Source organism: Thamnophis elegans, chromosome Z, assembly GCF_009769535.1.
Source record: "Thamnophis elegans isolate rThaEle1 chromosome Z, rThaEle1.pri, whole genome shotgun sequence".
Lineage (NCBI taxonomy): Eukaryota > Metazoa > Chordata > Lepidosauria > Squamata > Colubridae > Thamnophis > Thamnophis elegans.
In genome coordinates, this window is record NC_045558.1 from 134,060,265 (window position 1) to 134,132,353 (window position 72,089).

Here is a 72,089-nt window from a genome sequence, read left to right on the forward strand (position 1 = left end):
TGGAGGCTGCTTGGAAGGACAGGACCCCATGGCTTCAGCTCCTGAACAGAAAAGGGGGATCACTTGCTTCAATGTTAGGTGAAGAAGAAGAGAGCAGAGGAGAGAGTGCGAGGAAGGGGCTTGCTGGGCTTTTTATAATCTGTTCAGCCCCACCTCTCTGTTTCCTGTTCCTGTGTAAGAAATGTATTCTGATTGATTGTCAGACTCCCATGGTGCCATGCAGGGGCAACTCTCTAGGCTGTGTTTCGAATTCCAAGTTTGATTGAATTCTCAGATGCCATGTGGTGAGTTGGGTAAAGGACTAATGCTATCATGCCTTAATCCCATCACCCTGGAGCTGAAAAGGAGAACTCTTTATTATGTAGAATAGACTGGCTTGGGCATTTTAATGGCCCATTGACAAAGCGGGTGGGGACAGGAAGCTGCAGGGGGCTACTTTGTCTTTAAAACATGTTTCTCCGTTTTCACATCCAGGGAAATATAATTTTCTGCCCTTTCAATATTTCCTAGGATATTTCATTCTTCTAGGAGACGGGTGGGTTTTAAGTTCCTACAATACGGCACACATTTCCATCCTTGGTTTGATATTTACTTTACACTGAGTTCTTGGCTTGGATGGTTGATATTCTACAGCAGGAGTGTCAAACTCAGTTTCATTGAGGGACACATCAGGGCTGTGTTTGACCTTGGGGGAAGGAGGGTGGCCATGGCCAGCTGGACATTACTCGTATTGGGAGTGCTTTTGGTGGCCCGAGCACTCAGCCAGTGAAAACAGACTCTCAAGCTCCATTTTCAGCTGTGATGGGATCCTGCAGCCCTCTGCCACTGAAAACGATGCTCGGGAGGACCCCACGCAGCCCTCCCGAGCTTTGTTTTCACTGGCAGAGTCGCAGTGGGCCAGTCCTTTGCTGTTTCCAGGGCAGCCACATGGGCCAGATCGAAGTACCCTGCAGGCCGGATCTGGCCCCCGGGCCTTGAGTTTGATACCCTTATGCTGCAGAGTCAGTTTTTGATGACAGCCCTTGCCCCTGAATGCGGAAGGATCTCGGCAATGGTGAGTTCCGGATCCCGTTGCAACCGGTACGGCTGCAACAGGGCCCAGCATCCTCCATATGAATGTGCGCAGTGCGCGCAGGCATCCTATCTCCAGTGACACCTCCACAAGACTCCACGATTCTCCAGCTGCTCCGCGGAGCGTCGTTCATTCGCTGTACACGCCATGCATGTGCGCAGAAGCGCAGAAGAGTTTAAAGACAGGTAAGGATGGCAGGCAGGCGGGTGGGTACTCAGTGCTCCGGGCAGGCACCGGTATGCCTGTATTGGGGCGTACCTCCTGCAACCCACCACTGGATCTTGAGCACAGGTGTCAAGTTGGCGGCTCACCCGTCAGATGCGTCAGGTACAGGACACACCCGCCCCAGCTCCATGAAGTGAAAAAACCCATGGTGATACATCACGTAACAGCAACGTGATGCCTTGAGTTTGACACCATGATCTAGGGAGGATAAACTGTAGTAGGTTTTCTACAGTTTTGGAAAGCCCAGTATTTGCTTTCTGTAACTCACTAGTTAGCTACCTACCTCTCTGTGTAGTAGGGAAAGGGAGGTGCTGAGAACTCATTTATATTATTGGAGGTGTCTCTGGATCAGTGGTGAGTTTCAAATTTTTTTAGAACCTCTCTGTAGTTGTGGCTTGCTTTGTGGGATGGCTTGTCAGCCATGTGACTGGGTGGGCATGGCCAACTTGTAAAATGTGGTGAAACTCACTTAACAACGCTCTTGCTTAGCAACCAAAATATCAGCTCAGAAACTCTGGCATTTGAGCCACGCAAGTCTTAAAGCGTTCAAGTTACAAGACCTTTGCACCCCTAACCCTTTAGAAAAAAAATCAGGGGTGTTCCAACTTGACAGCTTTAAAACTTGTGGACTTCAACTCCCAGAATTCCTCCTCCAGTCATGTTGGCTCAGGAGCTCTGGCATTGAAGCACACAAGTCTTAAAGCTGTCAAGTTAGAAGACCCTTGCACACCTAACCCTTTAGGGAAAAAAACCCCAGGGGTGTTCAAACTTGACAGCTTTAAAACTTGTGGACTTCAACTCCCAGAATTCCTCCTCCAGTCATGTTGGCTCAGGAACTTTGGCAATGAAGCATGCAAGTCTTAAAGCTGTCAAGTTACAAGACCCTTGCACCCCTAACCCTTTAGAAGAAGAAAAACCCCAGGGGTGTTCAAACTTGACAGCTTTAAAACTTGTGGACTTCAACACCCAGAATTCCTCCTCTTGCTCTTCATCTTGATGATGTGCAGACGGGCGGGGTGAGGGAGCTGGAACCGGTTCTAAACAGCACTGTAGATTTGTGGAACCTTTTCTATAGAAGAGCTTAGAACTGGCAGGAACCCACCCCTGCTCTGGATTGATGGCAAACTCCACCTCCCCCCACTTATTCTCTGCTCTCTACTGGTCCATCCCTCCCCCATAATCATATAGATGTATTTCTTGTTGTGTCCATTTTTATTATTTATTTTATTGCTCTGTTACAGTGTTAGGAAAACTTTTTGGCACCAAGAATGAAAACAGGAGCATGCGTGTGTGCATGTGCGTGCGTGCGAGCGCCCAGAAACCAGACGAGCAGCTTCCCGCCGCACATGTGCGCATCGGAAAGATGATGTCCAGTTTCTGGCATGTGCATGCACACCTGCCGCATGGTCTTCTGGTTTCTGGTGCATATACGCCCGTGAAGATCAGCCAGCTCTTGCGCATGCACGCACCAGAAACTAGAAGATCATCTTTCCAGTGCATGCATGTGCATCAGCTGGCTGCTCTTTTGGTTTTTAGTGCTCCCGCAGGTGTGAAGACCAGCTGGCCGGAGCGCCAGAACCCGGAAGACTAACGGACGATGGCTTGCATTCCTGGAGAGATGGCTCTACAGGCCACTTCCGGCATCCATGCCATAGGTTCACCATCACACTTCTATTATCTTACTTATGTTCACAGTCTTTTCATTTCTTCCTTTTTATTGTTCTAAGTCCCCTAGAGAAGAGGTCCCCAATCCTGGTCAATGGATGCTCAAGGGCCGTGGCATCCCAGAAAATGGGCTACGCAAACAAATGAAGTCTTGTCAGTGGGATGCCGCCAGTGTGTGAAATCATAATCCTTCCGGTCTGTGGAAAGATCTCTCCCCAAAGAACCAGTCCATGGTGCCCAAAAGGTTGGGGACTTCTGTCCTAGATCAGCCTATGGTGAGGCAATAGCAATAGCAGCTAGACTTATATACCACTTCATAGGGCTTTCAGCCCTCTCTAAGCGGTTTACAGAGTCAGCATATTGCCCCCACAGTCTGGGTCCTCATTTCACCCACCTCGGAAGGATGGAAGGCTGAGTCAACCCTGAGCCGGTGAGATTAGAACCGCTGAACTGCAGATAACAGTCAGCTGAAGTGGCCTGCAGTACTGCACCCTAACCACTGCGCCACATCGGCTCTTCATTTATTTGCAGTCAGCAAATAAATTTAACAAATTAAATGAATGCATTAAATATAGCAATAATAGCAATAACAGTAGACTTATATACCGCTTCATAGGCCTTTCAGGCCTCTCTAAGCGGTTTACAGAGTCAGCATATTGCCCCCAACAACAATCCGGGTCCTCATATGAGAGTTATCACTACTTTTATTGATTCATTAATGTTTTTTTTAATTCCTGTTCATTTTTATTTTCTAATTCAGATGTCCAATAGCGACTCACCACAAACCAGTAGTAACCCACCACTGGTACACGTGTAAAAATCGAACTAGGGCTTACTTTCTGAGTAGGTCGTAATTTCAGGGAAACATGGTAGGAATTCAGTTTTAATGGAGAAATAGTAATTCACATTAATTAAAAACAACACCATTGGAAATGGTATTCACAATATCTGTATGATTAGACAGGCAAACTTTCTCTGGAGCAGAGAATCAAGCCCAGATCTGTGATTGACACAACCTGTGAGGAGGACAGACTGAAGGTATTCACTGCTACCACAATTCTAGGGGGTTGTGTTCACTCTTCTTTGTGCCCATTATCAGATGACTTCTGATAATATAAAATTAAATAAACATTGTTTGTCAACTTGTCACTGCTACTCTGAATTTTTACGCCACAATTTTGCCAGGGCTGTCTTCATCTCCTTGTTCCTCAGTGTATATATCAGTGGATTCAAAAAAGGGGTTACTGTGGTGTAGAAGACACTCACCGCCCCATCCATGGAGCCCTGAGAAGCTGGTCTCAGATAATGATATATCACAGGCAGGTAATAGATGCCCACCACAATAAGATGGGCAGTGCAAGTTGAGAAAGCTTTGTTCCGTCCTTCCTTACTACTTATCTTCAAAAGAGCCAGGATGATGTAGACGTAGGAAGCTAAAATAATCAGAAAGCAAGTCATTGCCACAAGGCCAATGTCAATGAAGCTCATCAACTCATTGAGTTTTGTATCAACACAAGCCAGCTTCAGCAAGGCAGGGATGTCACAGAAGACATAGTCAATGTAGTGTCGCTGTCCGTAAGGCAGGTGGAAGGTAAGAAAAGTCTGAAAGGTGGAATTGAGGCCACCTCCAATTACGGTACCCAAACAAAGGAGGAGGCACACTTTCCAGTTCATGATGTTTCCATAGTGGAGTGGTTTGCAGATGGCCAGGAAGCGGTCGTAAGCCATCAAGGTGTAGAGAAGACTTTCTGCACATCCCAGGAAATGAAAAAAGTACAGTTGAGTGACACACCCCATGAAAGAAATGACTTTTCCTCCAGGAATGAACCCTGCAATGACTTTGGGGACCACCACAGAGGAGAAGGCCATGTCTAAGAGGGAGAGATGACAGAGGAACCAATACATGGGCTTATGCAACTGAAGGTCAGAAATCACCACCCCGATGATGAGAGAATTTCCAGAAAGAGTCAGGATGAACATGACTGAGAAGAAGAGAAGCAAGGGCAGCTTGAACTCTTGTGGGTATGGAAGCCCAGAGAGGATAAACTCATTTGGAGCTGTTTGATTTGGGCACTCCATGTTGTATCTTTTCTTTTAATCACCTAAACTGTGGAGCAGATGAGATGTTCTATGATGTAATCAGATATTTGAAGTCTGAGACACTTATTAATGATGTTAATGATGTTTCTGAAAGGAATAGTATCTGGCTAAGAAAAAGAGGACTCTTTTTAATATTTACCTTCCACATATGAGATATGAATCCAACCCAACCCAATAAGGATATGCATTGCTTTTGAAAAGAAATCACTTTTGAAACTCTATTGATCAATGCATTAAATCAATGATTTAATACCATGAGGCGTGCAAATAGATTTTCAATGTCTCTCTTTTCTCTAAAACCTGTAAGTACTTTTATAGTACTTATATGCTTTTATAAGGTAATGGTCCCCTCGCACATATGTGCTAGTTGTTCCCAACTCTAGGGGGCGGTGCTCATCTCAGTTTCAAAGCCGAAGAGCCAGCACTGTCCGAAGATGTCTCCATGGTCATGTGGTCAGCATGATTAAATGCTTAAGGAGCACCGAGCGCTGTTACCTCCCCAACAAAAGTGGTCCCTAGTTTTCTACTTGCATTTTTTACATGCTTTACAACTGCTAGGTTGGCAGAAGCTGGGACAAGTAACGGGAGCTCACTCCATTACACAGAACTAGGGATGTGAACCACCGAACTGCCGACCTTTCTGATCAACAAGCTCAGCGTCTTAGCCACTGAGCCACTGCGTCCCCTACTTTTATAGGATAGTATAGCCCTTATTGTCATTGTACATCATGTATATAACAAAATTGGTTTTAGCCTCACTGGTGTAATCCATGACAAAATTACAAACAACATAAATAGCATAAAGAATAATCCCTATGCAAATAATTAGGAAAAAAAGAAAGAAAAAGTAGTCATAAGTTTCCACGTATGTGAAATAATTGTGGTTGTGTTTAAGAGTCTGACAGCCCAAGGATAGAAACTCTTTTTAAATCTATTTTTTTCAGCTGGCTATGCTTCGACTGCCTGACTTATAAAACTGAACATGAATTCATTCCATTCATTCATGCTTCATTCAAAAAGCATCTTTTTGAATGAAACATTTCACTCTTTTATTATTGAAACTTGTAGAGATGTGGAATCACCATTGCAGTGGTGGGTTGCAGGCGGTATGCCCCTCTACGGGCATACCGGAGCCTGCCTGGAGCACTGGCTACCGCTCTGATACAGTGTTCCAGGGGGCCCACCCACCCACCTGCGCTCCTTACTGGTCTTTAAAGTCTTCAGCACTTCCGCGCATGCGCACGGCACATACAGCGCCTGCGCAATGCTCTGCCAAGCAGCTGGAGTGTCGCGGAGGCTCACAGAGGCGTCACTGGACAGCAAGACACATGTGTTTGCGCACTGCACATGTCCATGTGGATGAAGCCAGGCTCCTTGGAACGGGATCCGGAACCCACCAATGCTCCATTGCTATCTTTCACCTTCATGAAGGAAGAATGTTATTCAGTAAAGAAGGTTTTCTCATATGCAATTGTATTTTGGAGCTCATAAAATCCCATTTCACAGACATCCATCATGAATTGGCATGCCTTCTTCCTATTAATCTCTTTGATTGGAGGAACAAGGTTTCTAGAAAATCTGACCCTGCAAAAACCATAAACACACTGAAGAAGAAACTACCCAATCCAATTTCCAGTCCTTCTAGGCAATGCACACAGATACATTTTTCTACAAGAGAAATGACAGCTGACTTTAATGATATTCCTTGGTAAAAATTGTAAAATGCACCTCAAAGGATTTTGGAAATACTTAAATGCTTTATAGGACAATATTAGCCAAAACAATACTCACTAACTCTATGTTGCTTTAGTTTGATTCTGTTCAGAAGTAGATTCATGACAGCAAAATAATTTCAATTGTTCCTAATTAGATTTCACCCAGATCGAGGACACAGAGAAGATTGCAGGCTTTAGATTTCCTCCTGGAGAGAAAGCTGGATTGATCTACTGAAGATAATTGAAGACTATGCAGTACCAAAAAAAATCCTACAAGCTTGTTATACAATTTCTCCTTTTGTTGCTTGGAAGAAGATTGGAAGTTATTGATGGGTCACCTAAGCACGAAGTCACTAGCAGAAACTTTCCTTATGTGTGTAGAAGACTTAGAAGATTTCCCTCATAGTAGATCTTTCAATGATTTATGTGATGGCAATGAAAACTACATTACTTTTACTTGGACTTGAGTTTGATGTGAGAGCTGAGTCTCAAGATTTCTTTTCAAAGTGAGACTACTTTTAATTTGTTATGGAAGAAGGTACTTTAGTGTGAAAAAATTAGAGAGACTATTTGTTCTTGTAAAGTAAAAACTGTCTGAGACTAGGACTACACCGAGAACTTCCCAAGCATCTGAGATGCTTCTCCTCAGCTGCATTATTATGTTGCTTTTTCCCCAAGCTGGCATGTTTAGATGCTTCCTAAGACACAGTCTCGTTATTAGCATGGTATCATCTTTACAGATTAAAAAAAAGAAAGAAAGAAGATTGCTATAGCTTGAGAACTTGGAGACAGAAGAATGGAGGTGCACCAAGGATGACTTTTTCAATTCTTCAGTTCTTGATCGTCATCTCTCTATGCTTATGAAGCTTCTGCAACTCTCACATCTTCTCAGCCTTCATTGCCTGAATGTACACCATTATTGCTTCCGTCAAATTCCTCTGGGTGTTTAAACTTCAGTGTTTATTTAAGGAAAGGCAATTAACGTAATCAGAAAACCACCGAGGAATAGTTGGTTGCACCCAAAGTTTGGTCTCAGAATAATCAATGTGATGGATTAGGCAAGAAACAAGAATCAAAGATACCTCAGTATACCTGAGATTATTTATTATTAAATTCATACGCTTTCCATCTAACAATCCAAAGTGACTCTGGATGGCTTACAAAGCCATGATAAAAGTGACTCTGGATGGCTTACAAAGCCAATATAAAAACCCTAAAATCAACAGTCTATGGAGATCATAGTCATCCAGGTCATGGTCATTGCAAAGGTGCTTTTTCAGGAGGCAACAGGACTCTCTTGTTTTTTCTTTGAAGATGTTTCACTTCTCATTCAAGAAGCTTCCTTAGTTCTGACCAGATGGTGGGGGAAATATTTTATTTCTTGCAGAACAGCTGGTCATTTGCATCCTTTTAGAGAGCCATTGAGGCCACCGGGAGGTTTACCTGTGTCCTCAGGGTCACCTGAGTGGTGCAAATGATTCCTGTAGCCTGCAATTTTTTTCTGGAAATCCATTCATACCCTAATGCATGCTTCGGTTTAGACCCATGATGGCGAACCTATGGCGTTGCCCTGTTAACTCCAGCGCACATGCGCATGCTGGCTGGCTGATTTCGGCCTTCATTCTTGGCTGTTTTTCGCCCTCCAGAGGCTTTCCTGAAGTCTCCAGAAGGTGAAAAACAACCCAACGCGCAAACCGGAAGTTCAGGAACGGACTTCCAGTTTGCACATTGGACCATTTTTTGACCTCTGGAGGCCTACCAGGCCCACCATTTCCGGCCTCCGGAGGGACTCTGGGGGAGGGGAGGGGAGGCTGTTTTTGCCCGTGGCACAACAAAACCACGCTCGACTAAAGCGCGCCCGATTAAACCGCGTCGCTGACGTCATCAACAGGGCGACAACAGCGAACGCGGAAAAAGAAGGGCGCTTTAAATAGCGCTTTGAAAGCAAGCCGATTCAAGTTAAGGTAAGGGTTAGCTTTAGGGTTAGCTTTAGGGTTAGGTTAAGGGTTAGGGTTAGGTTTAGGGTTAGGTTAAGGGTTAGGTTTAGGGTTAGGTTTAGGGTTAGATTAAGGGTTAGGTTTAGGGTTAGGTTTAGGATTAGGTTTAGGGGGGTTAGGTTTAGGTTTAGGGGCTAATTTTAGGTTTAGCATTTACAGCGTGCTTCTGTCTCCGGGCTGTTGTCGCCCTGTGATGATGTCAGCTACGCGGTTTCGTCAAGCACGCTTTAGTCGAACGCAGTTTTGTGGTGGAACCGTTTTTGCCCTCTCCAGTTTCCAAGAAAGCTGTCCGTGCATGCGCGGGGCAGTGGGATGTGTGTGTCATGCGCACATGGGAAGGGGGCACGGGGGGCATTAAGTTATGGGGGTGGACACGCGAGCGCACGTGATTTTGACACCTGAGGCAGAAAAGGTTTGCCATCACTGGTTTAGACTTTTAGCTCTACACTTTGGGATGAACGCCCTTTGAATAGTGTGGGCATATGAATGGATTTCCAGAAAAATTGCAGACTACAGGAACTATTTGCAGTACTCTGGTGATCTTCAGGACATAGATAAACCTCCAAGTGCCTCAACATTAGCTGCTCTACTTTATGCAATTTTTCTTTGAAATAGCGGTTTCTGCTAGATTTCGGCCCCATAAAAGGCTTCAAATACCTTCTCTGTTCTTATTATTTTTTCCAGCCTTTTTTTTTTGCCAGAAATTGTTTATTTCTGTATTTGCATTATAATGCAGAGAAGAGCAACAAAGATGATTAGGAGGCGGGAGATTAAAACATATGAAGAATGGTTGCGGGAATTGGGTATGTCTAGTTTAGTTGAGACGCGGTGGCTCAGGGGCTAAGACACTGAGCTTATCGATCAGAAAGTTCGGCAGTTCAGCGATTTGAATCCCTAGTGACATGTAATGGAGTGAGCTCCTGTTACTTGTCCCGGCTTTTGCCAACCTAGCAATTCAAAAGCAAGTAAAAATGCAAGTAGAAAAAGAGGGACCATCTTTGGTGGGAAGGTAATAACGTTCTTTGCACCTTCGGCATTTAGTCATGCCAGCCACGTGACCATGGACACCATTGGCTCTTTGGCTTTGAAATGGAGATGAACACCGCCCCCTAGAGTCGGGAACGACTAGCACATATGTGTGAGGGGAACCTTTACCTTTAATCTACTGAAAAAAGGATTGCGGTGAGATGGTAGCAGTCTGGAGATACGAAGATATAAGACTCACAGCAGTGTTCCAATATCTAAGGGGCTGCCCCAAATAAGAGGCAGTCAACCTATTCTCCAAGGCATCTGAAAGCAGAACAAGAAGCGATGGATGGAAAGTAATCAAGGGGAGAACCAACCTAGAACTAAACAGACGTTTTCTGCCAGAACAATTAACCAGTAGAACAACTTGACTCCAGAAATTGGGGATACTCCAACATTGGAAGTTTTAAAGAAGAGATTGGACAGCCATTTGTCTGAAATGGTATAGGGCCAGGATAGAGAACCTATGGCACTCCTGCCACAGGTGGCATGTGGAGCAATATTGGTGGGCACACAAGCTCGGACTCCAGCATGTATCTGTGCACCAGCCAGTTGATTTTCGGGCATTCTGGGCCCACTGGAAGTTGGGAAACAGGCTGTTTTCAGCCTCCGGTGGGCCTCTGGGGGACGGGTGGGAAAGGCAGTTTTCGCACTCTCCATGCTCCTAGAAAGTCTCTGGAGCCTGAGGAGAGCAAAAAACGGACCTTCGGGTCTGACTGGAAATCAGCAAATGGGCTGATCCATGCTCCTACAAAGGGTCTGGAGCTTGGGGAGAGCAAAAAAATGTCTCCACCATGCCATTGCATGCCAAAAGTGGAAGGAGCACATCAGTGGTAGATTTCAAATTTTTTTAGAACCTCTTCTGCAGGTGTGGCCTGTTTTGTGGGAGTGGCTTGCCAGCCATGTGACTGGGTGGGTGTGGCCAACTTGTAAAATGTGGTGAAACCCACTTAACAATGCTCTTGCTTAGCAACCAAAATGTTGGCTCAGAAACTTTGGCATTTGAAGCATACAAGTCTTAAAGCTGTCAAGTTACAAGACTTTTGCACCCCTAACCCTTTAGAAAAATACCCCAGGGGTGCTCAAACTTTAAGACTTGTGGACTTCAACTCCCAGAATTCCTCCTCCAGTCATGTGTGCAAGTCTTAAAGTTGTCAAGTTACAAGACCCTTGCACCCCTAACCCTTTAGAAAAAAACCCAGGGGTGTTCAAACTTGACAGCTTTAAGATTTGTGGACTTCAACTCCCAGAATTCCTCCTCTTGCTCTTCATCTTGATGATGTGCGGACAGGCGGGGGGAGGGAGCTGGAACCGGTTCTAGATGGCACTGTAGATTTGTAGAACCTCTTCTATAGAAAAGCTTAGAACTGGCAGGAACCTACCCCTGGTGCACCTGCAGGGGTAGGGCGCATAGAATTATACTATGCTATTATACCCCCCACACAAACACACACTCCCTCCACTTTTGGCACATGATGGCAAAAAGGTTAGCCACCACTGATATAGAGTTTCCTGCCTGAGCAGGGGGTTGGACTAGAAGACCTCCAAGGTCCCTTCCATCTCCGCTATTCTTTTTTTTATTTAAAGTTTTTATTTTTAGACAAACAAAACAAAAATCATAAAGCCATCTTCCATTGCAAACAGTGTGCCGGTTGGTTACAAGGTTTCTGTGCTTCCCTTCCATAGTCATCACTTACATTTCATATATAATCACATATTATCAAATCAAAAATATTTATTATTATTATACCTCATTTATTTGACTATCACCATTATTCTTCATTTTCCACAAGATATATTAAGTATTGGGATCATTTACACCATAGCAATTCAGTATATCACCTCAGATAGTTCCAGTAGTGAAAATATTTTTATGTTATATTCCAAATCATTCCATTGTTCTTATGTTTACCACATTCTCTAGTAGCTTTCATTTCCGTATTTTTTTTATCTAACCACGAATAAAATAAATCCCATATCCTATAAAATTGTTTATCTTCTTGTTGTCTAATTTCAAATATCAATTTACTCATTTCAGCACATTCCATTATTTTATGAACAACTTCCTCCTACATTGGTATTTTCTCATTTCTGCAATTTTTAGCAAATACAATTCTAGCACATTTACAATCAAATATTTCAGTTCTCTATTGTATGTTTCCGGTATGATTCCCAATAAAAAGATCTCTGGTTTAAAGTCTGCGTGTTTGTGTATAATGTTCTCCAACCAAGTGTGGATTTTAGTCCAATATCTTTTAGTTTCTATGCAAGTCCACCACATATGATAATATGAACCTGCCATTTCTGCTATTCTATTATCAAGTCAAGAGCTTCCCAATTCTTCCAAAAACTCTGATTGTTTTTATTTTTTTTATCCTTCCAGGATTCTGGAAATTCCTTCCAGAATATATACTCAATGCTTCTATTTTCTTTTCTTCAAATATCCTACTCCTCATTAATGTTCTACATATTATTTCCAATGCTGAGTTTTATAAAAAAAAAACCACAGTGTCTCATCATGAGTGAAATACAAGAAACCAATATAAAGTTCTTAATATTGGAGCTTTTATTTTATTTACTTTGTTAGAAACAAATGCTTCAAACTTAAGCCTGAGGACAATGATAGGTCTCTGATTTTCATTTTCTTAATAAAAAGAATGTGTCAGGCCTGGAAGCCATCTTTTGCATTGGGCCTTTAGGCCTGCCACATTTTCTGCTGTGGGAAAATGGGAGCGGGGGTTATATGGAGTATGGGAGATACATAGTCTAAACAACATTCCTTTCTCGGAGAGTCAAGGACATCTTGCCCTGCACCTGGAGTGGTGTGACTGGGAGGCATCTCCAGTTGGAACTGGGTCTGATTGGAGCATGTGATGGACATGTGGGTGCTGGGCAGCGTCTTGATCTTTCTCTTGAGTGGGGAAAACCTGGAAGATTTCAGATTTGGGTTTTCCCAGACGTGCCAATATGACATCTCTAATCAAATGGAACTTTGAGGATACTCAAGCCTCGGAGTCTTACAATAATAATACAATAGCAGAGTTGGAAGGGACCTTGGAGGTCTTCTAGTCCAACCCCCTGCCTAGGCAGGAAACTCTATACCATTTCAGACAGATGGCTATCCAACATCTTCTTAAAGACTTGCAGTGTTGGGGCATTCACAACTTCTGGAGGCAAACTGCTCCACTGTTTAATTGTTCTTCATTCATTAGGGGTGCTACTTGGAACCCTGATAGAATGTTTATGTTACAAATTACAATTATCTACAGACAAGATTTAGCCAATTCTTTTGAAACAACAAAGAGGGTGAATGTACTGGAGTTGTTGCAAAAATATCCAATATACTTTCATTAGGGAAAAAAAATCACAATATTATATGAGTATGCATTTATTCCTCCATCTAAACTATCATAGATCGGGGAGTGTAGTTTAAACACCAAGGTTATATGAGGTAGAAGATACTGAAATGATCATATTAATAGCACTTTGACTTATATGCTACTTCATAGTGCTTTACCGGTTTATATAGCTCTTTAACCAGTCAACACACTGCCTCCAACAATCAGGATCTTCATTTTACTGAGGTCAGAAGGATGAAAGGCTGAGTCAACCTTGAGCCCATCGGGATCGAACACTAGACTGTGGGCAGAGTTAGCCTGCAATATGACATTCTAACTACTGCGCCACCACACAGATGAAACATTAGAAATCAGACCAAGTAAGATCAATGGTGAATCCATCCATCCATTGGATGACTCAAAAGCCAGAATCAACGTCCAAAGATGTGGTTTCTTAAATGAAGATCATCAGGAAGTCATCATAATACATTTCCCCCCCAAAAGCTTAGGAAGTTAGATAAACAGAGACCTCAGATGGCACAATCCAAGCACAATGCAAATAGGCAGTGTTTGAACACATTTTGGAATCTCAGGAAAATATTGGCATAATTTACAAAACTATCAAACACACAGAATGCTGTTCCGTTATGAATATATCGGCAGCTTTGTTTGAATGTATAATGCACAAGGACAATAATGAACAAAAGCATACTCGATAGATGATTGGTGGGATTATACATAATTGAAAATAGTGATATACAAATATAGCAAAAGCAATAGCAATAGCAGTTAGACTTATATACCGCTTCATAGGGCTTTCAGCCCTCTCTAAGCAGTTTACAGAGTCAGCATATTGCTCCCAACAATCCGGGTCCTCATTTTACCCACCTCGGAAGGATGGAAGGCTGAGTCAACCTTGAGCCAGTGAGATTTGAACAGCCGAACTGCAGAACTGCAGTCAGCTGAAGTAGCCTGCAGTGCTGCATTTAACACTGCGCCACCTTGGTTGGTAAATTTTTTTATATTCTAAAAATATTCAGAATGGGATAAGTGATTATATAAAGGTATATTTTTATTAAACAGACAGACAAGAATATAAGGGAATTAGGTTTATTGAAAAGAAAGAAACATTAATCGTAATTGAATATATGTTGTACAATGAAAATGAGGTATTTAGTTATATTAGATGGAAAATCTGTGATTGTATATGTAATTGAGAATATGGATGCAAAAACACTTGTAATCAAATCACATGCTGTATGTAATGGTTGAGAATTTTTTATGTTGTTTTTTAATGTTTAAAAATAAAAAATGCAAAAAAAGAATATATCTGCAGCTTTTATTGAAAAGGAATGATGTGTAATATTTCCAACATTAACAGTATCCTCTGTTACAGTTTCCTTATAAACTATAAAAGAATAATAGGAGAGCAAATTTTATTCCAAAATTAAAATATTTTACTATACAGCTAATTGAGAAAACCATTTTAAAAAAGTAGAAATGCACACAGATATGCAAGAGAAATACTAAACAGAAGTTTTTAAATTATATAAAGAAATGGTATAGGGTTTCCTGCCTGAGGACGGGGCTGGACTAAAAGACCTCTAAGATCCCTTCCAACTATTCTGTTCTGTTCTGTTCTGTTCTGTTCTGTCCTACCCTGCCCTGCCTTGCCTTGCCCTGCCCTGCCCTGCCCTACCCTTCTCTGCCCTATCCAATCCTATCCTATCCTATCCTATCCTATCCTATCCTATCCTATCCTATCCTATTCTATCCCCTTTCTTATCCTATCCTATCCCATCCCATCTCATTTCACTCCAATTCATTCCATTAGTGGTGGGATGCAACCGGTTTAACAACCAGTTTGGTGATTGTGCACTTCGTTTTGTGCGTATGCAGCATTAAAACACCTTTTTAAGCTTCAAAACTTACCTTCTATGTCAGTGCCTGTCAGTAAAACAGCTGATGTGCAGCAATCCACAGTGCTGTGCTAAATAGCTGAGCTAAAAAACAGGGAACTATAGGACAGGAACGCACCGGAGGGGGGGGGAATGCTTATCGGAACTACCGGTTTGTCCGAATCGGTCCAAACTGTCTGAATCCCACCCCTGATTCCATTCCATTCTTTTCACATGTATCCTCTCCAACAATTGTGGCTGAGCTACAAAAAAATTTAATAGATACTGTAGTTCTGATCCCTCTTCCTATTCTCCCTTGCACAGCCGAACAATAAAGTAAATAAGAGTTCATATCTGGTCATGTAAACTTGAGGAAAATATATATGGTACACACACCAGTTGCAATCTACTCAGGATTCCCACCCCAGAGTTTCACCAGAGCCGTTTTCATCTCTTTGTTCCTAAGCGTGTATATGATGGGGTTCAACAGAGGAGTGATGGTGGTGTAGAACACACATACCACACTCTCCATGATGTCCCGAGACGCCGGTCTCAAATAGCGAGAAAACAAAGGCAGGTAGTATATGACCACCACAGTAAGATGGGCAGAGCAAGTGGAGAAGGCCCTGTGTCGTCCTTCGCTGCTACTGATCTTCAAAATGGCTGTGATGATGTAAGCATAAGAGGACAGGATGAGGACGAAGCAGGTGATTGTCACAAAGCCCATATCAACGATAATCACCATTTCAATAAAGCGTATCTCAATGCAAGCCAACTTCAGGATGGACGGAATATCGCAGAAGATATAGTCAATATAGTTGTTCTCTCCATAAGGCAAATGAAAGGTAAGAGAGGTCAAAAGGACAGAGTGGAGGATCCCTCCCATTATGGTCCCCAAGGAGAGGAGGAGACAGGCTTTCGAGCTCATGAGGTTGCCGTAGTGGAGCGGCTTACAAATGGCCAAGAAGCGGTCATAAGCCATCACGGTGTAAAGAAAACATTCTGTACACCCAACTGAGTTCAAGAAGAATACCTGTGAGATGCACCCGGAGAAGGGAATGATCTTTTCCGTCTGGATGACTCCTGCTGTCACTTTGGGGACCACCACGGCTGAGAAGGCCATGTCCAGGACAGAGAGATGACAGAGGAACCAGTACATGGGCTTGTGCAGTTGAAGGTTGGTGATCACCGCCAAGATGATCAGAGAGTTTCCACAAAGGGTGAGTGCAAAAATGATGGAGAAGAAGAGAATCAAGGGCAGCTTTAATTCTTCTGTACATGGAAACCCAGAGAGGATGAATTCATTGGGGGCTGTTTGATTGGGACACTCCATGTGGGATCTTTCTGGTCAATCATCCAACCTGTTGAACAAAGGCGGTTAGTTCCTACTTCTAACAGGGCATTGACAGTGTACTTAAATTTTTGTAGATCTTGCAATTATTTTCTTAGAAGATCATGCCCATCACTCAACTCTTCCTTTCACACATAAATCTATATAACACCACTGCTTCTCAGCACAATGGAGGGAGCGCTGTTTAATTTTTCAGTTTTCATATCCATTGAAGTACAGCATTGAGCAATAAGACAATTTCTTTATCGATTAAAAAAAACCTTCTGGATATCTTTGGCAGAGCTCTTATTCAGTTGTTTCCCAGTAATTTTGTTCCAGATATTATTAGCTCTCTTCCCTCAAAATTACAATCGGAGATTGCTATTAACTCCATTTGAAGGCTTCTTGAGTTCTCTTAATAAATGGGAGAAAGGCCCCCTCTGAAAATCTGGGATTCTTTTTCCAGAATTAACTATGTTCCAGAAAGAAGTAAGATCTGGCAAAAAAAAGATATCTCTTCTTCAAACTTCTAAAGTCTAGCCTACAAGTGCATGGAGAAGGATAATAGATCCCTATGAACCAACCCAGGACTAGTGAGGGAGAAATACTCCTTATATCCCAAAATTCTATAGGATTTGGAAAAAAAAGAATTAGAACTGAAAAGGAAAACCTATTGTAATGTTAAAAACATTGTCTACTCGTTATTTAACCCGTATTTAGATTGTAAGGTTGGGGGAATTAGTCTGTTATTTTTTTAGGAATGCTAGTAATCTGGCGGGAATGTCTTTTCTTTGATTCATTGATTAGCTATAACTCATCCTGTTTGAGCTGCAAATGGGATACACCCAGAGGTGCTCTTCAGCCAGTTCAGATCGGTTCAGATGAACCAGTAGCTCTAATGATCAGCTGGCCACGCCCATCTCCTCCTGGTCTATCCTGCCCTTTTATTTCCTGCTTTCTAGCTCATTTCAATCATGTGGCACAGTTGATTCCCTCCCAGCTGTTTTACTTACCGTTGCTGACTTGGAAGGTAAGCAGCTGAGCTTCTAAATGCTCCATTTTGAGTGTAGTGCATGCACGCTGACCGAACTGGTTTTGTTAAATTGGCAGCATTCCACCAGTGGATACACCTAATTGTTTTTGTCTCATTTATAACTGCTCACCTCAATCTACTACATTCCACTCTGAATGACGAACAATGAGAGTTTGTTCCCACTAGCAGACAACCAAAGATTGGGCTGTTGAAAGAGGCAGTATCAACATCAGGTTGAGAAGCAGTACCAGCGAGAGACCAGCCTGCAGGATATCCTCTTGAGAAGAAGCAAAGTCCATTAAGCAAAGTAGTGGGAATGTTCTCCTTCACTCATCAACCTGAGAAAGAACAGAAGTATTTGGGATTGATGGATGTTCTTTTATGTGGGTAAGAGAAATCAGATTTTGCCTATATGTTAGTTACTAATTGCTTAATAGACTCCCGTGAGTCCCTTGGACTGCCAGGCGATCCAACTGGTCAGTCCTAGAGGAGATCAACCCTGACTGCTCTTTAGAAGGCCAGATCCTGAAGATGAAACTCAAATACTTTGGCCACCTAATGAGAAAGAAGGATTCCCTGAAGAAGAGCCTAATTGAGGGCAAAAGAAGAAGGGGACAACAGAGAATGAGGTGGCTGGATGAAGTCACCGAAGCAGCAAGCGTGAGCGTAAGTGGACTCCAGAGGATGATAGAGGACAGGAAGGCCTGGAGGAATATTGACCATGGGGGTTGCGATGGGTCGGACACAACTTCACAACTAACTAGCCATATACCTTTTACTAACTATTTTGAAATTCCCAAGGACTCATCGGTCATCACACAGCCTGGAAAATAGTATTGCACATATATTTTGTTTGGCATCATTTGTCACTTCACAGATTTATTCCGACATTGTACTTTGTGCGATATACGCTGCCTAGAATTCCCTCTGAGATTTAATAATCTGATAAATCAACCAATAAATAAAATCTCAGGGAAGGAGTGATTTAATTCATTTCTCCCCTCCCCTCCAATGCTATGTTTGCTGGTGTGAAATTGACAGAAATTGATAGAAATGACAATATTTCTAATATCGTTCCTGGAAGAATAGGTAGAAAATCCTGATGGAGTTTTTGAATGATTTGCTTGTTAACCTGTAGCCTTGTAATTCTATTTCTGTTCAGAAGATTCACTGAGCACTTCATGGAAAACAGATCAATTCTCTCTTAATGGACAACAATGTATTTTTAGTTGCTCTGAGATGAATCCTAAATTGGGCATGGAGAGGAAGATCTCAGACTTCCTGTTTCTAAACTTCATCTGGTATAATTCATTGAAAACCTCCAGCAAATATAATTGCAGGTTTTTTGAGAAAAAAATAGGCATTCCATTATCGTGAGATGCATCATCTAGAGGTATTTGGATTTCTCTTTTGAAGATCTTACGAACTCCTGCTTGATATGAACTCTGAATGTGAAGTGAAGAGTTAGGCAGAGTCGGATTAACAGAATAATAGAGTTGGAAGGGACATTGGAGGACATCTAGTCCAACCCCCTGTTCAGGCAGGAAATGGTATACCAGGTCAGTCAAACACCTGTCCAATCTCTTCTTTAAAACTTACAGTGTTGGTGCACCCACCACTTCTGGAGGTAAGATGTTCCACTGGTTAAGTGTTCTCGCTGTCAGGACATTGCTCCTTAGTTCCAAGTTGGTTCTCTCCTTGATTAGTTTCCATCCATTATTTCTTGTCTTGCTTTAAGGTACTTTGGAAAATAGATAGACATTCTCTTCTTTGTGGCATTCCCTCAAATATTGGAACACTGCTATGAATCGTACGTCTTTGTATCTCCAGGTAGGAGCAGTTAGAGTCTTTCGTTTCCACATCTTTTTATAACATTGCATCTTCGGTGAACGTTTTGCCTTTATTCCCTAGAGTGGGTAAACATTATTTTAAAATGCAGTTGATTTAGGAGAAAGGCAATTAAAATTGGCCAGAAACTCCCCTGGGAAACAATTAGTTTCAAACAATGGGTGAATTTGAAAGTTTACACACATAAGCATAAAAAAGGTCAATTAGCCATAAGTTAAGATACTACTGTTTCCTTTTTAAAAGAAGGATAAAGTTTACTCCTCAGCTATTCTTACTAGGTATAGGTACTGACTTTACAGTGGTAGAGACTAACTTGATTCTGCATCTAATAACAGCAGCAAGACAGTTGGTGGCGCAATACTGGAAGAAGGAAGACTTGCCTACAACTCAAGAATGGACACTGAAAGTTACAAACTTAGCCGAGATGGTAAAATATCGGCATATCTTAAAGATCACTCAAATGAGAGATATAAACGAGAGTGGAAAAATGGATTGACTATATACAAAATAAATATGGGACCAAGAAATTCCAGTTAGCCTATGCTTAAGATCAGAAATGATTTAAATTGTTTAAAGTTGGTTCAGCAAGAAGAAGCTAAGGTCAATGTAGAATGTTATTAATTTTTTTTATTTCTTTTTTTTTTCGCAATAGATTTTAGACTGTGTTTGTTAGAAATCCATACCGTGTACGGGTTCTGGGAAGTTGGGGGGGAAGGTGGAGGGGGGTTGGGGGAGAGGGTGGAGGGAGGGAGGGGTATATATTAGGCTAGACAAGAATTTGGTGGTAAACTAGAATTATTTTGATATACAAGAAATTGTACTTTGATGTCTTACTGATTGAGGAATGATGAAATGTTTGCCTTAAAAGAAAAAAACTTTTGAAACAAAAAAGATACTACTGTTTCCAATTGGGAATTAATTCAGAACGATTATTTTATTCCAGAGCTGACTGCTCAGGTCATTTTTTTTCTGTCTTATTGTTTCGATTATCTTTTTCCTTCTCTAAAAATGCATAGATTGAATGTCTGTTTTTTCCCCTTAATTAATCATAATGTTGTCCTCACTGTAAAATCCACAATCCATCTTCTCTCTTTCCTGATTTATTCTTACACTTCTGTTAACACTAATCTAGACTTACTACTCTAGTCATGGCTCATCACTAGCGATAAAACACACGCTATCATCTCATGACATTTGAATCTGTTCTGGATATGATGCAGGTTTTTAGCAAGAAATGGAGGGATTTGATTAATGTATGGATATGCAATACTAAAAGTGTACCGTGTGTGTGTGTGTGTGTGTGTGTGTGTGTGTGTGTGTGTGTACACACAACTCCTGGTATGCCCAAATATGGGAGGTAGCACACTGCTTCCTTTCTCTGTCTATCAGCTCATCCCAAGAGACCATCCAGACAGAAAGCCATTATTTTTAATGTTGCCTTTTTAATAATAAATAAATAAATACCTATTTCCCTGGCCTACCTGATAAAAGAGGAGAGCCTGTGGCTTAGTGGATAACACAACTGCCTAATATGTAATACATCCCAGGTTCAAATCCCAGTAAGGGTAGGGCTAGCTGATGAGAGCTAAATAGCTTGAAATAGATCTATACTAGTCTTCCTTTATTTATTTATCAGAACAAATGCAACACACACACACACACACACACACACACATATGTATGTATTTATTTATTTGTCAAACATGTACAAGATAGCAGATATAAATATAAATGTGGATATAAACAAAGGCAATTAATACTAATAAATGGGAACAGTAGGAGAGGGATGGTAAGCACACAGGTGCACTTATGCATGCCCCCTTTATGGACCTCGTAGGAATGGGGTGAAGTCCACAGGAGACAGTTTAACATGGAAGGTATGAGGCTTTGAGGATGTACCAACGGGGTCAAGGTAGAGCATTCCAAGCGTTGATCATTCTGTTACTGAAGTCATATTTTCTGCAATCGAGTTTGGAACAGTTTCCTTGGTGTTTGTTATCAATTGTTTGCCCATGTATTATTGAGGTTGAAGCTGAAGAAGTCATTGACAGGTAAGACATTGTAGCAGACAATTTTGTGTAGTATGCTTAGATCACACTGCATTCATAATACATCCCTTACATAATAATAATATTAATATACGTATTACATATTAATACATACATATTAATTACATATTAATAATATTTTATTACTATTATTATGTAATAATAATATAATTATTACATAATACATTCCTGAGCATGTATTCAGGCTTCTTATTCAAACCACCAGGCAGCCAGGAGAACCATTGTTTCAACAAGGGATTACTTGTCTTTACACTGCTAAGCAGTGGTGGGTTGCCAAATTTTTTACCACCAGTTCGGGCAGCCCTCCGCGCATCCACAGAAGCATCCAGGTGGGTGGGTGGAGCCTCCCGCCACTGCTACTACTGGTTCACCCGATCTGGGCTGAACTGGGAGCAATCCTCCTCTGCTTCTAAGCAAGTCATTCCACCTTCCCATCAAATTAAAAAAAAAGAAGTGACTACGGACAATAGACTCCATGATTTTGAAACAATTAGCTGATGTGGATATTTCTAACCAGCGCCTTTGGCTTGCTATGTAATTTGACAATGTGATATTCGTTCTTTAAGAGTAGTCAATAGAAAATTTCACTAGAGCCAATAAATGGCTATCAAAGACTTCTCAGGAAATAAGAACTGAATAAAAAAAAGTCTTTGGTTATTCGGGTTTTCTCCCGCGTAAAATTGGAAGTGTCTTGACTCCATGCCTCAGGTGCCTCCTGGTGGCCAACCAGCCTCTCTGGTGCCTGCTTTGAGTCTGAAGTCTGCCCAGGGTCCTCCATCTCTTCCATGGCCGACTCATAAGGCTTGTCGCTGTCTGAGTCCCTCAGCAGCTCCAGCAGATCCTGCTGGGCCACAACACATCCTGGGCACCCCCCTCCATTTTTTTAATGATTGCCATCTGGCAGACAGTACAGGACAATAAAAACAAGGACACATAGCCTGAAAAACAGCTTCTATCTCAGAGCAGTAACTATATAGAATTCTACTGTATAGTGCAATATGAATGCAATATCAGGGGTTTTCAATTCAATTATATAGAACGTGAAGGATGTGTGTTTTTATACGTATAATGCACACCGAAGATGGCATTTAATTTCGTTATACAAGGTGTAATAACACTAAACTAAACTAAACTAAACTAAACTAAACTAAACTAAACTAAACTAGCTTTGAATTCCATCTGGAAATAATGTCATCAAATTGACTATTCACCATATTTCTTTAAAAAAAATGTTTAAAAATGTCTTATAGCAATAGCAATAGCAGTTAGACTTCAGCAGTTAGACTTCAGACTGCAATAGCAGTCAGCCCTCTCTAAGCGGTTTACAGAGTCAGCATATCGCCCCCACAGTCTGGGTCCTCATTTCACCCACATCGGAAGGATGGAAAGCTGAGTCAACCTTGAGCCGGTGAGATTAGAACCGCTGAACTGCAGATAACAGTCAGCTGAAGTGGCCTGCAGTACTGCACCCTAACCACTGCGCCACCTCAGTCTTGGGCAGGGGTTGGCAATCTTAAACATTCAAAGACCATTTGGACCCGTTTCCCACAGAAAAGAAAACACCGGGAGCCACAAAACCCTTCCCATGCCTGACTATTTCCTGAGTAGCCACAATTCATTAGTTGAATTAAATGTTCTGTTTTCTTCTGAAACTTTTCTTTTCTTGGATATTTATCCATGGTTGGCCTTCCAGGGTCAAAGAGCTCAATAAATCACGTTCTGGTGAGTGTTGCACATTGGCAGTTGTGACGCATATGTTGAATGACAGGGAGCCGCAGCAGAGGGATGAAAGAGCCACATGCTGCTCCAGAGCCGCAGTTTGCTCACCCCTGTATACTTTCTGCTGCCTACGCTGGATTACCAACCCAGAGTTTCAGCAGAGCCGTTTTCATCTCCTTGTTCCTAAGTGTATATATTAGTGGGTTCAACAAAGGGGTGATGGTGGTGTAGCACACGCTTAACACACTATCCATGGAGTCCTGAGAATCTGGCCTCATGTAACGATAAAACACCGGCAAGAAATAAATGCACACCAAAGTAAGATGGGCAGTGCAAGTGGAGAAGGCCCTGTGTTGACCTTCACTGCTAGTGATCTTCAAAATGGCTGCGATGATATAAGCATAAGACGCTAGGATGAGGAGAAAGCAGGCCATAGTTATGAAGTTTATGTCCACAATGAACATCAATGCTTTGAATTTTATGTCCACACAGGCCAGCTTAAGGATGGATGGAATGTCACAGAAGACATAGTCAATATAATTGTCCTCTCCATAAGGTGCATGAAAAGTGATAGAGGTCTGAAATGCAGAATTGAGGCTGCCTCCAATTATGGTACCCAAGGAAAGGGTGAGACAGGTCCTCCAGCTCATGAGGTTGCCATAGTGGAACGGTTTACAGATGGCCAAGAAGCGGTCATAACCCATCAAGGTGTAAAGAAAACATTCTGCACACCCAACAGAGTTAAAAAAGAATACCTCCGTTACGCATCCAGGAAAAGAAATGATTTTTCCTCTGGGATTGAAGCCTGCAATCACTTTGGGGACCACCACAGCTGAGAAGGCCATGTCTAGGATGGAGAGATGGCAGAGGAACAAGTACATGGGCTTGTGCAGTTGAAGGTCCAAGATCACCACCAAGATGATCATAGAATTTCCAGAAATGGTGAGTGCAAACATGGTGGAGAAGAAGAGAATCAAGGGGACCTTTAATTCTTCTGTACAAGGAAACCCAGAGAGGATAAATTCATTCGGAGCTGTTTGATTTGGACACTCCATGTAGAACTTTTGTTTTACTTTGGTTCACCCAACCTGTGGAGCAGATGAGATATGTCTTGGTTAGCTTGTTGAATAGTGTAGACTAGACTAGACTAGACTAGAGTAGAGTAGGGTAGAGTATAACAGAACCAGAACAGAACAGAACAGAATAGCAGAATTTGAAGGGACCTTGGTGGTCTTCTAATCCAACCCCCTACTTAGGCAAGAAACTCTACACCACTTCAGACCAATGGTTATCCATCATCTTCTTAAAACCTTCCAGTGTTGGAGCATTCACAACTTCTGGAGGCAAGTTGTTCCACTGATTAATATAAGAGAGCAGAACTAACTGAGACTGGCTGAAGGAGTGAACTTCTATAACCAAGCTCTGGTAGGTTCAGAACTTCTCTAGAAGGCTAAAGCAACTCCTGATGGGAATGTGTGCTCGGGAAACCTCAGGCTTCCTTCAGCATTGCTTACACCTCAGAAACTTTCCATAGAATCTGTTTAACTTTTCTCTTGAAACCACCAAACTCTAGGATGGCACTTGATTCCCCTTCTTGATATCTCTACTCTAAGCAACCCTCCTCCCCATTTAAGAAGGAACTGATTACACACAACAGACTGTGATAGAATAGAAGAATAGAATGACAGAGTTGGAAGGGACCTGAGAGGTCTTCTAATGCAGCTCCTACTTAGGTAGGAAACCCTTCACCACTTCAGACAAATGGTTATCCAACATCTTCTTAAAGACTTCAAATGTTGGAGAATTCACAACTTCTAGAGGCAAGTTGTTCCACTGATTCATTTTTCTAACTGTCAGGAAATTTCTCCTTAGTTCTAGGTTGCTTCTCTCCTTGATTAGTTTCCACCCATTGTTTCTTGTCCTGCCCTCAAGTGCTTTGGAAAATAGTTTGACTCCCTCTTCTTTGTGGCAGCCCCTGAGATATTGGAACAGTGCTATCATGCCTCCCCTTGTCCTTCTTTTCAGAAGCATAGATGCTTCTATTAGAAAGCATCTCATGTAAAAATACGAAGGACAAGACCCCACTCAAATTTCTTATATGCACATCCACACTCCATATACAAGTTGAAAAATGTCCATCCTCAAATGATGATGGGGCCCAGAGCCACCTTGTAGGGATAGCTAGGGGACATAAAATCAATGTGAAAAATAATTTGGGTTAGCCAAATATACCTTTTTAATAACTCTGTTGAGAGCCCAGAAGATTCATCGATCATCGCACAGCATGGAATCCAGCTATTGCACATAGATTTTTGGGACGTTGTTCACCTCTTCACAGATCTATTCCAATGTTGTAATTTGTATGATGTACAAATGTCCAGAGTCTCTTTATAGCAGTAGACTTATATACCGCTTCATAGGCCTTTCAGGCCTCTCTAAGCGGTTTACAGAGAGTCAGCATATTGCCCCCAACAATCTGGGTCCTCATTTTACCCACCTCGGAAGGATGGAAGGCTGAGTCAACCCTGAGCCGGTGAGATTTGAACCGCTGACCTGCTGATCTAGCAGTAGCCTGCAGTGCTGCATTTAACCACTGCGCCACTGCGCAACCATATTTATGGTTTTAAATATGATGAATCAATACAATTTGGAGGAAGGAGAGACTCAATCCATTTCTCTTCTTTTCCATCATGCTTGCTGGTGGGAAATTGAATGGTAGGGCTGAGTTTTTAGATTTTATACCCATCATTTGCCACTACACAGACCTATTTCAACATTGTAATTTGTACGATGTATCCTGTCCAGGGTTTCTGTGGAATTTAAATAAATAAATAAATAAATAAATAAATAAATAAATATAAACAAACAAACAAAAAACTCTTGAGGGAGAAGTGATCCAATATATTTCTCTTTTCAAATGGCTAGGATGTGAAATCGATTGAAAAGGTTGAATTGACACAATTTCTAGCACAACATTTGCAAGAGGAAGTGGAAAACCCTGAATTATTAGGAGGTGAACTTGTATTTAATTCCCTTTCTCAGCTTCCCCGGACCCTTTGTGGAAAACAAATGAACTTTCTTTTGATGGACACATCAATTTGAAAGGGTTGCCTCTTTTAAATTCTTGGGAGTGATTATTAGTCAAGATCTCACCTGGAAAAACAACACACCCTTGGTGATTGGGAAGGCCCAACAGGCTTCATTTCCTTAGACTCCTGCGAAAAAATCAGGTGGAACAATGGTTGATGAACTCTTTCTATCGGTCCACGATAGAAAGTGTCCTCACATACTGCATTACAATATGGTATGCTGATTTAACTGCTGCAGACAGGAAGGCACTACAGAGAGTGATTGATTTGGCACAAGAAACCATTGGTTGCCCTCTAAAACCACTGGGTGACATTGCCATGTCTTGCTGCTTTAGCAGAGTAAGGAAGATACTCAGATATGATTCACACCCTGGCCCGTGTCTCTTTGCACTTCTACCATCAGGCAGAAGACATCAAAGCATAGCCAGCCAAACAAATAGGTTTAAAAATGGTTTCTATCCTTGGGCTGTCAGACTCTCAAACACACACAATCACTACAAACACACACACACACACACACTCACACACACACACACACACATGGAAACTTATGGCTAGTTTTTATTTCTTTCTCTTCCCCCCCCCACATTACTTGCATAGGGATTATTCTTTATACTATTTATGTTGTTTGTATTTATTGTCATGGATTTCACCAGTGAGGCTAAAACCAGCTTTGTTCTATACATGATGTACAATGGCAATTAAAGCTATACTATATGCTGACATACTTTGAGTTGCTCCAAGAAAGAATCCTTAGGTGAACATCAAGTGGAAGATCTCATGTTTTCTTTCCAAGCTTTAGTTGGCATAATTAATAGCAAAAAAAAACCCTTACCAAGGTAATTACAATCTACAACACTCCCCCCAATAAATCAATTATTATGAAATAGATCTTTGTAGTATTTCAAGTCTCCACCAAGCCGTGAGAGATCTTCCCCAGTTTCATGGAGATCTTTCAATGTGCAGTGAAGAAGTAGTCAGAGTCATACATCTTCATGCCCCCAGGTAGGACAACTCTTCTGTTGTCATCTCTTTCTATAACATTGTTAGTGAATGTTCTGTCCTTATTCCCTAAATGTTATTTTGAAATGTGGCTGATTTAAGAGAAAGGCAATTACGATTGCCAGAAAGTCCACTGGGGAACAATTATTTTCAAACAATTAGTAAGTTTGAAAGTTTGCACACAGAACAATCAAAAGAGATCAATTAGCCATGTTAAGATCCCATGGATCCTAATGTGAATTAATTCAGAACAATGATTTTATTCCAGAGCTGATTCCCAAAGTCATTTTGGTGAATTACTTCTTTTTCTTCCTCTAAATGCATAGAAATAATTTCTGCTTTCCCCTTGATCAATCATAATGTTGTCCTCAATTTAAAATCCATGAACATCCTTTTCTCTGATTTATTTCACAAAACTCTGAAAGGAATTGACTGATCTGATCATTTTATTTGAGCTGTGGGGATGCAGTGGTTACAAGTACTGCAGACTAATTCTGCTGACTATTGATTACCAACAGTTCGGCAGTTCAAGTCTCACCAGCTCAAGGTTGACTCAGCCTTCGATCCTTCTGAGGTCAGTAAAATGAGGCCCCAGATTGTTGAGGGAAATAGGCTGACTGTAAAATTCTTAGTGGTGCAGTGGTGGTATGGTGGTGCAATGGTTAGAATGCGGGAGGGGCGGCTATCTTTGTCCCCAGGCCTGACGGGCTAGCCAGGTCTTAAGGGCTATGCGGAAGGCCTGGACGGTGGTGAGAGTACGAATCTCCACGGGGAGCTTGTTCCAAAGGGTCGGAGCTACTACAGAAAAGGCTCTCCTCCTTGTAGTTGCCAGCCGACACTGGCTGGCCGATGGAATCTATCTATCTTTCAATCATTTATCATCTCTCTCCCTCCCTCCCTCTCCCCCCTCTCTCTCATTTTTATGCCTCCCATTTCCTTTACAAGGTGACTCTGGGCAGCTTACAGGCTGTAAAACAAGTAAAAACATAATAAAAATATTAAAACGTTAAAACTGCACAGATTAAAATATTAAAAACTGTACTCAAACTAAAACTAAGAGAGATGGACAGGATGGGGATAAAATTTTCTTACCCTGTCAGTCATCTCCAGTGGTGAATGCCCCCTTCAGTATATCCATACTTTAAAAGAGCTCAATAGAAGATTTCAGCAGACCCAGGAAAGAATTCAATAGAATAGAATAGAATAGAATAGAATAGTGTAGAATAGAATAGAATAGAATTCTTTATTGGCCAAGTGTGATGGCACACACAAGGAATTTGTCTTTGGTACAGATGCTCTCAGTGTACAGAAAAAGACAAGATACATTCATCATGAATCATAAGGTACAACACTTAATGATAGTCACAGGGTACAAATAAGCAATCAGGAAACAATCAATATCAATATAAATTGTAAGGATACAAGCAACAGAGTTTCAGTCATACAGTCATAAGTGGGAGGAGATGGGTGATAGGAACAATGAGAAGATTAATAGTAATAATAATGCAGACTTAGTAAACAGTTTGATAGTTTTGATGGAATTATTTTTTAGCAGAGTGATGGCGTTTTGGGAAAAAAACTGTCCTTGTCTCTAGTTGGTCTGGTGTGCAGTGCTCTATAGCGTCGTTTTGAGCGTAGGAGTTGAAACAATTCACACAGGCCTTGTAGGAGACAGTGTGAAATGTCAAATAGTCTAATGAGAGAGAGTGGAGCGGTTGATTTGATGGAATTCTTCTTCTTCCGTGTCAAAGTTCGTAGAGCTCACAGAAGCTGGCTGAAAAAGAACTTTGTCAACCACTGTTTTTCAAGGTCTGGTTGGATGAGAACTTCCCTAGGAGAAGAAGAAAGCAGCATCTAAAGGGAATGGTTGCTTTTTAAACTTTAGGCTTCCTTCAAAATGGCTCACATCTCAGGTGCTTTCCTGAGCATCTGCTCAAGCTTTCTCTTGAAACCACCTGCAGGTGGAAGGACCATTGATCCAACTTATGATACTGATTCTTTACACCTCTAAGCAGATCATCTTCAACTCCTAGATTAAGTAGGACACAGTGCAAGATTCATCCCCAAACTTCCCATGAGTTCCTTGTGGCTTTCTATGAAATTTGACTAGCTATATCCATACTTTAAGAGTGGTCATTAGAAACTTTCAATAGATCCATAAAATACCTCAGATTTCCATCCTGAAATGATGGTGTAAACTTGACAAAAGAAAAACCAAGAAAGTCCAGTTGCTTCCTAAAAGAGGACCTTTGGAACAAACATAGATGACTGGATGACTGAGAACCTATACAGACCTTTAGCTATACAATTTGGAATGAACATCTTTTGAATGGTGTGAGAGTATGGATGGTTTTCAAGAGGAAAAAATGCAGACTACAGGAACCAGGAGCACTACTCAGGTGACCACATGGACACCGATAAACCCCCAAGCAGCCTCAATGACTGTCTAAAAGGATGCCAATGAACAGCTGTCTGCAAGGAATATAAATCGTTCAATTCCTCACTGTCGTGTCAGACCTGAAGAAGCTTCTTGGATGAGAAGCAAAACATCCTCAAAAGAAAAAAACAAGAAAGTCCCTTGCCTCCTGGACAACCTCCCCCCCATGGGGTTTTTGGGAGAACCATGACCTGGATGGCTGAGAATCTCTACAGACTTTTCAACTTGACAATGCATCATGTTTCTTTATAAAACATAAAAGGTAGATGTACTTCATATTGTTCACTCTGGATTCCCACTACAGAGTTTCACCAGAGCAGTTTTCATCTCCTTGTTCCTAAGTGTATATATCAATGGGTTCAACAAAGGGGTGATGGTGGTGTAGAACATGCTTACCACACTATCCATGGAGTCATGAGAATCTGGCCTCAAATAACGATAAAACACAGGCAGGTAGTATATGAACACCACAGTTAGATGGGCAGTGCAAGTAGAGAAGGCTCTGTGTCGTCCTTCACTGCTACTAATTTTCAAAATGGCTGCAATGATGTAAGCATAAGATGCCAGGATGAGGACAAAGCAGGCCATTCCAATGATACCCATGTAAATGATGATCATCAATCCACTGAATTTTACATCAACACAAGCCAGCTTCAGAATGGATGGAACATCACAGAAAACATAATCAATATAGTTGTTCTCTCCATAAGGCAAATGAAAGGTGAGTGATGTCAGAAATGAAGAGTTGAGGCTGCCTCCAATTATGGTACCCAAGGAGAGAATGAGACAGACCTTCCAACTCATGATGTTGGTATAGTGGAGTGGTTTACAAATGGCCAAGAAGCGGTCATAAGCCATCAAGGTGTAAAGAAAAGATTCTGCACATCCAAAAGAGTTCAGAAACAATACCTGTGTAACGCAACCGGCAAAGGAGATGACTTTCCCACTGGAACTGAACCCTGCAATCACTTTGGGGACCACCACGGCTGAGAAGGCCATGTCCAGGACGGAGAGATGACAGAGGAACCAGTACATGGGCTTGTGCAGCTGAAGGTCAGAGATCACCACCAAGATAATTAGAGAATTTCCAGTAAGGGTGAGAGCAAACATGATGGAGAAGAACAGCAGCAAGGGTAACTTGAACCCTTCTGGATATGGAAATCCAGAAAGGATAAAGTCATGTGGAGCTGATTGATTTGGACATTCCATGTGTCAGTTATTCTTCTATATCCTTGATGTCTTTGCTGAATGAGCTACTCTAAGAGGCCAGTTGTCTGGAGATATTTCCTATTGGATAGACATCCCTGACTGGTTCTGTGCATTTTGTAGGGCTTGAATTCACTTACTATGCTGTGGTGTTTCCCCCCTCCCAGATCTATAAAACAATGTTACATCACCCTCTTTCTGTCATATGTTATGGGGGCATTACATACAATACATGTTTAGAAAAATGTTAAATCAATATTCAATGTATTGCTCAGAGACCTATTATTTTTACTTTTTATTTCCTATCTCTCTATCATCTAACTACAAAAATTGTGAGCAGGCCCTTTTGCTAAGAAATGGATGCTTCTAGGAAAATATCTTGAAGTGAAACTTATTTAGCAAATTCCCTTTGGCACCCCTGAATATCTACAAATTTGAAAAGTATCTGGTATCTATTACTATTTGCCTTACCATAATGTTGTGTTTTTCGACTAGATATGGTCTGCAGAAGATACAAATAAGTGATATTCCAAACATTTTAATCGTAAATCATAACAATCAATCATTGGTCATAACACAATACTAAGGAGACCATGAGTGCTGGAGAAGACTCCTGTGAGTCCCTTGGACTGCAAGGCGATCAAACCAGTCAGTCCTAAAGGAGATCAACCCCCTACTGCTCTTTAAAAGGCCAGATCCTGAAGATAAAGCTCAAATTCTTTGGCCACCTAATGAGAAGGAAGGACTCATTGGAGAAGAGCCTAATGCTGGGAACGATTGATGTCAAAAGAAGAAGGGGACGACAGAGAATGAGGTGGCTGGCTGGAGTCACTGAAGCAGCCGGCGTGAGCTTAAATTGAATCCAGAGGATGGTAGAGGACAGGAAGGCCTGGAGGAACGTTGCCTTGGGGTCGTGATGGGTCGGAGACAACTTCGCAACTAATAGCAACAAGGAGACCATTCCATTTACTTAGTAGTTTCCGATGTTTAGCTTTATAACATGCCGTTCAACTGCTCTTGGGCATTTTATGAAAAGCAGACTGCATTTTTTCCCCAGTTGCAGCCAGGAGATCTTCAACCAAATTGAAAATGCTGGGGCGGGGTTTTGTGAGAGATGTTAAGGTTACTTTCCAAAATGATATCGGAGAGAATGAATTGCGTGAATAACAAAATAAGATTTCACAAATTCCAAAAATGGGATCAGCTGTTGTAAATTGTTCGCTTGTGGTAAGCTTCTGTATTCTAGTTTTGTAAGATATTGCATTGATTCCTTCTTAATTCGGATTAGATGTTCTCTCCCTTTCTCGTCTACGGAAGATGCAGTATATTATGGAGATATTATGGATTCTTTGAAGATATGGACTCTCTGTTTGGAATGGAGAATTAGACACTCATGTATCCTGCTGCAACATTGCTATATTTCTCCCATGACATCTTTTAAATGTTGTGTGTTTATTGAACACAATGTCTTCATTATCCAGCATTGGGGAAAGGAATGATGTTGAGTGTTCCATCAAATTCCATTGAGTATTATTTTAGAATATTGCTAACTTAGGAGAAAGGCAATTATGATCTTCAGAAATTCAACTGGGGCACAATTATTTTCAACAATAGACTAGCTTGAAAGTTCAGACATAACAATTGAAGAGAACAATTAGTTATTGATCTAATTAATTATCCTCTACCTGTTTATAGCAATCCAAGTGTTTTATGATAGTTTTTGCTGAAAGCTGGCAGTGATTTCCAATTTTCAACAAAGCCAGGCCTATGGTGAATCATGAGTTCACTTAATGACTTTAGTATTCACATAACAACCTGTTGTGGCTCGGCAGGAGCCTTTGGAGCTGCTATTAGACTCTGACAGTGAGGGGCCCTATGAGTCAGGCCTGGAGGAGGCGGAGGGTCCTGGACAGGGTTCTGACTCTGAGCAGGGCTCAGAGAGACTAATTGGTCCTCAGGTAATGACTGAGTCTTGGATTAGTGAGAGAGGCTGACACAGAAACCTCCTGTGAGTTGTTTTGGGATGCACGCAGGAGAAGGGCTGACCAATGTAAGGAAGATTTGAAGACTCACAGAAGATGATAACGAGCAGCTGTTGCTCGTTAGGATCTCCTCCTGCAGATAAAAGACTGATGGTGCCACGCCCTGATTGCAGATGTCAACGTTCCGTTTCTGTTTTAGTCAACATTCTTCGTTCGTGTGCAACCATCGAGAAAAGCACTTGAATAAGTGACTTGATTTATATAATCCTGTTTCCAATCGAGAAAAACACTTGGATAAGTGACTTGATTTATATAATCCTGTTTTGTAGCAGTTTATGAGTTAGGACTTTTGCCAGAGCATTTATCTGTGTTTATTTTGGGGCTCGCAGCCAGCAAGAGCTGGGACTGATAAAAACATTGCTTTGAACGTTCTGTTTGCTTTCGTTTCTGAACAGACAAGATGGGGGCCAGAACAACAACCACTGCAAAAAGGGGTCGGTCATGAGACTGACCTGATTGGTGACCATTTTGATAGGCACTCCTTGACTTACGACCACAGTTACGCCCAACTTTTCTGTTGTTAAGTGAGACATTCATTGTGAATTTTGCTCCATTTTATGACCTTTCTTGCCTCAGTTGTTAAGTGAATTACTGCAGTGAATCACTGCAGTGGATAAGTAAGTTACCTTGTTGTTAAGGAAACCTGGCTTCCCCATGGACCTGGCTTGTCAGAAGGTCGCAAAAGGAGATTGTATCACTTTGGGACACAGCAATGGTCATAAGGATGAACCATCTGAATTTTGATCACATGAACATATGATCAATGGTCATAACAGTGTAAAACGGCCATAAGTCACTTTTTTCAGTGCTTTTGTAACTTTGAATGGTCATTACTGTTGTAAGCTGAGGACTGCCTGTGCAGTATGTCCAAAATTGGCAGGTTGTCAGGGTTCCAAATGTCATCCAAAATTAAATCAGAGTCCAAGAAAATGTATTCCTCAAAGTTCCAATTTATTAAGAGAGACATGTTGGCACATCTGTGGAAAACCCTAGTTTATAGCCGCCATTACTTCCCTCCTGAACCTTCCCCCCACCCAGTGCCTTTCAATCTGCAACAGCCGTCTTTCCATCTTATTGGGCGTGCAAGGCCCCCCCTGTTTGCCCTTCTCTGTGGCTGGGGGGGGGGGCTTCTCTGTTTACCATCCTTATCATCTACCCTAGCTGGCTCCTCCAATTACGTTTCATCTTTATGGACTTAGCCTGTTGGACTTTTAGTTCTGCATCTCTCCCCCCGGACTGCGTCTATTACCGTGGCTATCATCGTCCACTACTACCTCAGGAACTTTATCCTAGCCATCTCGACTATTACTTCTCCTATACCAGACCTTTAGAGAAAGAGGTCACTTTAGCTCCCTCATATCGTGCCGGCTTTGACCGGTCTATTGTGCTGTCGCTCTATGGACTTTATGTCTCTATGTACAGATTTGTTCGCTTATTTTATCATCTTTTATACCTGTGCAATTTTCTCTGTAAGTAGTGTGGATGTGTATGATTGTAAGTGAATGATCCCACTTTTTAACTTGTGTAATTCTCCTTTTATATTATATTGTTGTATTTTTAAATTTTTGTGGGGGTGTGAGTGAGTGAGTGCTTGGGTGTGTAAGCGAGGATTGGGATGGGAACTGGGTTCCCCCACACTGAGTGCTTCGCAGACGTGTTGGGGGATCTGGGCCTATTCCCAATCTCAGGATGACTGATTTGAAGGGCCTGTCGGGAAATGCAGGGGCTATGGGGGTGGGTGGAGGGACCACGGACATGGGAGTGGGCCGGAACATTACGGTCTTAATAGGGAGGGGCAGATATGGCGGGGAGTTTAGGGCTGGCCATTACCGGGGAAGGAGGGCTCATTACGTCACAGAGATCCCTCCTTCCGGCCCTATGAGTCCCACTCCAAGGCCAGATGGCATGAGTAATCAGGACCCTGGTCTCAGGCTGCTGTCGCTAAATGCCAGGTCTGTAGTTCACAAGGCTCCCCTCGTCCGGGATCTAATTTTAGACGAGGGGGCAGACCTGGCATGTATTACTGAAACCTGGCTGGGCCCAGAGGGAGGGGTCCCCCTCCTGGAGATGTGCCCAGAGGGTTTTCAGGTGCTTCATCAGCCGTGATCCCAGCCAAGGGGTGGGGGTGTGGCTATTGTTATCCGAGAGTCTCTAGCTCCTCATAGGTTCCCTGCTCCGGAGCTTGTCGTGTGTGAGTCCTTGCTGGCGAAGTTGGACCTCAAGGGTCAAGTGGGCTTGCTGTTAACATACCTGCCTCCCAACAGTGTTGCAGCAGCCTTCCCCTTGCTCCTCGAGTCAGTAGCTGAGCTGGCAATTGAGTTCCCCAGGCTTATGGTTCTGGGGGACTTCAATTTGCCTTCGCTCGGCTAACACTCTGATGGAGTGCAGGAGTTCATGGCTTCCATGATGGCCATGGGCTTGGCCCAAGTAATTCGGGGCCCAACTCACTTGGCAGGTAACACGCTCGACCTCATATTCCTCTCGGAGCAGTGGAGTTGTGATCTTGGTTTGAGGGGTAGTGAGATCTTACCCCTGTCATGATCGGACCACTACCTACTGAGGCTTGACTTTCGGAGACCAAACCCACACTGTAGGGAGGAGGAACCGATTAGGTGGTTCCACCCCAGGCACCTTATGGACCCTTTGGGCTTTCAGACGGAGCTTGGTGTTGTTCCTGATACCCTCGCCCGCAGTCCAGCGGAGACTCTGGTTGCTGCCTGGAATTCAACAGCGGCAGAGGCTCTTAACCGGATTGCACCTTTATGGCCAATCTGAGGCAGTGGATCCAGGAGGGCTCCTTGGTTTACTGAGGAACTCCGGGAGATGAAGCGCCGAAAGAGATGCCTAGAGCAACGATGGAGATCCAGTAAGTCTGAGTCAGACCGAGCACTTTTAACATCCAGCATCAGAGTCTACCTTCGGGCAATTAGGACGACAAAAAGAACATGTATTGCCTCTCTGATAGCTTCTGCTGAGTCGCGCCCAGCCGCCTTGTTCAGGATAACCCGTTCCCTCCTGAACAGGAGGGATATGAGCAACCCTTTGCAAGGCAGAGCTGAGGAATACATCCAATTTCTCGCAGATAAAGTTGCTCGGCTTTGGGCGGACCTGGACTCCAATTGCGCAAAGCCAGCCGAGGCACCAGGGGAGAATCTGGATAGACATCACTGGATTGATTTTCAAGTTGTTACCCCTGAGGAAGTGGACAAGGCCATGGGAGCCGTAAGTGCCTCCACATGTGTGCTGGACCCGTGCCCCTCCTGGCTGGTTGCTAACAGCAGGGAGGTGACACGGGGCTGGATCCAGGTGGTTGTTACCACCTCCCTTCGGGAGTGGTTCTTTCCCCCCACTTTAAAGGCAGCGGTGGTGAGACCCCTTCTGAAGAAGCCATCCTTGGCTTCTAGCTGTTTTAAATAACTATCGTCAAGTCTCCAACCTCCCCTTTGTGGGGAAGGTTGTTGAGAAAGTGGTGGCCTTTCAGTTCCGGCGGTCCTTGGAGGAAACTGATTATCTAGATCCCTTTCAGTCGGGATTTAGGCCTTGCTACAGCACGGAAACCGCTTTGGTCGCGCTGACCAATGATCTCTGGAGAGCCAGGGATGGGGGGGTCATCCCTCCGTCCTAGTGCTCCTTGACCTCTCAGCGGCCTTCGATACCATCGACCATGGTATCCTTCTGCGATGACTGTGGGAGGTGGGGGTGGGAGGCACTGTCCTACAGTGGTTCTCCTCTTATCTCTCAGACAGGTCGCAGTCAGTGTTGGTCGGAGGGCAGAGATCGACCCCTAGGCCCCTGAATTATGGGGTGCCGCAGGGTTCAGTCCTGTCCCCCCTCCTGTTTAATATCTACATGAAGCCGCTGGGTGAGATCATTCGACGGCATGGGATAAAATACCATCAGTATGTGGACGATACACAGTTGTATCTGTCCGCCCCGTGCCAACTCAGTGAAGTGGTTGACGTGATGTGCCAGTGCCTTGAGGGGGTTAACAAGCTTGCTCAATCCGGATAAGACCGAGTGGCTGGTGTGTTTCCCTCCCACTAATTGGCCAGGTTTTCCATCTCTCAGGCTGGGGGGGTCAAACAGTATGCCCCTCAGACAGGGTTCGCAATTTGGGAGTCCTCCTGGACCCACAGCTGACTTTTGAACACCACTTGTCGGCTGTGACCAGGGGGGCATTTGCCCAGGTTCGCCTGGTGCACCAGTTGCGTCCCTACCTGAACCGGGAGGCCCTCACAACAGTCACTCATGGCCTTGTGACCTCAAGACTAGACTACTGCAATGTGCTCTACATGGGGCAGCCCTTGAAGAGCATTCAGAGACTTCAGCTTGTCCAGAATGCAGCCGCGCGAGCGATCGTGGGTGCACCTCGGTTCACCCACGTTACACCTATCCTTCGCGAGCTGCACTGGCTGCCTATTGGTCTTCGGATACTCTTCAAGGCGCTAGTCGTCACTTATAAAGCCCTTCATGGTATTGGACCTGGGTACTTGAGAGACCACCTGCTGCCAATTACCTCCAATAGACCGATCAGATCCCACAGATTAAGCCTCCTCCGAATTCCATCTGCCGGCCAATGCTGACTGGCGATCACCCGGAGGAGAGCCTTCTCTGTGGCTGCTCCGGACCTCTGGAACGAGCTTCCCGTGGACATTCGAACCCTCACCACCCTCCAGGCCTTCCACAAAGCCCTTAAAACCTGGTTGTTCTGACAGGCCTGGGGCTAATGAGCTTTTGTCTCCCCTCGAATGGTATGGTTGTTGTGTCCTTTTAAATTGTGTATTGTTCTGTTCATCTTTTTTATTCCTTATTTGTACCCCCCTCCTTGACTTGGATTGTGAGCCACCCTGAGTCACCTTTGGGGAAAAGGGCAGCATAGAAATATAATAAATTCAATTCAATTCAATTCAGTTCAAACCCGAATCTGAAACCTTCCTGGGTTTTCCACCCAGTTGAAAGCTCAAGATCTTGCCCCTACACCCACAAGTCCATCACATAGTCCAATCTTCCACTCCCATGCTGGCAGTTCTACCCATCTAGTTCCGGTCAGGTGCAGAGGTGAAAAGACAAAGGATGACCTTGGCTTCCTAGAAAGAATGTTGCTATGGCTACATCACATCTCACTCCTACAATCCCTCCTCCTATTTCCCCACAATAGAAAATGCATAGTAGAATAGCCATGACGGTTGTACTCTGAGGGCTACCAATAGTTAGTTGCTGTAAAAACTGATGTTGAACCACCAAAAATAAATCATTATGCTCCAGAACGCATTCCTCTATAAGGAAATTCATGTGTCATGGTTCCAAGTAACACCCCTAATGGAAGAAGACTCCAAAGCTTGAGTTTCCTCAAAGTTCCATTTGATTAGAGATGTCATATTGGCACATCTGGGAAAACTTGAATCTGAAAGTTCCCATGTTTTCCCCACCCAAAAGAAAGTTCAAGTCCCTGCCCAGCACCTACATGTCCATCCCATGATCCAATCATGGTCCAAATGACAATTTAGAAGAACATCAGAATATATTACTCAATTACTTCTCAAGGAAAGTTAATATGGAAAATAAAATCTTGGCTGTTGTTTTCCTTGATAGAATTCTTGACATAATTTTCCATATGTGACGGCTGCATGCAGATCTCTGCACCCTTGACAAGAGTATGCAGAACTACAGTCTATTTCAACACATTTCGCTCCTCAGAAAAATACTAGCATTATTGTAAGAGTATCGTGGTTGAGATACAAAGGTGCTTTTTCAAGGGGCAACTGGGCTTTCTGGGTTTTTTTCCTTTGAAGGCATCTCACTTCTTATCCAAGAAGCTTCTTCGATTCTAACTGGATGGTAGGGAGAAGCTGAAGAGGTTTCTTGGGTGAGAAGCAGGTGTTTAGACGGCAGGCTGGTCCAGATCTAAGCACCCTGCAGGCAGATCCGGCCCCTAGGCATTGAGTTTCACACCCCTGGCCTAGTTTGTATGAAAGGAGCTATTTGTCTACACTTAAAAAAAAAAAAATTAAAAAAAATATTGAACTGTTTTTTTCCCCCAGTTTTTTAATACAATTATCATCTAAGCAATTCGGAGAAACGGTTGTTGGAAGAAATATTTTGTTTTTTCCCACTTTACAGGGCTAATCCTGTAAGGAAGGCAGGAAGGAAACATTCTGGGGTTGTTTCTAGCCTAATCTTTATTGCCCTGCTTACAGAAACTACCTCTCCAGTTAACCCTTATTACCATTGTAACAACTAAGGTGAAGTGCCCATCGACCTGAGTGACATTGACTTGGCCATGCTTACATGATCACATGACCACCGAGCCCAGCCTATCCAGCTGGTCATTAGGGCAGAGAACTGGTTAGTAAATTATTTGAATCCCACCACTGCTGTGTACATATATTTATTTTATACATAATAGTCTATTAATATATTAATATATTAATTTACCTACAATCCCTCTTATGTCCATACATACTATGTATTTATGCCTTCTTTATACATATTACTCTATTAATGTACTAATGTATATACAATACATCTTATATAAATCTATGTGTACATATATTTCTTTTATACATATCAATCATATATATATATATATATATATATATATATATATATATATATATATATATGTCTAAATGATCTGTCTGTCTGCCCACCCACGCATCATCCATCCATCCATCCATCCATCCATCCATCCATCCATCCATCCATCCATCCATCCATCCATCCATCTATCTATCTATCTATCTATCTATCTATCTATCTATCTATCTATCTATCTTCCTACCTACCTATCTACCATGTTTTCCTGAAAATAAGACAGTGTCTTATTTTCTTTTGACCCCCCCCCCCCAGAATAAGCGCTTGACCTTATTTTGGGGAAATGTCTTGTTATTTTTGAGGTGCAGGAGATGGCAAGTGTGTTCATTTCATTTTTTTCATTTTCCCTTTATTTGTATGCCGCCCTTTTCCCTGGGGGGACTCAGGGCGGCTCACAGTTCAAAAAAAGGGGGGGGGGAAGGATAAACAGTTTCCAACATACAGACAATACAACATATTAAAAAAGCACAACAGTCACACAATTCGAGTGGGGTTAGAGTCTTAACCCCAGGCCAGCCGGGACAGCCAGATCTTTAAGGCGGCACAGAAGGACTGGAGGGTAGTGAGGGTCCGAATCTCCATGGGGAGTTTGTTCCAGAGGGTCGGAGCAGCCACCGAGAAGGCTCTCCTCTGGGTAGTTGCCAGTCTACACTGGCTAGATGATGGAATTCGGAGGAGGCCTAATCTATGCGATCGTATCGGTCTAGTGAAGGTAATTGGCAGTAGGCGGTCTCTCAAGTACCCAGGTCCAGTACCATGAAGGGCTTTGTAGGTGATAAGTAGCACCTTGAATCGCACCCGGAGATTAACAGGCAGCCAGTGCAGCTCGCGGAGGATAGGTGTTACGTGGGTGAACCGAGGTGTACCCACGATCGCTCGCGCGGCCGCATTCTGGACCAGCTGAAGTCGCCTAATGCTCTTCAAGGGCAGCCCCATGTAGAGCACATGGGGCCACCTCGTGGCTGCCACTGTGTTGCAATATTTTTTGGGAAGGGCTTATTTTAGTGCATACACTCAAAAGCCCAATTGGGCTTTTTATCTTGGGAATTCTTATTTTTAGGGAAACAGGGTATCTGTCTGTCTGTCTATCTATCTTTCAATCATTTATCATCTATCTATCTATCTATCTATCTATCTATCTATCTATCTATCTATCTATCTATCTATCTATCTATCTATCTATGTATCTATCTATCTCTCTATCTATCTATCTATCTATCTATCTATCTATCTATCTATCTATCTATCTATCTATCTATCTATCTATCATCTATCATCTATTTATCTAGCTGTCTCTAATTTTTATGCCTCCCATTTCCTCTACAAGGTGACTCTGGGCAGCTTACAGGCTGTAAAACAAGTAAAAACATAATTAAAGTATAAAAACATTAAAACTGCATAGATTAAAATATTAAAAACTATACTCAAACTAAAACTGAGAGATGGACAGGATGGGGATAAGGTTTTCTTACCCTGTCAGTCATCTCCAGTGGTGAATGCCCCCTTCAGTATATCCATACTTTAAAAGTGCTCAATAGAAAATTTCAGCAGACCCAGGAAAGAATTCAATAGAATAGAATAGAATAGAATAGAATAGAATAGAATAGAATAGAATAGAATAGAATAGAATAGAATTCTTTATTGGCCAAGTGTGATTGGACACACAAGGAATTTGTCTTTGGTGCAGATGCTCTCAATGTACAGAAAAAGACAAGGTACATTCATCATGAATCATAAGGTACAACACAATGATAGTCACAGGGTACAAATAAGCAATCCGGAAACAATCAATATCAATATAAATTGTAAGGATACAAGCAACAGAGTTTCAGTCATACAGTCATAAGTGGGAGGAGATGGGTGATAGGAACAATGAGAAGATTAGTAGTAATAGTAACGCAGACTTAGTCAACAGTTTGACAGTGTTGATGGAATTATTTGTTTAGCAGAGTGATGGTGTTTTGGGGAAAAAACCGTCCTTGTCTCTAGTTGGTCTGGTGTGCAGTGCTCTATAGCGTTGTTTTGAGGGTAGGGGTTGAAACAATTGATGTCCAGGATTGGAGGGGTCTGTAAATATTTTCACATCCCTCTTTTTGACTCGTGCAGTATATAGGTCTTCAAGGCAGGTTGGAACAGAGAAGGAAAGATAACATACATCTAAATATTAATTGTGTTTATTTTTTAAAAATCTAAAAAAATGGGGTTTTTTGCTTTAACTTTTTTATTTTTTATTACATAAAATAGAAAGAACAACAGAAAATAGAAAATTAAGGGAGGGAAAAGGAACAAGGGAAAGGGTGTGTGAGATACAAGGGAAAAGATAAAAAGAACGAAAATATGGCATTACTTCCTGGCACAGCACAATAGCAAAAGCAATAGCAGTTAGACTTATATACCGCTTCATAGGGATTTCAGCCCTCTCTGAGCGTTTACAGAGTCAGCATATTGCCCCCACAATCTGAGTCCTCATTTCACCCACCTCGGAAGGATGGAAGGCTGAGTCAACCTTGAGCCGGTGAGATTTGAACCACCGAACTGCAGATAGCAGTCAGCTGAAGTGGCCTGCAGTACTGCACTCTAACCACTGCGCCACCTCGGCTCTAAAGCACAAGATAAATACACCCCAACCTCAAGGTTTTGCTTTTACACATTAATATATAACTAGCCATTTCCATAACATCAAATATTTCTAACCAACAAAACAAAGATCAAAGTTCCATTTTTTTTTCTCCACAAGCACAAATTCCAGAAGGGATACCCAAAATAAGAACCTATTCTCCTCTTTAAATAAAGTAATCAAGTTAACCTTTACTGCTTTATTTTCCTTGCTAAAGAAATAATGCTCATTTCTTTTTGTATTTCTAACCCTATGTGTAGAAAGCTATTCACACAGGCCTTGTAGGAGACAGTGTGGAATGTCAAACAGTCTAATGAGATAGAGTGGAGAGGTTGATTTGATGGAATTCTTCTGCTTCGGTGTCAAAGACCGTAGCTGGCAGACAGAAGCTGGCTGAAAAAGAACTTTGTCAACCACTCTTTTTCAAGGTCTGGTTGGATGAGAACTTCCCTAGGAGAAGAAGACAGCAGCATCTAAAGGGAATGGTTGCTTTTTAAACTTTAGGCTTCCTTCAAAATGGCTCAAATCTCAGGTGCTTTCCTGAGCATCTGCTCAAGCTTTCTCTTGAAAGCACCTGCAGGTGGAAGGACCATTGATCCAACTTACGATACTGATTCTTTACACTTCTAAGCAGATCATCTTCAACTCCTAGATTAACTAGGACACAGTGCAAGACACATCCCCAAACTTCCCATGAGCTCCTTGTGGCTTTCTATGAAATTTGACTAGCTATATCCATACTTTAAGAGTGGTCAACTTTCAATAGATCCATAAAATACCTCAGTTTTCCATCCTGAAATGATGGTGTAAACCTGATAAAAGAAAAACTAAGAAAGTCCAGTTGCCTCCTAAAAGAGGACCTTTGGAACAACCATGGATGACTGGATGACTGAGAACCTCTACAGACCTTTAGCTATACAATTTGGGATGAACATCTTTTGAATGGTGTGAGAGTAGGGATGGTTTTCAAGAGGAAAAAATGCAGACTACAGGAACCAGGAGCACTACTCAGGTGACCCCATGGACACTGATAAACCTCCAAGCAGCCTCAATGACTGTCTAAAAGGATGCCAATGAACAGCTGTCTGCCAGGAATATAAATCCTTCAATTCCTCACTGTCGTGTCAGACCTGAAGAAGCTTCTTGGATGAGAAGCAAAATGTCCTCAAAAGAAAAAAAAAACAAGAAAGTCCTGTGCCTCCTGGACAAAAAAAAAAACCACTTTTGGGACAACCATGATCTGGGTGACTGAGAATCTCTACAGACCATTAAACTTAAGAATGCACCATGTTTCTTTACAAAACATAAAAGGTAGACGTACTTCATATTGTCTATTCTGGATTCCCACTACAGAGTTTCACCAGAGCAGTTTTCATCTCCTTGTTCCTAAGTGTATATATCAATGGATTCAACAATGGGGTGATGGTGGTGTAGAACATGCTTACCACACTATCCATGGAGTCATGAGAATCTGGCCTCAAATAACGATAAAACAAAGGCAGGTAGTATATGAACACCACAGTTAGATGGGCAGTGCAAGTAGAGAAGGCTCTGTGTCGTCCTTCACTGCTACTAATTTTCAAAATGGCTGCAACGATGTAAGCATAAGATGCCAGGATGAGGACAAAGCAGGCCATTCCAATGAAACCCATGTCAACGATGATCATCAATCCACTGAATTTTACATCAACACAAGCCAGCTTCAGAATGGATGGAACATCACAGAAAACATAGTCAATATAGTTGTTCTCTCCATAAGGCAAATGAAAGGTGAGTGATGTCAGAAATGAAGAGTTGAGGCTGCCTCCAATTATGGTACCCAAGGAGAGAATGAGACAGACCTTCCAACTCATGATGTTGGTATAGTGGAGTGGTTTACAAATGGCCAAGAAGCGGTCATAAGCCATCAAGGTGTAAAGAAAAGATTCTGCACATCCAAAAGAGTTCAGAAACAATACCTGTGTAACGCAACCGGCAAAGGAGATGACTTTCCCACTGGAAGTGAACCCTGCAATCACTTTGGGAACCACCACGGCTGAGAAGGCCATGTCCAGGACGGAGAGATGACAGAGGAACCAGTACATGGGCTTGTGCAGCTGAAGGTCAGAGATCACCACCAAGATAATTAGAGAATTTCCAGTAAGGGTGAGAGCAAACATGATGGAGAAGAACAGCAGCAAGGGTAGCTTGAACCCTTCTGGATATGGAAATCCAGAAAGGATAAAGTCATGTGGAGCTGATTGGTTTGGACATTCCATGTGTCAGTTATTCTTCTATATCCTTGATGTCTTGGCTGAATGAGCTACACTAAGAGGCCAGTTGTCTGGAGATATTTCCTATTGGATAGACATCCCTAACCGGTTCTGTGCATTTTGTAGGACTTGAATTTACTTACTATGCAGATCTATAAAACAACGTTACATTACCCTCTTTCTGTCATATGTTATGGGGGGTTTATGTTTAGAAAAATGTTAAATCAATATTCAATGTATTGGACAGAGACCTATTATTTTTACTTTTTATTTCCTATCTCTCTATCATCTAACTACCAAAATTGTGAGCAGATCCTTTAGCTAAGAAACGGATGCTTCTAGGAAAATATCTTGAAGTGAAACTTATTTAGCAAATTCTCTTTGGCACCCCTGAATATCTACAAATTTGGAAAGTATCTGGCATCTATTACTATTTGCCTTACCATAATGTTGTGTTTTTTGACTAGATATGGTCTGCAGAAGATACGAATAAGTGATATTCCAATCATTTTAATCGTAAATTATAACAATCAATCATTGGTCATAACACAATACTAAGGAGACCATGAGTGTTGGAGAACACTCCTGTGAGTCCCTTGGACTGCAAGGCGATCAAACCGGTCAGTCCTAAAGGAGATCAACCCCGACTGCTCTTTAGAAGGCCAGATCCTGAAGATAAAACTCAAACACTTTGGCCACCTAATGAGAAGGAAGGACTCACGGGAGTCCTAATGCTGGGAACGATTGATGGCAAAAGAAGAAGGGGACAACAGAGAATGAGGTGGCTGGATGGAGTCACTGAAGCAGCCGGCGTGAACTTCAATGGAATCCAGAGAATGGTAGAGGACAGGAAGACCTGGAGGAACGTTGTCCTTGGGGTCGTGATGGGTCGGAGACAACTTCGCAACTAATAGCAACAAGGAGACCATTCCATTTACTTAGTAGTTTCCGATGTTTAGCTTTATAACATGCCGTTCAACTGCTCTTGGGCATTTTATGAAAAGCAGACTGCATTTTCACAATCACAAAATAAGATTTCAGAAATTCCAAAAATGAGATCAGCTGTTGTGAATTGTTGGCTTGTGGTAAGCTTCTGTGTTCTAGTTTTGTAAGATATTGCATTGATTCCTTCTTAATTCGGATTAGATGTTCTCTTCCTTTCTCGTCTACAGAAGATGCAGTATATTATGGAGATATTATGGATTCTTTGAAGATATGGACTCTCTGTTTGGAATGGAGAATTAGACACTCATGTATCCTGCTGCAACATTGCTATATTTCTCCCATGACATCTTTTAAATGTTGTGTGTTTATTGAACACAATGTCTTCATTATCCAGCATTGGGGAAAGGAATGATGTTGAGTGTTCCATCAAATTCCATTGAGTATTATTTTAGAATATTGCTAACTTAGGAGAAAGGCAATTATGATCTTCAGAAATTCAACTGGGGCACAATTATTTTCAACAATAGACTAGCTTGAAAGTTCAGACATAACAATTGAAGAGAACAATTAGTTATTGATCTAATTAATTATCCTCTACCTGTTTATAGCAATCCAAGTGTTTTATGATAGTTTTTGCTGAAAGCTGGCAGTGATTTCCAATTTTCAGCAAAGCCAGGCCTATGGTGAACCATGAGTTTACTTAATGACTTTAGTATTCACATAACAACCTGTTGTGGCTCGGCAGGAGCCTTTGGAGCTGCTATTAGACTCTGACAGTGGGGGGCCCTATGAGTCAGGCCTGGAGGAGGCGGAGGGTCCTGGACAGGGTTCTGACTCCGAGCAGGGCTCAGAGAGACTAGTTGGTCCCAGGTAATGACTGAGTCTTAGATTAGTGAGAGAGGCTGACACAGAAACCTCCTGTGAGTTGTTTGGGATGCACGCAGGAGAAGGGCTGACCAATGTAAGGAACAATTGAGGACTCACAGAAGATGATAACGAGCAGCTGTTGCTCGTTAGGATCTCCTCCTGCAGATAAAAGACTGATGGTGCCACGCCCTGGTTGCAGATGTCAACGTTCCATTTCTGTTTTAGTCAACATTCTCCGTTCGTGTGCAAGCATCGAGAAAAGCACTTGAATAAGTGACTTGATTTATATAATCCTGTTTTCCATTGAGAAAAACACTTGGATAAGTGATTTGATTTATATAATCCTGTTTTGTAGCAGTTTATGAGTTAGGACTTTTGCCAGAGCATTTATCTGTGTTTATTTTGGGGCTCGCAGCCAGCAAGAGCTGGGACTGATAAAAACATTGCTTTGAACATTCTGTTTGCTTTCGTTTCTGAACAGACAAGATGGGGGCCAGAACAACAACCACTGCAAAAAGGGGTCGGTCATGAGACTGACCTGATTGGTGACCATTTTGATAGGCACTTCTTGACTTACGACCACAGTTGAGCCCAACTTTTCTGTTGTTAAGTGAGACATTCATTGTGAATTTTGCTCCATTTTATGACCTTTCTTGCCTCAGTTGTTAAGTGAATTACTGCAGTGAATCACTGCAGTGGATAAGTAAGTTACCTTGTTGTTAAGGGAACCTGGCTTCCCCATGGACCTGGCTTGTCAGAAGGTCGCAAAAGGGGATTGTATCACTTTGGGACACAGCAACGGTCATAAGGATGAACCATCTGAATTTTGATCACATGAACATATGATCAAAGGTCGTAACAGTGTAAAACAGCCATAAGTCACTTTTTTCAGTGCTTTTGTAACTTTGAATGGTCATTACTGTTGTAAGCTGAGGACTGCCTGTGCAGTATGTCCAAAATTGGCAGGTTGTCAGGGTTCCAAATATCATCCAAAATTAAATCAGAGTCCAAGAAAATGTATTCCTCAAAGTTCCAATTTATTAAGAGAGACATGCTGGCACATCTGTGGAAAACCCGAATCTGAAAGCTTCCTGTGTTTTCCACCCAGTTGAAAGTTCAAGATCCTGCCCCTACATCCACAAGTCCCATCACATAGTCCAATCTTCCACTCCCATGCTGGCAGTTCCACGCATCCAGTTCCGGTCAGGTGCAGAGGTGAAAAGACAAAGGATGACCTTGGCTTCCTAGAAAGAATGTTGTTATGGCTACATCACATCTCACTCCTACAATCCCTCCTCCTATTTCCCCACAATAGAAAATGCATAGTAGAATAGCCATGACGGTTGTACTCTGAGGGCTACCAATAGTTAGTTGCTGTAAAAACTGATGTTGAACCACCATAAATAAATCATTATGCTCCAGAACGCATTCCTCGACAAGGAAATTCATGTGTCAGGGTTACAAGTAACACCCCTAATAGAAGAAGACTCCAAAGCTTGAGTTTCCTCAAAGTTCCATTTGATTAGAGATGTCATATTGGCACAAGGGCTGCGCATGTGCGAGATTAGAGATGGCTGCTAGGTGTTCTTCTCCGCGCTAACTTAGACGGAAAAACGCTGGAAACCCCAAAATATCAACTTGCACCTTCTGTGAAGGGGTCCTCAGGGATGCCCGGAGTCTGGGGGATCCGAAGAGGCCAGACCTTTGCGGGGGCCGCCGTTTTCGGGCGGCCCCGGTTTGCTCAAACGCCGGAGGTCTGTGTGCTGCCTGTGCTGCTCGGCGGTGGGGGAGGTGATGCCACGCTGGGAGCGGCGGTAGCGTGCTTCGGCGTTTTCCTTTGGTGGCGGCGTCCTTCAGCATTCTCCAACGGCTTCGGTGTCCTTGTTCTGCTGGCTGCACCTCCTGGGGACTTTGTTTGTTTGCCATCGCCCCGGAGTGTGAGCGGACGGACGGAGGAATCGTTGGGACTGTTGGCTGCGCTTCCTGGGGGCTCTGCTCGGCCGCCATCATCCCGGAGAGAGAGCGGACAGATAAGAATATTGCTGAGGGTGAGAGTGCTGGCTGTACCTCCTGGGGGCTTTGCCTGGCTACTATTGCTTCGGAGAGAGAGTAGATGGACAGAATTATTGTTGGGACTGAGAAAGTTGGGCGGCTGGCTTTGCCTGGTGCCGCGGCAGTCCCTCCGGATGGCTCTCCTCCTTGTTCGGCCTCGTTTTCGCCCTGCCATTGCCCCCCCTCCCCCGCTCTTGTTTGGTCAGGTGGCTCCTCAGAGGCGACTCCATCTTTGCCTGTCCCCACGGCTGCGAAGCTTCCCCCTGTGTTTTCTGCCTGGCACTGGACTACTCTTCATTGTGGCATTTTAACATCCGGCCTCTTCTTGCCACGGCCTTTGGATTCCTAGGCTTGCTGGCACACCTCCACCTGGCTCTGACTATTGCCACTATTACTATCTGTTACTACCCTTGTGGCATTGCCCTGGACAGTGCCTGCACAAGAAAGCCCTTTGCCATCTTGGACTGTTCCGGCCTTGTTGGACCTTTTCAAACTTACAGAAGAAGAGGGGGATATAAGACACTCCTCCATATATCTTACTTGAACTTCAACTGGTCTCCAGCTATTCTAACCATCCTGAACGCTGAGAGCCAGTTATGTTATCTGATCTTGCACTTTTAATCAACTGCGCAATTTATCTTCTTTTTCTTCCTTTTCTTTCGTCTTTTCTTCTTTCTTTTTGTACGGGATATGCATGGGATATGTATGGGATGAATGAATGTCCCACTTTTTACTATTATTATTGTTGTAATTTTTGTGTTTTTAACTGCTACGTGGGGATTGCCTGGGTGAGTGCATGAGTATGTATGATTCGGAGGACCTGCCGGGGAATGCGGGGGGCACGGGGGTGGTTGAGGGGACCAGAGACACGGGAGAGGGTCGGAGCATTACGGTCGTAACAGGGAGGGGCAGATATGGCGGGGACTTTAGGGCTGGCCATTACCAGGGAAGGAGGGTTCGCTACGTTACAGAGATCCCTCCTTCCGGCCCTATGAGTCCCACTCCGAGGCCAGATGGCGCAAGTAATCAGGACCCTGGTCTCAGGCTGCTGTCGCTAAATGCCAAGTCTGTGGTTCACAAGGCTCCTCTCGTCCGGGACTTAATTTTAGACGAGAGGGCAGACCTGGCATGTATTACTGAAACCTGGCTGGGCCCGGAGGGAGGAGTCCCTCTCGTAGAGATGTGCCCAGAAGGATTTCAGGTGCTGCACCAGCCGAGAGCCCAGGGAAGGGGTGGGGGTGTGGCTATTGTTATCTGGGAGTCATTAGCACCTCGTAGGATCCCTGCTCCGGAGCTTGTCGGGTGTGAGTCTCTGCTGGTAAAGTTGGACCTCAAGGGTCAAGTGGGTCTGCTGTTAATGTACCTGGCTCCCAACAGCGTTGCAGCAGCCCTCCCCTCGCTCCTCGAGTCGGTAGCCGAGCTAGCAATTGAGTTCCCTAGACTTATGGTCTTGGGGGACTTCAATTTGCCATCGCTCGGCTAACACTCTGATGGGGCGCAGGAGTTCATGGCTTCCATGATGGCCATGGGCTTGACCCAGGTAATCCGGGGCCCAACCCACTCAGCGGGTCACATGCTCGACCTCGTATTCCTCTCGGAGCAGTGGATTTGTGATCTTGGTCTGAGGGGTAATGAGATCATACCCCTGTCGTGGTCAGACCACTGCCTACTGAGGCTCAACTTCCGGAGACCAAACCCCCACTGTAGGGAGGAGGAACCGACCAGGTGGTTCCGCCCCAGGCGACTTATGGAGCCGTTAAGGTTCCAGACGGAGCTTGGGGTCATTCCTGATACTTTCGCCCACAGTCCGGTAGAGACTCTGGTAGCTGCCTGGCACTCAGCAGCATTGGAGACCCTTGACCGGATTGCGCCACTACGGCCCCTCCGAGGCGGCGGATCCCGGAGACCCCCTTGGTTCACCGAGGAGCTCCGGGAGATGAAGTGCCGGAGGAGACGCCTAGAGCACCTATGGAGGTCCGACAAATCCGAATCGAACCGAGCAATGTTAACAACCAGCACCAAGGAATACATCAGGGCACTTAGGGCAGCGAAAAGATCCCACATTGCCACCTTGGTTGCGTCCGCTGAGTCCTGCCCAGCCGCCCTGTTTAGGATAACCCGTTCCCTCCTAAATAGGAGGGATACGGGGGAACCCTTGCAGGGTAGAGCTGAGGATTATGCCCAATTCTTAGCAGACAAAATTGCTCAGTTTCGGTCGGATTTGGACTCCATCCCCGCAGTTCCAGCCGAGGCACAAGAGGATGAGGTAGACCACCTCTGGGTTGAGTTTCAGGATGTTGCCCCTGGGGATGTGGACAAGGCCATGAGGGCTGTAAGTGCCTCCACCTGTGTACTGGACCCGTGTCCCTCATGGCTGGTTGTCAACAGCAGTGAGGTGACACGAGGCTGGATCCAGGTGGTTGTTACCGCCTCTCTTCGGGAGGGGCACTTCCCCGCCACGCTAAAAGCAGCGGTGGTGAGACCCCTCCTGAAGAAACCATCTTTGGATCCAGCTGTCCTTAACAACTACCATCCAGTCTCCAACCTCCCTTTTGTTGGGAAGGTTGTTGAGAAGGTGGTGGCCTTCCAGCTTCAGCGGTCCTTGGAGGAAGCAAGTTATCTCGACCCCTTCCAGTCAGGCTTCAGACCCGGTTACAGCACAGAAACCGCTTTGGTCGCATTGACCGATGATCTTTGGAGAGCCAGAGATGGAGGCCATCCCTCCATCCTGGTTCTCCTCGACCTCTCGGCGGCTTTCGATACCATCGACCATGGTATCCTTCTGCGACGACTGCGGGAGGTGGGAGTGGGAGGCACTGTGTTATGGTGGTTCTCCTCCTACCTCTCGGACAGGTCGCAGTCGGTGTTAGTGGGGGGGCAGAGATCGACCCCTAGGCCCCTAACATATGGGGTGCCGCAGGGTTCGGTCTTATCCCCCCTACTATTCAACATCTACATGAAACCGCTGGGTGAGATCATTCGAAGGCACGGGATAAGATACCATCAATATGCGGACGATACCCAGTTGTATCTGTCCGCCCCGTGCCAACTCAATGAAGCGGTGGACGTGATGAACCGGGGTCTTGAGGCCGTTATGGACTGGATGAGGGCTAACAAGCTTGTACTCAACCCGGAGAAGACCGAGTGGCTTTTGTGTTTTCCTCCCAACAATTCGACCAGTGTTCCATCGCTCAGGCTGGGGGGTCAAATTTTACACCCCTCAGAGAGGGTTCGCAACTTGGGAGTCCTCCTGGACCCACAGCTGACTTTCGACCATCATTTGATGGCTGTGACCAGGGGGGCATTTGCCCAGGTTCGCCTGGTGCGCCAGTTGCGACCCTACCTGAATCGGGAGGCCCTCACAACAGTCACTCGTGCCCTTGTGACCTCTAGGCTGGAATATTGCAATGTGCTCTACATGGGGCTGCCCTTGAAGAGCATCCGGCGACTTCAGCTAGTCCAGAACACAGCCGCGCGAGTGATTGTGGGTGCACCTCGGTTCACCCACATAACACCTATCCTCCGCGAGCTGCGCTGGCTACCTGTTGATCTCCGGGTGCACTTCAAGGTGCTACTTGTCACTCATAAAGCCCTTCATGGTAGTGGGTCTGCGTACTTGAGAGACCGCCTTCTGCCAATTACCTCCCTGCGACCAATTAGATCTCATAGATTAGGCCTCCTCCGAGTTCCATCTGCCAGTCAGTGCCGACTGGCAACTACAAGGAGGAGAGCCTTCTCAGTAGTAGCTCCGACCCTTTGGAACGATCTCCCCATGGAGATTCGTACCCTCACCTCCGTCCAGGCCTTCCGCACAGCCCTTAAGACCTGGCTAGCCCGCCAGGCCTGGGGACAACGATAACTGCCCCCACCCGAATGATGAATGAATGTTGCTTATTATTTTACTTTATGTTTTGTATGTGTTATTGTTTGTGTATCCCTTCCCCTCATTTTATGTAAGCTGCCCTGAGTCCCCTCAGGGAAAAGGGCGGCCTATAAGTGTTAATAAATCCTAAAACCTATAAAACCTATAAACCACATCTGGGAAAACTCGAATCTGAAAGTTCCCATGTTTTCTCCACCCAAAATAGCAATAGCAATAGTAGTTAGACTTATATACCGCTTCATAGGGCTTTCAGCCCTCAGAATATTGCCCCCAACAATCCGGGTCCTCATTTTACCCACCTCGGAAGGATGGAAGGCTGAGTCAACCCTGAGCCGGTGAGATTTGAACAGCCGAACTGCTGAACTGCAGTCAGCTGAAGTAGCCTGCAGTGCTGCATTTCACCACTGCGCCACCTCAGGGACATGTAAGTCCCTGCCCAGCACCTACATGTCCATCCCATGATCCAATCATGGTCCAATTGATAATTTAGAAGAACATCAGAATATATTACTCAATTACTCCTCAAGGAAAGTTAATATGGAAAATAAAATCTTGGTTGTTTTTTTCTTGATAGAATTCTTGACATAATTTTCCATAGGGGATGGCTGCATGCAGATCTCTACATCCTTGACAAGAATATGCAGAGCTACAGTCTATTTCAACACATTTTGCTCCTCAGAAAAATACTAGCATTATTGTAAGAGTATCAGGGTTTTTTAATTTTTTTATTTTAAAAAATATTGAACTGGTTTTTTTCCAGATTTTTAATACAATTATCATCTTTGCAACATTTCCACATTGGTATACCTCAATTATACCATTTTTGTCCATATCTGTGTACCAGTGGTGGGATTCAGCCGGTTCGCACCTATTCGGGAGAACCGGTTGGTAACTTTCTAAGCAGTTTGGAGAACCGGTTGTTGGTAGAAATATTTTGTTTTTTCCCCACTTTACAGGGCTAATCCTATAAGGAAGGCAGGAAGGAAACATTCTGGGGTTGTTTCTAGCCTAATCTTTATTGCCCTGCTTACAGAAACTACCTCTCCGGTTAACCCTTCTTACCATTGTAAAACTAAGGCGAAGTGCCCATTGACCTGAGTGACATTGACTTGGCCACACCCACATGATCACTTGACCACCGAGCCCTGCCTACCCAGCTGGTCATTAGGGCAGAGAACTGGTTGGTAAATTATTTGAATCCCACCACTGCTGTGTACATATATTTATTTTATACATAATAGTCTATTAATATATTAATTTATCTACAATCCCTCTTATGTACATACATACTATGTATTTATACTTTCTTTATACATATTAGTCTATTAATGTACTAATGTATATACAATACATCTTATATCAATCTATGTGTACATATATTTATTTTATACATATCAATCCATTGGTGTACTATTTCATATACAATGCATCTTACATTTTTTATCTTGTACATTTATGCGGCTTTATAATTATTTTCTAGTTTCTTAATCTTTCTTCCCTTAATGCTTTTTTATTCTTTTCCTCTAGCCATTTATACCACATATTCCAAACCAAATAATACGGTAATCAGATTCTCCTTTATCCTTTATTTCTTTTGTGAGTCTGTCCATCTCAGCACACTCCAAAACTTTTTTTAATCACATTTTCCTCTGTATATTTTTATTCTTCCAATTTTGTGCGTATGTGATTCTCGCTGTGGTTCTACTCTTTTTTTAAAAAAATCTGCCTTTTCTAAATATTAATCTAGCTCCAATTTCTTAACAGTTCCTCAAAAATTAGAAGAGCCCCTAAAATAGGATAGTTTCCACATTCAAAACATGACTACTGAACATTTGTATTTTTAAAAAATACATATAAAAATTGTTTAACATATTTTCTGCTACCTATTCTGGATTCCCACCGCAGAGTTTCAGCAGAGAAGTTTTCATCTCCTTGTTCCTAAGGGTATATATTAATGGGTTCAACAAAGGGGTTACTGTGGTGTAGAACATGCTCACCATGCCATCCATGGAGTCCTGAGAAGTTGGTCTCAGATAATGGTACACCACAGGCAGGTAGTATATGACCACCACGGTAAGATGGGCGGTACAAGTTGAGAAGGCTCGGCGCCGTCCTTCATGGCTACTAATTCTCAGAATAGCCATGATGATGTAAACATAGGATGCTAGGATAAGGAGAAAGCAAGTCATTGCTACAAGGCCAACATCAATGAAGGTCATCAACTCATTAAGCTTTGTATCAGCACAAGCCAACTTCAATATGGCGGGAATGTCGCAGAAGACATAGTCAATATGGTTTCTTTGTCCATAAGGCAACAGAAAGGTGAGCGAAGTCTGAAATGTAGAGTTGAGGCAACCACCAATTATGGTACCCAAGGAAAGGATGAGACAGAGTCTCCAGTTCATGATGTTGCCATAGTGGAGTGGTTTACAGATGGCCAAGAAGCGGTCGTAAGCCATCAAGGTGAAGAGTAAGCTTTCCGCACATCCCAAGAAGTTGAAGAAAAATATTTGAGTCACACATCCAGAAAAAGAGATCATATTCTCCCTAAGGTTGAATCCTGCAATAACAGTAGGGACCACCACCGCTGAGAAGGCCATGTCCAGGGTGGAGAGATGACACAGGAACCAATACATGGGCTTGTGGAGTCGAAAGTCAGAGATCACTACCAAGATGATCAGTGAATTTCCAGCAAGAGTGAGAGCAAACATGACCGAGAAGAAGAAAATCAAGGGGAGCGTAAATTCTTCTGGATATGGGAACCCAGAGAGGACAAAATTGTCTGGGATTGTTTGATTTGAGCAGTCCATGTATCTGCTTTTCTGAGGCACTTTGAGGAGTGAGAGATTTTTAGGAGAAATGTTTCATTTCCAGATAGTTCTTAACCGAGAAACTTATTTTCATTCTCCACGTTTTGCCTTTATGGCCTAAGGAGGTTTAATGGATTCCAATTGTTAATGTCAACACCACCCCTACATAACAGTGTGATCTCTCAGTTATTTCCCAGGCATTTGGAAAGTATAACAGTTCTAAAAAAACAATGTCCATGTCAAAAAGAAGCCACTGGATACCTTAGATGGAACTAACATTATGTCAGTCACATCTTCAACCATATAATTAGTTCTTTCTTGTTAAAATTCTAGCCTTATAGATGTATGTATCTCTAGGTAGGGCCAACTTCTTTGTCAGTTCCTCATAAAAATAAATGGGGAAAACACATGACTTTCAAAATCCGAGACAAAATTTTGGAGTTAATGATGTTTTAGGGGGAAAAAAGAGGAGTTCAACCTATTCTCCAAAGCATCTGAAGGTAGAACAAGAAGCAATGGATAGAAACCTATCAAGGAACTAGGGGACTGGAGGCTAAAAAATACCATGAACAGTTGCAAGTACTCGGTTTGGCTAGTCTAGTGAAGAGAAGGACCAGGGAAGACATGCTAACAGTGTTCCAATATTTGAGGGGCTACCACAGAGAGGAGGGGGTCAAGCTATTTTTCCAAAGCACCCGAAGACCAGACAAAGAATAATGGATGGAAACTGGTCAAGGAGAGATTCAATCTGGAAGTAAGGAGAAATTTCCTGACTGTGAGAACAATCAACCAATGGAACAGTTTGCCTTCAGAAGGTGTGGGAGCTTCATCACTGGAAGTTTTCAAGAAGAGATTGGACCTCTATTTGTCAGAAATGGTGTATGGTCTCCTGCTTGGGAAGGGGGTTGGACTAGATGATCTAGAAAGTCCCTTCCAACTCTGTTAATCTGTTAGGAGAGAAGCAAGTTGGAACTAAGAAGAAATTTCCTGACAGTTAGAACAATTAACCAATGGAACAGCTTACCTCCAGAAGTTGTGAATGCTAAATCACTGGAGGCTTTTTAAGAAGAGATTGGACAACCATTTGTCTGAAGTGATGTAGGGTTTCCTGCCTGAGCAGGGGGTTGGACTAGAAGACCTCCAAAGTCCCTTCCAACTTTGTTAATCAGTTATTCTGCTTTTTAATTTTTTTTTCAAAACACAAACACAACATATAAAATCTTCCTTCCTTACATACTGTAGGAAGTGTATCAGTTGGTTACAAATGGTTTTTGTGCATCTCTTCCACAGTCATCAAACATAATTCATATTAACTCAAGTACCTTAACTCAAATATTTATACATGTTACCTTTGTACCTCCATTTATATTTGACTATAATTATTTAAATGTCCTTCATCATAAAATATACCGAAATTTAATACATAATCACATACTGACATTTCATTTAATATTTCAATCCTCCAATAACACTGAATCCTTATGTCCTGTTCTAGCTAAACATCCATAATATTTAATAACACACTTTTCTAACCCTACTTTCCAAATTGCTGTTAGATATAATTAAGTAAATTAACAGTGATCTTGGAAGGATATTAAAATAGATGAATTCATCTATTTATTTATGATGAAGGACATTCAAACAATTATAGTCAAATAAAAATTGGAGGCATAAGGGTAACATGTATAAATATCTGAGTTAAAATACTATGGCAGAAGATACAAGATTGTTTTGTTATTGGAAAGATGCAGGTTGATGGATGGAAGAATACAATGTAAAACTAGTTAAACCTAGTCAAATTTAGTGACAATAGATATAGTTAAATAAATAATTGATAATGATAATAATGTATACAATGTGTAGTGTTATGATAAGTAATAATTGAATATGAATATTGAATGGTACCCATGAAAGGAAGATTAGAAATCCTTTTGGATTATATATAAAAGTTAATAAAAAACAATTAAGTTAGATACAGTTAAGTTTTGATTTTTAGGGGTAAAATGTTATGATACAGGATATAGTCAAATAAAGGAGGGATAATGATGACAACATGTATACATACATATATATGAGTATAATATAAGGAAACTAGTTATTCTGTTTTTTTTTTAAATAGTTAAAATTTGGCCAACAAATAAATGGATTGCAAAAGTACAGCTAGTCCTCAAGTTACAACATTTCATTCAGTGCCCTTTCTAAGGGGTAACAGCAGTGAAAAAAGCAAGCTTTGGTCGCTTTTCACACTTATGCCCTCCCCAGGTTTCAGGAAACACAATTTTAGCACATCTTTAGAAAAAGGTTAGGAGGTATTTTTGATGGGAAAATGGGGGAAAAAATACAATACATAACATCACATATTCTAACTGCAAGTAGAATCGTGTTAGCACAGAATTGGAAACAAACATATACACCTCCGGAGCCGATTATAAGAAGAAAAAATTAGGAATGTGCAAATATTGGAATGGATAGGAATGGATAGACTGTCTATGGAAATCAAGGACAGGGAAGAAACCGAGTACTATCAAATCTGGAATAGATGGCATTCCTGGCTTGAGAGTAAACCTAAAACGTAGGGTATAAAATGTTAAAGTATAATATATAGAATGTAAAAGATAGAGGAAATAGATGATATTGACTTGATGCTATTATAACTTAAATAAAGATATAATTTAGGATAGTGAAACAGAGATAGAATTTTTGTAAATAGGATTGTTATGGAAGATATTGATACCGATATGGAAAAGTTGTTAGAAGTGTAAATTTGTGTTTTGTCTTTTGTCTTTTAAATGTTGGAAAATTCAATAAATACTATTTTTTTAAAAAGAAAAAGGTTAACTATCACTAACCTAAGACACCTCATCTCAAGCTGGCTCCGAATCATCCTTGATTGATTTGGATCAGATCCTTCTTTTCCTTTCACAGGTAGAAAGATCTTTTTGAGTTCTATTCCGGAGATATTACGGAATTCTGGTTGATATCTTCTCTCTGTGTGAAAGGAAGATTTAATAGAGCCATACTTTATGGTGCCTTCAACTAGAAGCTTGTCTTCAGTTCTACCACTGCATCTTTTAAAAATGTTGCATCCTCAGTGAATGTTCCATCCTTCTTCCCCAGGAGCCTTCCATCAAATTCTAATGAGTGTTATTTTAAAACACGAGCGATTTAAGGGAGGAAAGGCAATTATAGCTTCCAGAAATTCCACTGGGATACAATTACTTGCCAACATTTGGTGAGGTCAGAGTGTTATAATTTATGGGATGAATTCATCTATTTTAAAATCACCTATACTATGTTACATTATACTACCCGCCTACAACCAACTTAATAAATATGGCAGTTGATTTCTAAAATTATATATCTCTGTTCTCTCTCTCTTATCTTTCTCTGTCTATTGTCTCTCTTCTCTTTCTTCTCTTTCTCTCTTTTTTATCTATCTATCCATCCATCCATCCATCCATCCATCCATCCATCCATCCATCCATCCATCCATCCATCCATCCATCCATCCATCCATCCATCTATCTATCTATCTATCTATCTATCTATCTATCTATCTATCTCTATCATCTATCAACAAACCCATGTGTCGATTTGCCTATTTGTCTGTCTATCTGTCTGTCAGTCTGTCTGTCTGTCTCTTTCTTTCTTTCTATCATCTATCTATCTATCCATCTATCTGTTTATCCATCTATTATCTATCGTCTATCGTCTATCGTCTATCGTCTATCGCCTATCGCCTATCGTCTATTGCCTATCGTCTGTCTGTCTGTCTGTCTGTCTGTCTCTTTCTTTCTATCATCCATCTATCCATCTGTCCATCTATCCATCTATCCATCTATCCATCTATCCATCTATCCATCTATCCATCTATCCATCTATCCATCTATCCATCTATCCATCTATCCATCTATCCATCTATCCATCTATCCATCTATCCATCTATCCATCTATCCATCTATCCATCTATCCATCTATCCATCTATCCATCTATCCATCTATCCATCTATCCATCTATCCATCTATCCATCTATCCATTTATCCATATATCGTCTATCGTCTGTCTGTTGTCTGCCGTCTGTCTGTCTGTCTGTCTGTCTGTCTGTCTGTCTGTCTGTCAGTCAGTCAGTCAGTCTGTCTGTCTGTCTGTCTGTCTATCTATCTATCTATCTATCTATCTATCTATCTATCTATCTATCTATCATCAACACATCTATCTATCTAGAGAGAAGGCATTTTTGCCCATGCACAAACCACCTTCTTGAATCTGGAGTAGATGCAAAGCAGTTTTAAAGAGAGAATGAAAGAGAGTTGAAAATAGAGGACATCATGAAGTAAAACAAGGGGTCTTGACATATCTTTGCTCATCTGACTTGCTATAGTTACCAGATACACCCATAAAAAATAATAATTTTGAATTCCAAGCTTGCTATCCATTCTAATTGTACTCTTTTTCAATGGGCAACAAAGAATCCTTCATTTTAGAGTATCTCAAGCAACTTAGATAAATTCAAAAAAGGCACAATATGTCTACTTATCACTGTTGAACATGAAAACGATTAGCCAACTTGGAGATCAGCGGGGGACCAATATCCTGGAGAACATATTCCATTCCTTCTGAGTAGCTAATATTATAAATAGAGGGGTGGGGAACTGGATAATAAATAATTCTTTAGAATAGCAGAATTGGAAGGGACCTTGGAGGTCTTCTAGTCCAACCCCCTGCTTAGGCAGGAAACCCTACACCACTTCAGACAAATGGTTATCCAACATCTTCTTTAAAACTTCAAGTATTGGATCACTCACAACTTCTGGAGGCAAGTTTTTCTACTGATTAATTGTTCTAACTGTCAGGAAATTTCTCCTTAGTTCTAAGTTGCTTCCCTCCTTGATTAGTTTATATCCATTGCTTCTTATTCTACCCTCAGATTCTTTGGAGAATAGTTTGACTCCCTCTTCTTTGTGGCAACCCATGAAATATTGGAACACTGCTATCCTGTCTCCCCTGGCCCTTTTTTTCATTAAATTAGACATATCCAGTTCCTGCAACCGTTCTTCATCTGTTTTAGCCTCCAGTCCCCTAATCATCTTTGTTGCTCTTCTCTGCAATCTTGATTCTAGACAGCTACTATCTCAAACTGCATTCAGTTTGAGCTCAGTATGTCTACTCATCACTAATGTGCATGAAAGTAAATGGCAGCCTTGAAGATCAAAAGCCATGGACAAATATCCTGGGGAACATATTATTTTTCTCCTGAATAGCCAATATTATAAATAGAGGTTTGGGCAATTGGTAACCAACCAGATATTATATTCTTGAATTTGGAGTCCCAACCAATGTGGCCAGCAAGAGTGAGGAATGTTGGAAGATTCCCTCTAACCCCATGATGGCGAATCTATGGCATGCGTGCCAGAGGTGGCACACAGAGCCCTCTCTGTGACTATGGGCACTGTCACCAGCTGTTCTTCTGGTTTCCATGGAAAATGCCCTGAAAAACAGCCTGAAAACTGTTCCAAAAAATGGCAAAAAAAAACAGGCATGCATGCACTGGCCAGCTGGGCTTCAGATTTCCGGTGCTCTGGCACATGTGAAAATCAGCTGGCTGGTTCCCATGCACATGCTGGAAATCCAAACACTAGCTGGCCGGCGTGCGCAAATGCACATGTATGCATGCACATTCTGGTTTGGGTACTCGGTGACGAAAAGCTCCACCTGTCAGCGTTCCAAGTATCATGTAGCATTAAATCAGAGTCCAAGGCAAAACGATCCTTAAAGTTCCAATTTAATAAAGCAGACATCTTAGCACATCTGTGTTAATCCCAATTCTGGAAATTACATCAGAATTCCACCCAATTAAAAGTTCGTGACCTTATCCCCACACCCACAATCCATCACATGGCCCAATCGTCTTCTTCCATGTTTGTGTCTCCACACCCAGCTGCTTTTGGTCAGGTGTGAAAGTATGGAGGCAAAAGATGACTTTAGCTTCTAGAAAAGAATGAAAACAATACATTCCATAATCCTACTTCTGTCTATTCCCCTGTCCCATCGAATACACTGATGAAATAGCATATTGAAATAAGAGAAAGTGTGGCAGGCCAAAATTCTAAAAGGAATATAATTGCAGGCCTGACACCACCATTACTGCCTCTGGAAGTGCATACATTTTACGCCTGTATAATACTGCATAATTTTCCATAAATACAAATAATGAGACACTTGTTTTTCAATCCTCTAACTTTTTTCCTCTGCTACAAAAAAATAACACTGTTAAAAATTGAATTGTTGGTTTAGTTTAGTCTAATGTCGGCTGGAGGTGTGTGTGCGTTCAAACTCAATAAATATTAAAAGATACCAAGAAATTCTTGTCTCCCAAGGATTCCAAATTTAAGAAAAAAAATTAGGCATCGAAGAAGAAAGAAGACCTGGACAATCGTGTTTGGAAAAAAATTTTTTGACAAGTTTTCATTTTCATTTTCATGTAACTTTGAAACTACTTTGAAAGTCAACTATTCTCACTCTTTGAAATACGCATCACTCTGCCATCCAATTTCAAGGAGAGTTTCAAAGCTTGTCCAGGAACATCAGATTAAGAGGATCCAATAGAGACAGGATGAAATTAATAAGAGATACAGTTGGGAACTGAGAACTGAATTAGATAGAGGGAAGGAGCTAAGTCTGTTAAAAAGAAAACCAGAATGGAGGGGATATGATAAACTTGGGACGATCTTCTTGCTCAAGTAAAGTTCATCTGGAAAAAACAATCTGGAGTCTGAATGGCAAAGATACAGATGTTGATAGAGATAAAGATCCAAGAGAAATGAATAAGAATTGAAGTATTAAAACGGGTGAGAGATGATGGATAAAAAAGAATATATATTTGGGCATACCAGGGGTTGTGACACAATACATACCTATTTCCCTAGCTTAGCTGATAAAGGAGGAGAGCCTGTGGCTTAGTGGCTAATATAACTGCCTAATATGTAATACAGCCCAGGTTCAATTCCCGGTAAGGGTATGGCTAGCTGATGAGAGCTAAATAACTTGAAATAGATCTATACTAGTCTCCCTTTATTTATTTATTAGCACAAATGCAACACAAGTGTAACAAGGCAACATAAAAAAATGGCTTTCTGCCTGGATGGCTCCCAGAGTGAGCTGATAGACAGAAAAGGGAAGCAGTATGCTCCCTCCTATATTTGGGCATACCAGGGGTTGACACTATATCTCTATATATCTATGTCTATGTATCTATGTATCTATGTATCTATGTATCTATGTATGTATGTATCTATCTATCTATCTATCTATCTATCTATCTATCTATCTATCTATCTACCTACCTACCTACCTACCTACCTACCTACCTACCTACCTACCTACCTACCTACCTACCTATCTACCTACCTACCATGTTTTCCTGAAAATAAGACTATCTATGGTGGATTCCTACCAGTTCAGCTGAACCGGTAGTGGTATGGTGACCGGCCATGCACCCAAACTGGATGGATGACCGAACCAGCAGTAAAGCCAGCCAGAACTCACCCTGATATATATTTTTCACATGCATTTTTTTCTAATATAATGATGGCCTGGTTAGAAATTTGAATAGCGGTAGAAATAAGAATACACACCATTATATGAAGCAATAGTCAGATGGAAAGATTGGAGGTTGAAAAAGGGTGTTATAAGGTATATTTAAATATAATAGGAAGACTAGTACTTGATATTGTGACTTTGACCAACTAAGTAATGAAGGGCTATGTCTTATATAAACATGTGTATTAATATTAGGATTAGTAACAGTGACCTGATTTAGGCAGAATATTAGCAGATATAATTTCCCCCCTCTCTTTTTATATAAAGGAATATAGGTAACTGTTCTGACCCCCACCTTGCCCGTTCAAAAACTACAGCCAGACAGAATGTTCAAAGGAATGATTTTATCAGTCCTGGCTTTTGCTGGCTGCGAGCCCAAAATAAACACAGATAAATTCTCTGGCAAAAAGTTAAGCAGCAAATGCAAAAACAAAGTCTTACAGCAAACCACTTCTCCAAGTTGGTTTCTCTGAATCATGAACACGAACGGGGAATGTTGACTAGAACAGGAACAGAACGGAATGGGACGGAACGTTGACTTCTGCCATTAGGGCGTGGCACCATCAGTCTTTTATCCACAGAAGGAGATCCCAACGAGCCACAGCTGTTCTTTATCCTCTCCTGTGAGTCGGTCAGCCCTGCATCCCGAAACAACTCACAGGAGGTTTCTGCTGATCACAACAGGTAACAATGTGATAGAAAAGATTAGAGGGTGAAATATGGAATTACCATGTGTGTTTATAACATCATGGGCATTAAAATGGAATATTGAAATATTGAATAACTACTTTAAAAAACCATTTATATTAATACTAGTGTTATACAAGTTTGAATAATATAACAATTATTATGATTATCATTATTGATGTTTGCATCAAAATGAATTACACCCAGGGGCCACACTGTTCATGCTTTGATATTGATGTATATCAATATACATCAATGGCCAGTATATGGATGAAAAATAAAATAAAAAATTAAAAAAGGAAAAGAAAAACCAATCTGGAATTCCTTCCTGCCTTGGGCCAGTGTCCTCTGAAATTCAGTAACTCACCACAGGAGACAACTGCACACAGATCTCTACAGTTCTTGAGAAGAACACAAGATAAAGCAGCAATATTTTACTATGCCTTTGCTTCTCTGGAAAGCGTGAGCATCATTGCACAGATATTATAATAAGTGAAAAATGCACACACATATATACATATACATATACATATACATATACATATACATATACATATACATATACATATACATATACATACATACATACATACATACATACATACATACATACATACATACTAGTTTAACATAAGGAATTTGGATATAAATTGTAAACAATGGTTTGGGAAAAAAGTTTAGAAATTTAGCTAATTAATTTTTATTTTGAATATGTTATAAAGGTGTAATGTTATTGGATATATGAAAGTAGATAAAAAATTTAACTATGCTTTATAATAAGTAAGTAGTAATTTAGTAATTTATAGATTGTTATGTTAAATAAATAATTGATAAGGGCAATAAGGTACACATATGTGTTGGTTTGATGAGAAGAAAATGGATATAAACAGTATTTTTTGTTAACCAATATTAATTATAACAATTAATAATGGAATGATAAAGATAAGGGATATAGTTAATGATATATATATTTATTTATTTATTAGATTTTTTACAACCCCTGGTAAGCCCCAATTATGGGAGGAAGCTAACTGCTTCCATCATCTGTCCTTCGGCTCGTCACAAGAGTCCATCACGACAGAAACCCAATATTTTTACTGTTGCCTTTGTAAATAAAACACATTTATTTATTTATATATATATTTATTATTATTTATATATTTATTTATTTATCAGCACAAATAAAAAAAACTATATATATATATATGTGTATGTGTATGTGTATGTGTATGTGTGTGTGTGTGTGTATATATATATATATATATATATATATATATATATATATATATATATATATATATATATATATATATATATGGCAATAGCAATAGCAGTAGACTTATATACCGCTTCATAGGCCTTTCAGGCCTCTCTAAGCGGTTTACAGAGAGTCAGCATATTGCCCCCAACAATCTGGGTCCTCATTTTATCCACCTCGGAAGGATGGAAGGCTGAGTCAACCCTGAGCCAGTGAGATTTGAACCGCTGACCTGCTGATCTAGCAGTAGCCTGCAGTGCTGCATTTAACCACTGCACCACCTTGGCTATATATATATATATATATATATATATATATATATGTATGTATGTATGTATGTATGTATGTATGTATGTATGTATGTATGTATGTAGGTCTCTAGTTGTTCGGGTTTTCTCCCGCGTAGAATTGGAGATGTCTTGGCGACGTTTCGACGAAGTCACATTCGTCATCTTCAGGCTGCTGCTGACTACTTCAGGTTTGGTGTTTCCAGGAGTACTCTACTCCTGGAAACACTACTCCTGGAAACACCAAACCTGAAGTAGTCAGCAGCAGCCTGAAGATGACGAATGTGACTTCGCCGAAACGTCGCCAAGACATCTCCAATTCTACGCGGGAGAAAACCCGAACAACTAGAGACCTACATACTAACACCCGCGAAAACCTCAGAAAATATACATACATACATACATACATACATACATACATACATACATACATACATACATATATATATATATATATATATATATGTGTGTGTGTGTGTGTGTGTGTGTGTGTATATAGGTACTACCATAACAAAAGGAATCTGGACACAAATTGTAAACTGACTTGGGGGGGAAAGGGGCTTAGAAACTTTGTCAACTAATCTTTGTTTAGAATATGCTATAAAGGTTTAAGGCTACTGGATGATTTTGTAATAATTAATGAAATGCCATCAGGTGGTTGTGTTTTTATCTATGGATTATTTTAGGCAAAAGGACACTAAAACAATCTCAGTCAAATGAGAACTATGCTATCTTGATAGTAAGACTCATTAAGAATCTTAGAATTTGATATCTCTAAGCCCTTCATGGTATTGGACCTGGGTACTTGAGAGACTGCCTGCTGCCAATTACCTCCCAAAGACCCATTAGATCCCACAGACTAGGCCTCCTCCAAATTCCATCCGCCGGCCAATGCCGATTGTCGATCACCCGGAGGAGGGCCTTCTCTGTGGCTGCTCCGGCCCTCTGGAACGAGCTCCCCGTGGAGATCTGGACCCTTACCACCCTTTAGGCTTTCTGCAAAGCCGTTAAAACCTGACTGTTCCGACAGGCCTGGGGCTGATGAGTTCCCATCCCCACTCGAATTGTGTGGCTGTTGGCTGTTTTTAAATTGTTTTCGTATTTTGTTTGTTTGTCTTTTGCTTTTTGTCTGTATTATCCCCTCCCCCTTGGTTTGTTAGCTGCCCTGAGTCCCTCCGGGAATAGGGTGGCATACAAGTGTAATAAACCTTGAACCTTGATATGAATATAAGAAAGAGATGCATGAAAGCTAATTGTAACCAATTGACACAAGATGTAATGTAAGGTGATGATTTTGTTTGTGTGTGTTTGTTTAATAAAAATAAACATTTCTTGCAAAAAAAGGCTATGCATGGCCATTTTTTTTTAAAGGGACCATTTTCATGAAAAACAGGCTGTTTTTTGGAAGTCTGCAGAGTACAAAACCTTTTTAAAAAAATTTGCCTCTTTAAAATCTTGGTGCATCTTATACTCCAGTGCATCTTATACTCCAAAAAATACGGTAGCTGTTGATCTCCATTTTTCTAATCAACTGAGCCATAAAGTGGTGTTCCTATCTAGGCTTCCCCAAAAAGCACAAAGCATATTCCTGGTCCCGACAAAACCCCTTTTATTAAAGGAATGTGAATTCCTCTCATTCACATTCAGCAAAGGCCTGTTATACAGTCTTTCAAAAGTGAATTTATGAGTACAGACCTCATCTAGCTTGGAAAGCTGCCATATAAATATTTTCTAAACAAAATGCAACGAAAGACTTGGCACAGAGTCTCTGAGATTCACGGACTAGATCTTCACACTCCTGAAATGAATGTGTCAGTGTTCCAAGAATCATGTAGAATTAAATTAGAGTCCAAGGCAAAATGATCCTTAAAGTTCCAATTTAATAAAGCAGACATCTTAGCACATCTGTGTAAATCCCAATTCTGGAAATGACATCAGAATGCCACCCAGTTAAAAGTTCATGATCTTGTCCCCACACCCACAATCCATCACATGGTCCAATGTTCTTCTTCCACGCTGGCGTCTCCACCCAGCTGCTTCCGGTCAGGTGTAAAAGTGCGGAGACAAAAGATGACCTTGGTCTTCTATAAAGAATGACAACAATACATTCCACAATCCTACTCCTGTCTATTCCCCCCTCCCATCAACTATACTAATGAAACAGCATAATGAAATAAGAGAAAGTGTGGCAGGCCAAAAATCCTAACAGGAATATAATTGCAGGCCTGACAGAATGAATGAATGAATGAATGAATGAATGAATGAATGGTTTCCTGCAAAAGCCCACTCCCTTTTCACTCCTTTTTTATTTCCTATGGGAGGGCCATTCACTGTCCACCTGTGGCTTTACTCCCAAGTATTTCTGAGCTGCTCCTTTCTTCTGGCATCTCTGCGCATGCGCACACTGGGAACAGGCTCCAGCTGTTCTTCTGCCTCACTGCTGCCTAGTTCCGAAGTCAACCGATAACTGCCAGACGGCCTTGGCGCCATCTCTGCCTCCGACACAGAGCACTCGTCAGAGCCTTCCCCAACCTCCGTGACTGCCCCAGGTTCCCCCCCACAACATCCCCACTGTTCATCTCTGCTGCCAGCTCTGCTGGTGGGCCACAACCAATAGCTCAGAATTCCATCCAGAAATGAAATACATATATTTGGTTATTTGCCATGTTACTTGGTATAATTTTTGTCTTCAGTGTATTTCCAGGTATCTGGAGAGCCGAGGTGGCACAGTGGTTAAATGCAGCACTGCAGGCTACTTCAGCTGACTGCAGTTCTGCAGTTCGGCTGTTCAAATCTCACTGGCTCAAGGTTGACTCAGCCTTCCATCCTTCCAAGGTGGGTAAAATGAGGACCCGGATTGTTGTTGGGGGCAATATGCTGACTCTGTAAACCCCTTAGAGAGGGCTGAAAGCCCTATGAAGTGGTATATAAGTCTAACTGCTATTGCTATTGCTATCTACTCTGGATTCCAATGCCAGAGTTTCACCAGAGCAGCTTTAATATCCTTGTTTCTAAGCGTGTATATCACAGGGTTCAACAATGGGGTGATGGTGGTGTAGAACATGCTTACCGCACTATCCACAGAATCCTGAGAACCTAGCCTTATATAATGATAAAACAAAGGGAGGTAGTAAATGCATACCACAGTAAGATGGGCAGTGCATGTGGAGAAGGCTCTCTGCCTTCCTTCACTGCTACTGATCTTCAAAATGGCTGTGAGGATGTAAGCATAGGAGGCTAAGATGAGGAGAAAGCAGGTCATTGTTCCAAAGCTCACATAAACAATGCTCATCAACTCACTAAAACGTACATCAGCACAAGGCAGCTTCAGCATTGCAGGAATGTCACAGAAGACGTAGTCAACATAGTTGTCCTCTCCATAAGGCAAATGAAAGGTGAGAGACGTCAGGAATGCAGAATTGAAGCTGCCTCCAATTAGGGTACCCAAGGAGAGGAAGAGGCAGGCTTTCCAGCTCATGATGCTGGCATAATGGAGCGGTTTACAAATGGCCAAGAAGCGGTCGTAAGCCATCAAGGTGTAAAGGAAACATTCTGCACAGCCAATGAAGTGAAAGAAGAAGAGCTGAGACACACATCCTCCAAAAGAGATGATTTTTCCACCCGGAGTGAATCCTGCAATCACTTTGGGGACCACCACAGCTGAGAAGGCCATGTCCAGGATGGAGAGATGACACAGGAACCAGTACATGGGCTTGTGCAGTTGAAGGTTGGTGATCACCACCCCGATGATCAAGACATTTCCAGTAAGGGTCAAGATGAAGATAACGGAGAAGAAGAGAAGCAAGGGGAGCTTCAGTTCTTCTGGGTATGGAAATCCTGAGAGGACAAATCTATTTGGTGCTGTTTGATTTGGACACTCCATCAATCTGTTTGTTTCAAAGCATAAAGATTAACTCAAATATTAGCCATCTGTACAGTTAAATTTTACATGAAGTGTCCATAGAGAAACATCCAACACAGTTGTATATTTCACTATTAACAACAATAACTGTAACTAAGAGCCGAGGTGGTGCAGTGGTTAGGGTGCAGTAATGCAGGCCACTTCAGCTGACTGTTATCTGCAGTTCAGCGGTTCTAATCTCACCGGCTCAAGGTTGACTCAGCCTTCCATCCTTCCGAGGTGGGTGAAATGAGGACCCAGACTGTGGGGGCGATATGCTGACTCTGTAAACCGCTTAGAGAGGGCTGAAAGCCCTATGAAGCGGTATATAAGTCTAACTGCTATTGCTATTGCTATTGCTATTCGGAGTACAGTATGGTGTTTCAAAAAATAGTAATAATCAAGATAAGTATTGATAGCAGTCAGAGAATTTCCTAGCTAAAAATAAGTCCAACAACATTGGTCAAATTATTTTGAAGGATGTCCTCCACTGCATACTTGAGTATGTTATCTGGATCTTGTTGGAAGCTTGTACTTTCTCAGATGAATTTCATATCCATGATAATTTCTCATCTCTGCTATCCTGTTCAGCCAGTTGTAAGAATGAATTGGAAACTATTTGAGCAGTTATTCAAATTCTTGAATTCCTTTTGGGTAATAACTTTGTTGAAGATGTACATATCTGACACTTTTATTTGATTATGAAGAAGATGAGGTAGATAAATTGCCCATCTTCATTTGTGTACCTCAATAGTCATTTCTGCCTTATTAGTTTTGTAAGACATTATAATTCACTTTGACTCTACGGTAAAGGTAAATCTTCCCCTTGCACATATTTGCTAGTCATTCCTGACTCTAGGGCACGACGCTCATCTCCGTTTCAAAGCCAAAGAGCCAGGGCTGTCCAAAGATGTCTCTGTGGTCATGTGGCCGGCATGACTAAACACCAAAGGCACACGGAACACTATTACCTTCCCACCAAAGTAGTCCCTATTTTTTGACTTGCATTTTTACATGCTTTTGAACTGCTAGGTTGGCCGAAGCTGGGACAATTAACGGAAGCTCACTCAGTTATGTGGCGCTAGGGATTCGAACCGCTGAACTGCTGACCTTTCTGACTGACAAATTCAGCATCTTAGCACTGAGCCATTTAAAAAGTTTGCAATAAATCAAACTGCAAAGGTGAATAAGGACTAAACCAACCACCTGCTCCCCCCAAAAAACTCTTTTATTTTAACCATTAAAATACTTTGAAAGTTGAGACTAGATCTGATAAGTATATCTCTCTGTGGATCAAAACTTTTTGTCTGCAATTTGATAGTTACAGGACTGAGAAAGAAATCCTTCTTAACTGGAAAATGGTCCTAATATTTCCTCAACATTTTTTTAAAAAACCTGTTTAAAGAGAGCTGGGTTTATTCTACTTCAGTTCTTTTTTTTTAAATGGATGCTCAAACAGTTATTCTTAATGAAGGCCTTGCTATTTAGAGAGACCTCTGGACATTTCCCTACAACTTTTGATGTGGCAGCTTGATTTGGAGGTTATGGGATGTGGGGAGAGGACAATAAAATTGTGCAAAATCAACAATAGTAGTGTCATTGGATCGGACAATCATTTCTCTGAACTGGTATAGGTTTTCCTGCCCAAGAAGGGATTGGACTAGAAGACCTCCAAGGTTCCTTCAAACTTTCTATTCTATTCTGTTCTGTTCTAATTCTCTCTTCTCTTCTCTTCTCTTCTCTTCTCTCCTCCCCTCCTTTCCTCTCCCCTCCTCTCCTCCCCTCCCCTCCTCTCCAAGTTCCCTTCAAACTTTCTATTCTATTCTGTTCTGTTCTAATTTTCTCTTCTCTCCTCTCCTCTCCTCCCCTCCCCTCCCCTCCCCTCCTCTTCTAATTCTAATTCCCTATCCTATCCTATCCTATCCTATCCTATCCATTTCTTAACAATGCAATTGCCAGTATAGCGAGAACACAGTATCTTCACTTTCGGCGTTGAAGCCGATAGTTTTTTCACAAACACAGGAAATAAAGAAGCAACAGCTGGAAGTGCTTAATTCCCTTCACACCCACTCACACAACTGTTTCCCATGATCTTCACTGTCCTTTTGATCTAGGAGGTAAATTGTTTCTATCGGTTTTGCTGTAACTTCATAGATTTCAGTGACAGATTGAACAACAACAAAAATTCAGAGGCTCACAAATCATCTAATAAATAAATCATACGTGATTCATACCGTTTACTTAACATCTCTGATCAGTTTGGCCCTAGTGCAGTTATCTGGAAGACAATCCCAATAGAACTTTTGAATCTCACAGTCATTTAACAAGAAGCCCTCAGCAATTATTTTCTTGATCACTTTAGATAATAACGCCAGTGTTTTTTCTCCTGCATGGAAGATGCTTGGGGGAGTCTTCTCAGAGTAGAACGGTCTCTTCAATTACATTATTGTCATTGCATCTGAAGCAAATTTATTTTCCTCCAGATTGTTGATGTCAATTTCGATTTTCTTTTGCCGAGAGTTGTTTTTAACCTGTTGCATGAAAGCCGGGCAAAGAATTGCCTTCAACTGATGTGTGGTGGAGAACCAGGAAATTCAAATTAATTTTCTTCCCACCTAATTCGAGAGCTCTTGATTTGCACTGAGATGTTCCTTTCCACTTGCCGATCTTGCACAGCTTAAGGGTCCATTAAGAGGACCAAGTGGCATCTGGCATATCAGTATACGATTTTGTCCTGAAAACATCCGTCCATATCTTTTATCTTCTGTGAATCCCAAGCTTCCTCTCGTCTCCTTCCTCAGAGCCAGAACAATTCGTCTTTCTCCTAATCACACTCTAGTGAGCCAATTAGAGATAATAGAAATGTCCCTGAGAAAATCACTTGCTAAGAAGGCATGGTCCAAATTTGCACTCCGCTAAAATCAAGCAGGCCAGTTAGTCATGACTTCATGCCCAATTGCATTGCTGGTAGGATGAGCAAAAAAATTAATCCTTTGTGAGTCTTTTTTGACCCAAAGGGAATTTATACCTAGAGAACAATTACTGCTTATAACAGTGTAGGCAGTGATGCAATTCAAGTAATTTAACAACTAGGTTTTCTCTAATGACTGGCTGGGTAGGCGTGGCTGGGGGGATCATGTGACTGAGTGGGAGTGGCCAACTCAATGTCACTCATGGCACAGCGGAGCGGCACAGGTGGGCCAAAGCAGCGGTGCCTGAGCGAGAGGGGAACGTTGGCTGACTGGGCAAGGAAGGAGTACCGGACTTCCAGCGCTCATGCGGGGAGGCCAGGAACTTAGCGGCATCATATTGTATGCCTTAACAGGCCCGATGGTGGCCTCTGGGGTCTGGATGGTCAGCTGCAGTCAGAGCCCAGCTTGGAGGAGCAGCAGATGAACTTTAGGGTGCACAATCGACCCCTCAAGCTCTGATGCCCAAACCGAGCAAGCTGGAAAAGATCCAGTGTGGTGTAGACAGCCTAATGGAGGTGGAAAATGGGGCGTTTCTACTGGGCCTTCTCTTTGT

The 72,089-nt window shown here is 42.1% G+C and overlaps 7 protein-coding genes across 7 annotated transcripts; all 7 read right to left on the bottom strand.

Moving 5' to 3' along the window:
- Nucleotides 1–4,114: 4,114 nt before the first annotated feature.
- On the bottom strand, nt 4,115–5,041 carry LOC116521866 (olfactory receptor 10G6-like). Its single transcript, XM_032236515.1, has one exon. The coding sequence runs from the start codon at nt 5,039–5,041 to the stop codon at nt 4,115–4,117; it is 927 nt and encodes a 308-aa protein (XP_032092406.1).
- An 8,018-nt stretch (nt 5,042–13,059) lies between these two features.
- LOC116521867 (olfactory receptor 10G6-like) lies at nt 13,060–16,369 on the bottom strand. The gene is made up of 2 exons (XM_032236516.1): nt 15,460–16,369; nt 13,060–13,115 (listed from the first exon to the last, which is right to left on the bottom strand). The coding sequence occupies exons 1-2, from the start codon at nt 16,367–16,369 to the stop codon at nt 13,060–13,062; spliced, it is 966 nt and encodes a 321-aa protein (XP_032092407.1).
- A 6,794-nt stretch (nt 16,370–23,163) lies between these two features.
- LOC116521868 (olfactory receptor 10G6-like) lies at nt 23,164–24,090 on the bottom strand. Its single transcript, XM_032236517.1, has one exon. The coding sequence runs from the start codon at nt 24,088–24,090 to the stop codon at nt 23,164–23,166; it is 927 nt and encodes a 308-aa protein (XP_032092408.1).
- Nucleotides 24,091–29,845: 5,755 nt separating this feature from the next.
- Nucleotides 29,846–30,772, bottom strand: LOC116521870 (olfactory receptor 10G6-like). Its single transcript, XM_032236518.1, has one exon. The coding sequence runs from the start codon at nt 30,770–30,772 to the stop codon at nt 29,846–29,848; it is 927 nt and encodes a 308-aa protein (XP_032092409.1).
- Nucleotides 30,773–43,353: 12,581 nt separating this feature from the next.
- LOC116521871 (olfactory receptor 10G6-like) lies at nt 43,354–44,280 on the bottom strand. Its single transcript, XM_032236519.1, has one exon. The coding sequence runs from the start codon at nt 44,278–44,280 to the stop codon at nt 43,354–43,356; it is 927 nt and encodes a 308-aa protein (XP_032092410.1).
- A 9,624-nt stretch (nt 44,281–53,904) lies between these two features.
- Nucleotides 53,905–54,831, bottom strand: LOC116521872 (olfactory receptor 10G6-like). The gene has a single exon (XM_032236520.1). The coding sequence runs from the start codon at nt 54,829–54,831 to the stop codon at nt 53,905–53,907; it is 927 nt and encodes a 308-aa protein (XP_032092411.1).
- Nucleotides 54,832–67,619: 12,788 nt separating this feature from the next.
- On the bottom strand, nt 67,620–68,546 carry LOC116521873 (olfactory receptor 10G6-like). The gene has a single exon (XM_032236522.1). The coding sequence runs from the start codon at nt 68,544–68,546 to the stop codon at nt 67,620–67,622; it is 927 nt and encodes a 308-aa protein (XP_032092413.1).
- Between the last annotated feature and the right edge of the window lie 3,543 nt (nt 68,547–72,089).

Excerpts from the sequence above, each read along its gene's own strand:
- LOC116521866 (XM_032236515.1), bottom strand. The coding sequence starts at position 5,041 with ATGGAGTGCCCAAATCAAACAGCTCCAAATGAGTTTATCCTCTCTGGG.
- LOC116521867 (XM_032236516.1), bottom strand. The coding sequence starts at position 16,369 with ATGGAGTGTCCCAATCAAACAGCCCCCAATGAATTCATCCTCTCTGGG. Across the intron at positions 13,116-15,459 it reads GGCTCTGGTGAAACTCTGGG|TACATTCACCCTCTTTGTTG; the intron begins GTGGGAATCCTG and ends CAACAACTCCAG.
- LOC116521868 (XM_032236517.1), bottom strand. The coding sequence starts at position 24,090 with ATGGAGTGTCCAAATCAAACAGCTCCGAATGAATTTATCCTCTCTGGG.
- LOC116521870 (XM_032236518.1), bottom strand. The coding sequence starts at position 30,772 with ATGGAATGTCCAAATCAATCAGCTCCACATGACTTTATCCTTTCTGGA.
- LOC116521871 (XM_032236519.1), bottom strand. The coding sequence starts at position 44,280 with ATGGAATGTCCAAACCAATCAGCTCCACATGACTTTATCCTTTCTGGA.
- LOC116521872 (XM_032236520.1), bottom strand. The coding sequence starts at position 54,831 with ATGGACTGCTCAAATCAAACAATCCCAGACAATTTTGTCCTCTCTGGG.
- LOC116521873 (XM_032236522.1), bottom strand. The coding sequence starts at position 68,546 with ATGGAGTGTCCAAATCAAACAGCACCAAATAGATTTGTCCTCTCAGGA.